General features: G+C 46.3%; 5 protein-coding genes, 1 long non-coding RNA gene and 1 pseudogene across 7 annotated transcripts; 4 read left to right on the forward strand and 3 right to left on the reverse strand.

The window, feature by feature from the left end:
- Positions 1–1421: 1421 nt before the first annotated feature.
- LOC123131701 (MDIS1-interacting receptor like kinase 1-like) lies at positions 1422–5917 on the forward strand. The gene has a single exon (XM_044551377.1). It carries the CDS (start codon positions 2665–2667, stop codon positions 5749–5751), a length of 3087 nt encoding a protein of 1028 aa, XP_044407312.1. The 5' UTR covers positions 1422–2664; the 3' UTR covers positions 5752–5917.
- Positions 5918–9154: 3237 nt separating this feature from the next.
- On the reverse strand, positions 9155–18317 carry LOC123129316 (receptor-like protein EIX1). The gene is made up of 6 exons (XM_044549531.1): positions 18210–18317; positions 17874–17901; positions 13466–13487; positions 11548–12026; positions 10107–11493; positions 9155–10019 (listed from the first exon to the last, which is right to left on the reverse strand). The coding sequence occupies exons 1-6, from the start codon at positions 18315–18317 to the stop codon at positions 9155–9157; spliced, it is 2889 nt and encodes a 962-aa protein (XP_044405466.1).
- A 582-nt stretch (positions 18318–18899) lies between these two features.
- LOC123130018 (epoxide hydrolase A) lies at positions 18900–21731 on the forward strand. Its single transcript, XM_044549972.1, has 4 exons — positions 18900–19237; positions 19328–19504; positions 20922–21160; positions 21235–21731. Exons 1-4 carry the CDS (start codon positions 18941–18943, stop codon positions 21503–21505), a joined length of 984 nt encoding a protein of 327 aa, XP_044405907.1. The 5' UTR covers positions 18900–18940; the 3' UTR covers positions 21506–21731.
- Positions 21732–22710: 979 nt separating this feature from the next.
- Positions 22711–27471, reverse strand: LOC123130019 (UPF0481 protein At3g47200). The gene is made up of 2 exons (XM_044549973.1): positions 26872–27471; positions 22711–23684 (listed from the first exon to the last, which is right to left on the reverse strand). Exons 1-2 carry the CDS (start codon positions 27469–27471, stop codon positions 22932–22934), a joined length of 1353 nt encoding a protein of 450 aa, XP_044405908.1. The 3' UTR covers positions 22711–22931.
- A 394-nt stretch (positions 27472–27865) lies between these two features.
- On the forward strand, positions 27866–29703 carry LOC123129317 (epoxide hydrolase A-like; annotated as a pseudogene).
- A 905-nt stretch (positions 29704–30608) lies between these two features.
- Positions 30609–34288, forward strand: LOC123131702 (uncharacterized). 2 transcript variants are annotated; one of them, XR_006464297.1, is made up of 6 exons: positions 30631–30978; positions 31682–31984; positions 32099–32182; positions 32781–32982; positions 33079–33128; positions 33855–34288. It is a non-coding gene; the product is annotated as an uncharacterized lncRNA (long non-coding RNA). The 2 variants fall into 2 exon arrangements; XR_006464296.1 differs by having other exon boundaries at positions 30609–30978; positions 31682–32982.
- A 19092-nt stretch (positions 34289–53380) lies between these two features.
- LOC123129318 (UPF0481 protein At3g47200) lies at positions 53381–57608 on the reverse strand. Its single transcript, XM_044549532.1, has 4 exons — positions 57009–57608; positions 56157–56863; positions 54154–54260; positions 53381–53712 (listed from the first exon to the last, which is right to left on the reverse strand). The coding sequence occupies exons 1-4, from the start codon at positions 57606–57608 to the stop codon at positions 53381–53383; spliced, it is 1746 nt and encodes a 581-aa protein (XP_044405467.1).
- Positions 57609–70753: the final 13145 nt, after the last annotated feature.

Consider the following 70753-nt stretch of genomic DNA (forward strand, 5'->3'; position numbering starts at 1 on the left):
TGCATTTGCATATCTGGAAGCCGAGAAAAGCTAGAGAATGTCACAGGCTAGCATATGTTAGCTTTGAGCTTGTTTAAAATTTCATTTCTTCTCCTACAACGAGCTCTGTCATGGCCGAATGATTAAGTTCGGTTGGTGCCAACAGTTGCTTAAGTAGCACCGCACGCCAACGTCTCTTTGAGTTCCTGCAAAGCTTCCAAATGCAGAGGTCCATTCATCACTTGGTTTCGACCGTATCGAGACGTGTTTGTTGTCCAATTTGGTGTATGTTGGCACATTCAGAGATTCCAAGTTCTGAATTTGTGCCAGATGCATCAAACTGAACCACAAGCATGCATACATCAGTCTGATTGAACATCATTTGATCGGTCCTGCGGTGCAACTTTCAGTTATATTCCATTTCTTTTCATTCTTCTCTGCATGAAAGGTGCAAAATCAGATGCTTGTTTGGGATCATCCATGGTGCAAACTGCAGAGTCAATACTTAAATTCACAACGTATGTGAAGGCAGGTAATGGAGAGTTCATTCCAATGCGATCGTGCAAGAACTACTATTTATCGTTGTGCTTGCACTTTGCATCAGCACAAGTGCACAAGTTGCAAGAACTTGTGTGTATCATTTGTTCGTTATTCTTTTACATTTGATAACCAGTTTTTAGTCCATATTTGGTTACATTTTGTAGGTTAATTCGTTGTGCTTATCAAGATAGTTGCTCCAACACTAACTAGTTGTCAATAGAAAAATTCAGCTCTAGTTGAACCGATTTCCTTAGGTTTATGCCTTCTAACTTCAGATTGGCTAATGGCGCAACAAAATTGTTCATAGATTTCGAAAACCACTGACCTAGGAAACAAAAATGTGCAAATTGACTTAGCAAAAAGAGTTTAAGCATTAGTCATTCACTTTCTTGTGGTCTCCCACTGTTCATTCTGAAAAAATGTTCATTTTCAGTATATGCCCCTGAAACTTAGTTTCAGTATGGTTTCTGCACCATTAGCTCATCGTATTTATCTTAGTTAACATAGAACCTAGATACTAATGCTACTGTTGCTGCTACCTGACCAGACAAGGAGGACCGCATATAGCAAAATCCTGCAGCCCAAATTTACTAATCAGTACGTACTAATCACCTGCAGTTCTTTTTCTCTGAATATTCCTGCAGCCTTATGACTGTATCAACCCAACAACCCTGCTTGCCAAATGCTAACCCCCATTTAATTACACAACCAGTACTAACAGCACCTCTGCTGCCCCTGATTAATCTAATGCAGCAGTGGTGAACATTCTACTGGGGGCATGTGGCAGGGATCCCCCTGCTGTGTCAGCACGCAGCAGTAACAGCAGCAGGAGGCACCACTGTACTTCCACTGTCAAAGGAATGATTAGCAGAGGTTCTATTCCAACAATGTCAACTTAGGCAGCCCAACACATGCACCTGCTGCTCTGCAGAGAGGTAACTAACTGCACTTTTTGTTTAATCCCTGTGCAGGACATGTGTAGGGTGCTTGCCTGCATCAGGACACCAGAAAAGAACATGCTCTCTCTTGTCTCTCCTTGGGAGAGATCAACTTAATTAATCCTCTTTCCCCTGCAAAGCAGGTGCCCTGTTTTACTCACTGTCAAAAAGTCATAGTATATGATTAGTAGTACAGGTACTGCTACTGGCACTACTTCTGCTCAGTGCTGGAGGCAGATCCTCTCAGGTAAGATCCTAATAATTAGCTTATGTAAGCACCTACACAGCATAAGGTTAGTAGTGCTGGTAATCCTTCTGCTCCTCCTACACATGTATAGACCAATCAGTTCAGTTCTAGTGCTGCTGGACTTGTGCACCTACACAGAAATGTACTACTAGTAGTTGTAAATCTTTACTGGAGAGAGATTCATAAGCAGAAGGTTCCAAAGAATAAACCAGTACTAGTACACTAGCACAGTAGTACTGCCACCTCCCAGTAAACAGCAGCAGGGTCTCTGATTAGCAATGTAGTTAATTAGTGAGGGCCTGAAAGCCAATCCACTGTCAGCTGCCTGCAAATGCCTGCACACACAGGCAGGGAATGTACTAGGATGAAAGATGTACTTTACCAACTAATCTAATGGTGCTGGCACAAAGTGATTTACAATAGTTAATCAAGCAGAGGTAGATCAGATTAGATGGCCAAAAGCAGGGCCTGGAGAGAAAGGCCATGGCTTTGAGGAGCAACACATTCCCTCCATGTTCCATGTTCTCATGTCCCACCCTCTTCCTCCTCCGGACACCTCACATCTGCTCACTGGGTGAGGTGTTCTGCAAATTGCCCATGTTGAAAAATGCCAAGGGGGTTTAGTTTAGTGGTGTGTTATATAGTATGATGTGATCCTCCTCCTGCTTAGAGCAACAATCCATGCAATATTCTCCTCACCTCGCCTTCGTATAAAGTTTCTGGTGATATCTTGGCTAGCCGCAGACTCTGCTCCTCCTCGTCGTCGCCTTCTTCTTCCTCCTCCTGCGGATGCAAGCAGGTGGAGTAAACTAAGAGGAGCAGAGCAGAGCAGGGGAGAGGAGACACTGCACTCACAATGGCAGAGCACTAGAAGCAGTAGAGAGCTGAGCTGAGCTGAGCTAGCAGGAGTGAATTATTTAAGGGGAAGTTGTTTTTCCTGTGGTAGATTCTGCAGTGGCAATGGCGGCGAGAGTGGCGGTTCTGGTGGTGGCCGCACTGGCTGTCGTCTTGTCCAGCGGCGGCAATGTCGGCGCGGCTGGCGGTGATGGCGAGCGGGGGGCGCTGCTGGCGCTCAAGGCGGGCTTCGTGGACCCATTGGGTGTGCTTGCTGACTGGAAGGCTGCCGGCTCGCCGCATTGCAAGTGGACCGGCGTCCGGTGCAACGCCGCCGGCCTCGTCGACGGGCTCGACCTCGCCGGGAGGAACCTGAGCGGCAAGGTCTCGGCCGACCTGCTCCGGCTGCCGGCGCTGGCGGTGCTCAACCTCTCCTCCAACGCCTTCGCCGCCGCGCTGCCTAGGTCGCTCGCGCCGCTGTCGAGCCTCCAGGTGTTCGACGTCAGCCAGAACTCCTTCGAGGGCGCCTTCCCCGCGGGCCTCGGCTCGTGCGCGGGCCTCGTCGCCGTCAACGGCTCCGGCAACAACTTCGTCGGCGCCCTCCCGGCGGACCTCGCCAACGCCACGGCGCTGGAGAGCATCGACATGCGCGGCGACTTCTTCAGCGGCGGCATCCCCGCGGCGTACCGGAGCCTCACCAAGCTCAGGTTCCTCGGCCTCTCCGGCAACAACATCGGCGGCAAGATCCCGCCGGAGCTCGGCGAGCTCGAGTCCCTCGAGAGCCTCATCATCGGGTACAATGAGCTGGAGGGGCCCATCCCGCCGGAGCTCGGCAACCTGGCAAACCTCCAGGACCTCGACCTCGCCATCGGCAACCTCGACGGCCCGATCCCGCCGGAGATCGGGAGGCTCCCGGCGCTCACCTCGCTTTTCCTTTACAAGAACAGTCTCGAGGGCAGGATACCGCCGGAGCTCGGCAACGCCTCGTCGCTCGTCTTCCTCGACCTCTCCGACAACCTGCTCACCGGCCCGATCCCCGCCGAGGTGGCGCGGCTGAGCAACCTACAGCTGCTTAACCTCATGTGCAACCACCTCGACAGCGCCGTGCCCGCGGCCATCGGCGACATGAAGAAGCTCGAGGTGCTCGAGCTGTGGAACAACTCCTTGACGGGCACCCTCCCGGCGTCGCTCGGCCGGAGCTCGCCGCTGCAGTGGGTGGACGTCTCGTCGAACGCCTTGACCGGTGAGATACCCGCCGGGATCTGCGACGGCAAGGCGCTGGCCAAGCTGATCATGTTCAGCAACGGCTTTTCCGGCGAGATCCCCGCCGGCCTCGCGTCGTGCGCGTCGCTGGTGCGCCTGCGCGCGCAGGGCAACCGTCTCAACGGAACGATTCCTGCCGGATTCGGGAAGCTGCCGCTGCTTCAGCGGCTGGAGCTCGCGGGCAACGAGCTCTCCGGCGAGATCCCCGGCGCCCTGGCGTCCTCGGCGTCGCTGTCGTTCATCGACGTGTCGCGCAACCGCCTCCAGGGATCGCTTCCGTCGAGCCTCTTCGCCATCCCGGGCTTGCAGAGCTTCATGGCGGCGGGCAACATGATCTCCGGCGAGCTCCCCGACCAGTTCCAGGACTGCCTCGCGCTGGGCGCCCTGGACTTGTCGGGAAACCGGCTCCTCGGCAAGATCCCATCGAGCCTCGCCTCCTGCGCAAGGCTTGTCAACCTGAACCTCCGGCACAACGGGCTCACCGGCGAGATACCGCCGGCGCTGGCCAAGATGCCGGCGCTCGCTATTCTTGACCTGTCGAGCAACTTCTTGACCGGCGGCATACCGGATAACTTCGGGGGCTCCCCGGCGCTCGAGACGCTCAACCTGGCGTACAACAACCTCACTGGTCCCGTGCCGGGGAACGGCGTCCTCCGCACGATCAACCCCGACGAGCTGGCTGGCAACGCCGGGCTGTGCGGTGGCGTGCTCCCGCCGTGCTCCGGGAGCCACGTCGCCGGTCTGTCCCGCGCGCGCGGGGGCAACGGCGCGCGCCTCAAGCACGTCGCGGTGGGATGGCTCGTGGGGATGGTCGTCGTGATCGCCGCGTTCACGGCCCTGTTCGGCGGCTGGCACGCGTACCGCCGGTGGTACGTCATTGGCGGCGCCGGGGAGTACGAGTCCGGGGCGTGGCCGTGGCGGCTGACGGCGTTCCAGCGGCTCGGGTTCACGTGCGCCGACGTGCTCGCGTGCGTCAAGGAGGCGAACGTGGTGGGCATGGGCGCCACCGGGGTCGTGTACAAGGCCGAGCTCCCGCGCGCCCGCACCGTGATCGCCGTCAAGAAGCTCTGGCGCCCAGCGGCGACGGACGGCGACGCGGTGCGCAACCTCACCGACGACGTGCTCAAGGAAGTGGGCCTCCTCGGCCGGCTCCGGCACCGGAACATCGTCCGGCTGCTCGGGTACATGCACAACGACGCGGACGCCATGATGCTGTACGAGTTCATGCCCAACGGCAGCCTGTGGGAGGCGCTGCACGGCGGGGCGCCGGAGTCGAGGACCATGCTGACGGACTGGGTGTCCCGGTACGACGTGGCCGCCGGCGTGGCGCAGGGGCTCGCGTACCTCCACCACGACTGCCACCCTCCCGTCCTCCACCGCGACATCAAGTCCAACAACATCCTGCTCGACGCCGACATGCAGGCCCGCGTCGCCGACTTCGGGCTCGCCCGCGCGCTCGGCCGCTCCGGCGAGTCCGTCTCCGTCGTCGCCGGCTCCTACGGCTACATCGCGCCCGAGTACGGGTACACGCTCAAGGTGGACCAGAAGAGCGACATCTACAGCTACGGGGTGGTGCTCATGGAGCTCATCACGGGGCGGAGGCCCGTCGAGACGGCGGCGTTCGGGGAGGGCCAGGACGTCGTCGGCTGGGTCAGGGAGAAGATCCGGAGCAACACCGTGGAGGAGCACCTCGACCCGCTCGTCGGCGGCGGCTGCGCGCACGTCCGGGAGGAGATGCTGCTCGTGCTCCGCATCGCCGTGCTCTGCACCGCCAAGCTGCCCAGGGACAGGCCGTCCATGCGCGACGTGCTCACCATGCTCGGGGAGGCCAAGCCGCGGCGCAAGAGCGGGAGCTCCGCTGCCGCCGGCAATGTCGCCGCCGTCGCCGTGGCCGCGCCCGTCGTTGACAAGGACAAGCCGGTTTTCAGCACCACGCCGGACTCCGTCTGATGGACTGATTATTTTTTTCCACCCTTTTGTATGTAGACCTTTTTCCCCTTGATTAATTAATTAATTTTGAGATTGTATAAGCAACAGTTTGATGTATCAGGATTACTAATTAGGCATATAGATAAAACACATGTAAATTATTTTTAATGTATAAGAAGGCCAATAAGCACTGCTATTCATGGAAGTAGTACTACTGTACTACATAAGGATAAAGATACACATATATGAATCAAGAATTCAAACAGTTTAGCTACACATCACTCAGCTGATTCTAATTCGGCGTCAATCGATTTTCTGAATGAAGGAAGTCTAGAGAACACCAATCATATATTTTTTCAGTGTGTTTTGGCCAAGTTGGTCTGGAGTTGTGTTATATCGTGGCTCCAGGTTCCTTGGGACCCCTCCTCCTTTTCAAAGCTCCGGGCCCTGCTAATCATCTGGTTGGAGTTACTAAAAGGGTTTTCTGGGTTGGATTTGGAGCGATTTGTTGGCCTTTGTGTATGATTAGGAATAAGTTTATCACCGAGCATGTTTTTCCTGCTAAGCCAGCTGACTGCTTATTTAAAACGTGTGTGTTCTTGCTGCAGCGGAGATCGTTGACTAAGACGGAGGACCGGGATGCTCTTGATCTCCTGATTTCTAAAGTTCGGGCCTCGACGTCTTCTCTATCCAGACAGGAGCATGTTGCTTAGATGTTGATGAACTTTTTAAATTTCGACAAAATTTTTGGGATTTGATTTTTTTCAAATTTGATGAAATGTTTTCAAATTTGATGATCTTTTTTCATGTAAATTTTCTTGAAATTGATGATTTCGTTTTTCAAAATCGATGAACTTTTTCAAATATGTGTTTTTTTGCAAAATCCATGAACTTCTTTCAAATCCATGCATTTTTACAAATTATTTATACTTTTCAGAATTTTCAGAATCGTTTTTAAAAGAAAAAGGCAAAACAAACGGTTGAGCTAACATTTGAGTATTGCGTCCCAAGCGACAGGATCGTGAGTGAATAGTGTCCTGAGCGACCAACCTTTGTTGGGCCAGGCCCAGGAAGCCTTCGCGTGAGCACCACGGAGGAGATTCGGCACCAAAGGTATGTACTAAAATTATGTACTAAAATAAGTGTCTCACCTTTAGTACAAAGTTATGTACTAAAATTAGTACAAAGCTGAGGCATTTATTTTGAAATGGAGGGAGTAGGACCTCCGCCATCCCAATTCCTATTTAGCGCCCGTTGCGCAAACAGACGCTCACCCCCCTCTCAATGATTTCAGAAAATGGCCTGGCCCATTTAGAAGCGCAGCAACCTAATTTCTTCTCCGATTTTGGGCAGCTTCCAGAACCTTCTAGGCTGGTTTTTGGAAGCTTCCTGACTTGTTTATTTCCTTTTTGTTTTTTGTATTTTTCCCATTGTTGAGGAAATCGTTAACTGATAGCTGCTCGGTCGGCTGGTGAGTAGGGGATTAATAGGCTAATCGACAAGTTAATCGGCCATTTAATTAATTAATCGGATGATTTATCGGGTAATCGGCTACTCGGGACCCTATGAGTAGGGATTAATTGGCAAGTTAACTGGTTAATCGGATGAATTCTTGAACAGGGATTTTTCCTGAACCGGGTTGGTTCTCTTCTAATTCTTTTTGTTTTTGTTTTTACTTTTTACATTTTTTCAAATGCATCAAAATTTTCAAAATCATGAACTTTTCTCAAATTTGTGAAATTTTATTTTGAATTTCTTGAACCTTTTCAATTTTTGCTCACTTTTGTGAACTTTTCCCAAGTTTCATGAATTTTTTTTCAATTTAGTGAACTTTTTCAAATTTTCATGAATTTTTTAAAAAATATATGCATGCTTTTTACTAAACTTTTTAAATTTTCTTGAACATTCCGAATTCATGATTTTTTTTCATTTTTGCTAACCATTTTAGTGAATTATTTCAAATTATTATATTTTTAAATATTCACGAACTTTTTCAAATATTTTTTTTAGAAAAATTCATGAACTGTTTTCAAATTCGTGTTTTTTTAGACTAACATTTTTTCAAAATGATGAAATTTTTCTTTGTGAACATTTTTCTGAAAATTCAACGGGCCTTCGTGAACGATCAGGAGTCCAAGAATGGACCAGTCGGCCGATGTTGACCGAGTGATCAAACGAACGATCGATTCGACTGAGCAAAGGAATAGCACTGCTGACATTATTGCGTCGGCCCACAGAAGGGTGCGCGTGAGCGCTGGGTTGTATAACTGGCCCAAAAGGCGCCCAGTAGAAGCTCCCTCGGGCCATATAATGATGGAGGCTCCTGTCCGTAAGAAATTTCCATGTAGATATTCAGTATCCCCATTCATGATCGATCTCATTTGCCTGTCGATGCTTTACATAACAAAGTCAGTGTGCTCTCCAAGTTTTGGTTGCTTGGCGGCGGTTGGTGGCGTGGTCGGAGTTCGTCTGGTGGTGGTGCGTTGGCGCTCTGCCGCCTATGTGCTCAGCCTTCGAGTCCTTCTTCCACGGTGCTTGGTCTTCAGCAGCCCTGCCGGACTCAGCGGAGCGGTGCTTCATCTCGCACATTGATGGCGGCGGATATCGGCGGCATGGCGCTGTGGAGACTCGGCGTCCGATGCACGGAGACGGACTCGCGCAAGAGGAGGTTGCTGTCTGGTGTCATGGTGACGTCGATGGCAGAGTGGCCAGACAAGGTAGAAGCCTCAATATGATCTGAAGACGGACCTATGGAAGATGGAGGCGACGACACACGAGTGCGTCTGACCGGATTGTGCCCCAGACCCGGTATGTGGCTCGGCTGGGGCTTCCGAATGAGTGTTTCGACTTCCGGCTTTTGATGTTAGGCTTAGGTGAGTGGTTTGGGTAGTGGCCCAGCTAGCACCCCTTCATCATTTTGGATAGGAGTAGTGGCATATGTTGCCAAGATGGTGGATTCAGGCACATTGTTGTAATACTTTGTAAGATCCTCGAGAATAATCAATAAAGTGGCCGTATGCATCTCCCAGATGTAGAGGTCGGGGGTCATCCTCCTTTTCTAAAAAAACTGACTTTTCGCGTCAAGTTGTGGCACAAGTGGTGTAATTGACTCAAACCAAAAGTATCACCATGCTTTATTAATGGTATAGATATAGATAAGATTGATGCGTTCGCTAGTGCAATAAGGTTACACACATAAATTACACAAACTAAGTGACATTCATATTGCTGTTCAAACAAACGATCAACACACATTACATTTAGCTAAGCAAGAGTGAAAACACGGCTAGTACAAACACATACACACGTATATATATTACATGAGCTGAGCCACATCTGTTATTTAAACTTATCACTTCAAAGCATAGCAAGACTAGCTGAAACTCGGAAAACAAGCATGCTTTACGTATCTCCATTTCTGGTTCTAGCGAAGCTTCCCAATGAGTTGCAGTGCCTTTTGTGCTAATCTTGCCCGGGCGACAACGACAAATACATATAGCTTGTCATATACCTTGTCGAAGAGCCGAAAAGATGCAATCCTCCATGTTTTCTTGAAGAGCATGGTACAAAACACCACCCAGAGGCCAACGACAAACCCTGACCCAAGCCCGAGGTAAAAGAACATTGAATCAGACACATGTGCACTTCTCTTGGAACCACCATGAACTAGCTTTGTTGCATTATTACTTCCTGGACAATTCCGTTGGAGGGGACGCCCACAGAGACCAACGTTGCCGCTGTACATGTATGGGTAGTAGTCGTAGAGAGTGTCAAGTTGCGATCCCGGTGGTATTCTTCCAGACAGATTGTTGTAGGACAAATCCAAAGATTCCAAATAGGTCAGATTCGATAGGCTCGTTGGAATTTCCCCACAAAGTTTGTTCCTTGATAGGTCCAGTGATTCCAGTGATTTCATGGACCCAATACTGCGTGGAATTTCTCCAGTCAAGTAGTTCCAAGAAATATTCAGATTCACCAATCCATTCACAGAAGTAATTTCTTCCGGAATTACTCCAGTTAAGTAATTCAAGGATAAGTCAATGCTTGAGAAGTTAGCAAATGTTTGTTTATAATGAAGCTCTTGCCGCTTTGTGAACACGGGCAAAATAAATTGAGGTTGCATCGAGTTCGAGTCTACGTTCAAGTATCGCACCTGACCTGCCATGCCCTTCAAATTTGAAAGATTGCGAGGTATAGAACCTGACAGTCTGTTGCCTGCTACATCAAAATTGTACATCCCTCCAAGATTGATGATGCTTGATGGAATACTCCCAGAGAACATATTATAGCTTAATCCTATATACTCTAGTGCCACCAAGTCTCCGATCCATTCAGGCAATCTTCCAGATAACTTATTTCTTGATAGATCTAAAAACTTTATTAATGTGCTTTGCAGAAAAGATGGGAACTTTCCCGAGAACTTATTGTTACTCAATATAAGACTCCGTATATATCCCATCTTGATACATTGAGGAAATTCTCCCTCCAACTGGTTGATGCTTAAATCCAAGCACTTCAACTTTTGGGTTTTGCAGATAGATCTTGTAATACGACCTGATAGAGAATTGTTAGATATGGAGAAACAAGTGAGGTTTTCTGGCAGTGGAGGTATTTCACCAGTTATTTGGTTTCTATCTAGATAGAGATAGTTCACTGACATGGATTCCATATTTTTTGGCAGGCTTCCACTGATCTGGTTGTGGGAGAAGTTCAAAAATATAGCCTGTGAAAGTGTTGCCGGGAACCAGTATGGGAGCTGACCGGTTATACCCGTGTTTGACATATCAATGTAATCAGCTCTAGGCAACAACCGAAGCCAAGAAGGAAAATGAGGACCTATTTGGCAAGATGCAAAATATGCTTCCTCTAGTTTCAGTGGGGGTAGCAGACGAGGATCTACTATAATCGTCAAAGGATTATTAGATAAATCTATATACTGTAAGCTTGTGAAACCATAGAAATGTTCTTCGGTGATGACACCTGTCAAATTGTTGTTTCTTAGGTCTAGGGAAATCAAACCGTTGATCCTACCAATCTCAGTGGGCACGGGTCCAGTCATATGGTTATCAGAGAGGATGAGAGTGGCCAAACTGGTGAATTGGGCAAGCCCAGCTGGTAGGGTCCCGGTTATATTGTTTCCATTCAAATACAGTTCTCTTAGTCGGCTGGACGAGCAATGTGGCAAGCTCTCATACAACTCTGCCATGTTCCCATACGAGAGGCCTTCTTCAAGGTATAGTACTTCCAAATTGCATAGGTTTCTCATCAACCCTGGCGCTATGATGCCGCCGGGGCCGCCGTCGAGATACTTGTTGTATGAAAAGTCAAAGACTTGAAGGGATGTCATTTGTCCTAGTGTCTTGGGAAAATGACCATACAAAAAGGTTTCTCGAAGGTTGAGGTACTTGAGACTTGTCAAATTCCAAAACCAACAGGACTCGGAGGGGTGATCAAAATGGTTGTAGCTGAGATCAAGCCTCTCAAGTTTTGCGAGGTCCGAGCGTGGGAGCTGTTGGTTGGCATTATGAAGCGAGCAACCAGCAAGATAGAGAACTTGCAAAGAAGGAATCATATTCACGATACTAGGCCAATCATGTACCATGGTGAGATTGAACCCACCAAGGTCAAGATGGTGTAGCAAAGGTAGATGTGTTAAGCTTAAAAAATCTGTTGGTTGCACTATGGTGTAGGTGGTGTAGGAAAGGTCGAGATACTGCAGCTTAGAGAGGTTACCAAGCTGACGAAGCAACGTGTTGTCACCGACTTGTACACCGGAGAGGTCGAGATACTGCAGCTTAGACAGGTTACCAAGCTGACGAAGCAACGTGTCGTCATGGACTGGTACATGGGAGAGGTTCAGGTATCTCAAGTTTTTTAGAGAGCCCCATAGTTTTGGAACATGACCGCAATTGCTACATATATATGGAAAATTGCAGGCGAGATCAAGGTGCTCCAAATGCTCCAGAGAAAATAGAGATGGACTTATCTGGCCATCCAAAGATGTTATCCGACCAGTATAAAATTCCTGATCAAAGTACGAGTAGCTATTTCCAAGTCGAAGCTGGAGGACATGGCCAGTCCGGTTGCTGCACCTTACGCCCCTCCACCGGCAGCAGTCGCTGCCTCGCCGCCACGAGGCGAGGCGGCCCGAGGGATCATATGGGACACCGTGTTTGAACGCCAGCAGGGCATCACGCTCCCGCGGCACGCAGACAGCCGTGCCGGTGCCGGTGCCATGGCCGAGAGCAAAGGTCGTTGCGGCGGCTGTTGCCACGAGGAGGAGCAGGAGGAACTTGGTGGTGGGAGGCATGGTAGTTTGGGAAGGCTGTGTGCACGAGTACTCAAGGGAGCACACACACGCCCATCATTTATACTCCGCGTACAGTCATTGCGTACAGAAGAATTAACTGGACGGTAACAAAGATATTTACTTGGATGGTCGGAGGCGGGCGTCAACGGTGGGTGGGTTCCAGTGGCCGCATGGGTAACGCCTTGAGTCAAGTCTATGTTTGTTTGCTCCCAGTGTCGTTCGCCCATGGCTTCCCCTACGCTTACGTCGCCGCGGGCTGTTAAATTCCACCGATCGAGGCACACGCTACGATCACTGGCCACACACCGGTAGGCTTTGGCATCGCACGCCCGATCGGTGGAGCTTGCCGTGCCAGACAGGGAACAGTGCAAACAAATCTAACATGAGTCCAAAACAAGAAGGTTTGGCCGCTATACCATCTTCTTTCAATACAAATTTGCATGTTCCGTATGATCAATCATCCAAATAGCCTTTAACTTGTATTCACCTACAAATGTTTTCAATATATATGGTCACTAACTCGACGGAATATCAAATACGTTTGCTACGCTAACACATGGGGAGAGTGTCTGTTTTACTATGGTCACTTTGGCTACATAAAAATGATTGTGTTCTGAATGGCAAAACCTCTTCTACTATGCATGTTATTTATCATATTGTACACACTGGCTTTGTACGTGGTCTACGCTACTGTGATCTTTACTAGTGGTTGGGACCCGCCATTGCGGGCCTCTTGAGAGGAAGTTGTGCGTGTATTTCCCCCGCTCAAAGAAAAAACCTCAACTTCATTTTAAAATTAAAAAGAAAACTTTCTCACAATACGTGAACATCACATCCATCTCAAAAAGCAAAAGGAAAAGTCTAACAAAATTCTTAAAATGAAAAAGAAAAAATTATCCGGCATCGCCTGCGGGCATGGAAAGAAAAAAGTAGCGGCTTTGCAAAGAGCAACGCTATTCAGTACATGTTCTACAAAATGCTTTACGTACCAGTTCATTGAAGCGATGGTTGCTAAAATCAGTAAAGGTATGGCACATGGCTGCGGAAAACAAACTAGTCCATGCATGCACGTGAGATTGAAGCGACGGTTGCTAAAATCGTGGGAGCGGTAACATCTTTATGTAAGAATAAGATTTTCCGTGTACATTTGTTCTGATGTACACGCACTTGGAACGTGCCAGCTAACAATGCAAACGGAGTCAGAACGCTGAAAGCCTGGATAACAATAATCCTGTATCTACGTAATGTTACATACACTTCCTAATCAAATCCTATCTCCCTCCTAATTTAACGGCGGGCCCCTTTCTCTTCCCATCTTCAATCCTGACATGCCACATTTATTGTTACATAGATAGGTGCATGCACGCGAACGCTGAAAAATCCAAGAGTTGGGCGATGCCATCTGATGCATGCAGTGGGATGCATGTGGTAGCACACGCAGGACTCGCTCTAGTCCATGCACGCGATTCCCCAATCGGATATAACACATGCCTGAAGGGAACCCGACGCACGCATGCGACGCAGCCGACGGACCGGCTGCTTGTGTGTCTGTCTCAGCCTAGGCTATGCCTTGTGCACGCAACGCGTGACCACCTGCAAGGCACGGACATGGGATGGTCCACTCTCACCTTCTTGACCTCGAATACAGTGTGCGGCAGTTTCCGTCAGCACGACGTCCACGGAGCCGCGTTGGGCCATCTCAGCCAGATTCTAGCGAAGAAGGATCATGACGAGAGTGTCGGCGAGAGGTGTAGCGAGGGGGCTGGCTACTTGCTATGCGGTGGCGCTGAGTGTTAGAGTCAGGGGAGGGCTATGGGGTGGGGCTGGGCGTTGGAGTGATGGTCTGACTATGAGGTGGAACCGTGGCAAGATGGAGTCTCTGCAACTCTGTTCTGCACGTTGTATAACAAAGATGCAGTCATCCTCAAAAAAGAAAACAAAAGTCTCCCGGTCTATCCTGGGTGATTTTTGCTAACTCATTGTTTGGCGCACCGAGATAACACGATCCCAACCAGGATCATGCTAGTCTCGCAAATTAAAAGGACCCATGTGTGGTAATCCTTTTCTTTTTCCGTGTCTCTCTCTGAAATGTGTGCAGCGTGAGGTCGCTGGTGGCCGTGACCTGCTGCATGGTGCAAGAGAACTCGTGGGCGTCCTCTTCCCATCCTCTGCCCGCGAGTTCTGAGCAGATGCGGGGCCGGGGCCGAGGGCGACGGGCCGATGGCGAACAGGGTCAGCGAGGCTGAGAAGGGACCGGTGCCGGGGACCTGGAGTTGACGGGGACAGGGACGAGGCCTCTCCCGGTACATCGAGGTGATGGGTGTGTCTTCGAGGAGGGGAGGGTGTGGTGACGAGGTGGATGTACATAGCAGATGGATCGGTTGGGGAAGATGAATATGAAATGTGGGCCCCTCTAGTCTGTGAGAGTAGTGTTTGATCCCGGTCGAGATCGTCCTTTTCTTGGTGCCACAAACAGTCGTTTAGCAAAATCAGCCGGGACACACCGGGAATATAGAGTATAGGGTGCTAGTTTCAGGGATTTAAAGGTCAAGGTTCAACTCAGACTATGAGTACTAATCTAAGGTTTATTTTAGACTTTTCTCAAAATAAAAACAAGGTAGAATTCATGCTGCTCGAAAGTCGATGTACAGTCCCAAGGGCCATGCAACTACTCTATGTGCCTCGATTTTTTTGTAGTGGAGGGATTCGCTCGCTCAGAGCATCTACAGCCGGACTTGACAAATTCGATCCTTCAAACGCCCGCGGACGCGACCGGACGCGTCCACGGACAATAACTGATCACACATTAAATATTTGATTCTACAACCGAACACCTCAAATTAGAAACCTCAAATCCATATTATTACATGCAACATAAACCAATCTTTAAGCGGAGCTTGTCTGGCTACGTTGTGCCCATGTCTGACGGCCGGCTACAAAACCCAGAGTATTGGTCCAGCTGCCGGCAAGGTAGAATAGGGCATGAGACACGAGCCGGTTTACAGGACTCAAGGCGCCACCGTCTCCCTGCCCTACTCTTCCTCGTTAGAGCCTGGAGCTCGAACGGTGCTAGTGAACGCCAGATCGATGATTGATCCATCCCAATTCCCCCGATTAAACTTAAACATTTTTCCTTGCGGTTTGCTTTTTGTGCAGGTTTTGCTGGGCCGGCCCATGTGGTCATATGCGCGGGCGCCAACTACCTGTTCGGGCGCTTAAGGCGGCGAATAGGAGCTCTCATTGGGCACGGCTGGGCGAGCGGCTCTTTGCCTCCTCCAATTTGCACGCCAACGCCCGCTCAAAAATAATAATTTGTAACCCCTCGGAAAAAATGATATGCCGTCGTACGCTCACATATATCGGCCGATCGAGCGACTGATTCTCTACGGTAGCGGCTGCCGGATACTAGGGCGTCCGCAAGGAATAGCAAAGGTAAATCTCTAACGAATTTCTCTTAGCCCTCAATCTTACACTTCGATAAATTTCTCTGGTTCTTGATTGATGTGCGACGGGGAGTTAGAAGATGTGTTCCACGAACTATTTATTTGCCCGGATGCAACGCTGCTATGGGACACTATGTGACAGGTTTGTCCGATCCCTCCTAGAGAGTCAATCATCAACTCCAGACCCGAATGGATTTTCATTCTACTGGTCGACAAGCCTGACAACGTGCGTGTGATGATCATTTTGCTCTGATGGTGGATTTGGAGCTTGCAGAAAGAGCTGATGCATGGAAAGGCAGTGGCACCTCCTAATGCGGCGAAAACTTTCCCGTGCAGCTACCTTTTCTCGATTCAACCGGCCGAGTTGCAAAGTGTGGAAGACATTATCAAGGGCAAGTCCCCGGTGGTTGACATCTCTCCCAAACCTATACCAGTACAGAAGCAATGCCTCCCCTGGCCTAGGCCGGCTCCTGGCTGGGCAGCATTGTTTGTTCGTGAAAGAAACTGGTGTAGCCGGTATGGGTATGATTCTAAGGGACAATAATGGTGTTGGTTTCTAAGCATATTGCTACTTATTCTACTGCGAAGATGCCCTTAAAGCGGAAATTAGTGCTATCCTAAAAGCCATGTCATTGAGCATGCAATGGGCGGAGCTGCCAATAATTATTAAATCTGATAGCTCGACTGCAATTGCTGCCTTGACCGGTCGGCATATGGTCATCTAATGCCGGAGATCAAGAAGCTTTTGGGCGACCTAGAGGTAGCATCGCTTGTTCATTGTGGCACGTTCCAGACAGTGCTTCAGAGTTTGTATTAGCAAAATGTAACACTATTTACAAGGAATAAAACCCATGACTTACCCTGCAAAAAAAAGCACAAACTAATGTCAGTGTAAGTGTATTGAAACTTCACATTCCTGGTTCAAACACAATTAAACAACTAGGACTATTTGTTTCCAACAACCTTCCTGCCCCCAACTGAAGCACTTCAGTTCCAACTCTCAAGCTCACGTACATACTCACGCCATCAACCTCAAGATGCTGTGAAGGATCCACTTCCACTCATGATGGGCCTGCCTGTGGTGTCTTGTTTTTTATGATCGTTTTACATCTGCTCTACACTAGCCATTAGTAACTGTGATTTTATTTGTCTGGGAGTTGTCCCATGCTTGGTTTGTGTTTCGCTGCTGATTGTTAGGATAGTCTCTATTTTTTATGGCGCATTTTTTTGGTCTACATGTTTCGATTGCAAGTGCATACATTGGATCTTTTGCCAGTATGTTGAACTTGCTCTCTCCCCTTTCTTGTTTCCCGTTTGCAAATTCTGTTTGTTATGAATTAATGGAAAGGGATGATTGCCCTGTTAAAAAAACCTGAAGCTCATGCATATTTCTAAACCTGTGCCAGTAGGCACAGGAACTCAACTAAATTTCACAACAAAATTTGCACAAATGTTTATATGACGCCCATCTCAAACACATAGTCCCACATAATGCATCAGAAACATGCAAATAATATAATTGGTCATCTAATGAAAAATCAATGTACAAACTCAGAGACTTAAAAATAAGTGTTTCCAACCCACATGAGAAACGAACACCCATATACATGCATATATATGGTCTTGTCGCAGGACAAATCATTGCTTTCCACATGGCATAGTGACCTTAATGTGAAAGTTTGCTAGGATGCATACTAGTTAGTTACAAAAAGATTTTGTAACGCGGTGGAGCTAAGTATGTCGCGGCGGAGGAGCTTGCATGATGCGGCGCAGCGAACAAAGGTGCGGATGTCGGACCGCGCGACGATCTCTAGCAGGAGATCCGCCGGGAGCGTCCACTCTATCGGCGCCATTGGAGCCGGAGCCTCCGGCGTGCATGAATTTTGTGGCCGGCGTTGATGCGGTGCGGTCGCCATCGTCTATATGAAGCGGACGAGCGAGGCTAATCTGATGCGGCAACTCAAATTTTGCAAGCTCTTGTAGCAGGCAGGGTGTGATGAGTTCGACTAGGAAGCCGTGTCCGCTACGACCGCCACTGGATCGGGTTCGATGACTATATATGTACGTGGCTCTCTTGATTTTTCTTCTTCTTTTAAATAGAGAAAGGGTTTTGATTCTTTCTCACGGAAAGAGCACGCACGTGGGTTAATTTCTGCTGCCTAATGGAGACTGACACAAATTAACCATGTACTAGTACGCTGACATGCTCGAGTCAAGAAAAGTTGTCTTTATAGCAACCCAATGCGCCGATCCAAACTGTCCGCGCGTATTCGTTTGAATCAAAACAAGACCCAACGTAACGACCCAAACCAACTTTTCAAAACTAAAAATGATACATGATAGCCTGTTTTTTTCCTGAGCCAGTAGGAGTGAATCAGAGGATTGTGGGCCGTGGCTCGTGCGCATTTTTGTGGAAAACTAACACTTAAAACACATAGGGACATTTCTATTTGCGACATATTGTTGACGTCTTACACAGAGCCAACAAGCGAGTGGCTGAACTAATTCATCCCGTTTTAGTTGTTTTTAGAAAGCATGATTGTATTCAAATCATGGAATAATACAATGTCTTTGACCTGTATAAGTAAGTACACCCTAAAACACGCACAAAGAACTAGAAAAAACAAAGAGCACCCTAACAACTAGTAAAACATAAAGATCTTTGGAGCTCTGTGTCATCTTCCCTGAACTTTGCGAGAAGACCCTGCCACACAAGAATCTGTAACCATACCCAAGCAGGCCATCATCTTCAACCACGACATAATCGCCAGCACGCTGCTCTCCCTTTTGTTCGTTCCGTTGCAGAAAAGACAAGGACAAGCATGTACATCCATCACGGCTACAAACATGTGCTAAATCATAAGTTTGATTCCCTAGGAGTTTTACATATTTTCGACATTTTTAAGTCGGCCACTACATAAAAGAAAAACACTATTCACCTTGGTGGGCCGGCCCAGTCGCTTTCGGCCGCAGCCAACGATCCCGGTTTGACCTGCTGCCCCGTCAAGAATCCCTTCGAGAACCTACTCAAGATTTAAAATAGACCAAGATTAGAGAGTTCGGTGTGCTGATTTCAAGTATTAAAAGTTTAGGGTTTGGCTTAGCAACCGTCTACAGATTCAAGGTTTGTTTTGGACTTTTTTTTTGTTTTCTTTAGCGGACTTTTCCTTGTTGTCAACCGGACCGAATTGTTTGCCTTTATCAAGTTGTGCGTTTTGGTCGTCGACTGGTCGCTCGTTTCTCGTTTTTGGTCCCATCTTTCTAAGCGAGAAAAGTATGAGGCGGTGCCCTGGTCAATCCGGAACATTTTTTTTTGTGTCCGTTCAACGCGGACGTATCCTCGTCAGCTTGCAAAACTTCAATACGTTCTCGGTTGGCCACTATCGCCACCTCTCCTGACCACAGAACCGCAGAGCACCAGCAGTGCGCGGCGAGCGAGTCAACTAAGCCATTATCCATGGACGAGAACGGCGGTGTGCGGCACTGGCACGCCGACGTGAACGGCGTGTCCCTGCACGTAGCCGAGCAGGGCCCCGCCGACGGCCCGGCGGTGCTCCTCCTGCACGGCTTCCCGGAGCTCTGGCTGTCATGGCGCCACCAGATGGCCGCGCTCGCCGCGCGCGGCTTCCGTGCCCTGGCTCCCGACCTCCGCGGCTTCGGCGACTCTAGCGCCCCGGCTGACCCTGCAGCCTACACCATCCTCCACGTCGTCGGCGATGTCGTCGCGCTCCTCGACCACCTCCGCCTCCCCAAGGTGCGCCCTTCCCTGCACCGCTCTAGCTTCGTTTTTGTTTTTCGTCGGCGGCCGCCGCGAGTGACGCGCTGACACCAGGCGCCGGCGCAGGTGGTGGTGGTGGGGCATGACTTGGGCGCGCAGGCGGCGTGGCATCTGTGCCTGTTCCGGCCGGACCGGGTGCGCGCCGTCGTCGCGCTGGGGGTGCCGTTCTTCCCACGCTCCCCTGGACCGGTGTCGGAGATGTTCGCGGCGCGCGGCGATGGCTTCTACATCACGCAGTACCAGGTGACGCTGTCCTATGTATATTTAGCATGCATCCATTCTTCTTATTGCCAACGCCATGCGCCGGGAAGCAGTGAATCGATTTCTGTGACATAGAAATTAATCACATACAAACTGAAGCAGATGAGCCAGGGCATGCTATAGGATAGTTTTATTCCATAGTAATAGGGTTGCATACTTACAATTTAGAGGCGAGCTATACATGGATCCTTGCCATGTAGTCACACAGTCGTGCTACATTCGAGCGACTATAACTGGCTAGTCAATCTGCAACCTTATTCTGATCTCTATGAATTTCTGAGAAATAAACTCTCTATCAACCATTAAAGACTTAATCTCGGGCACTAGCTGTCCATAAGCGAAACTATCCAAGCTAGTATTAGATTTTGTTAAGAAACTGAAAATTCATTTTTTTTCACTTTTTGTCAATTGATACATTCTATGTTTTAGATGATGATACCATTTGTTTTCTTAAGATTAGAACAATGCACCCTCGGGTAAAGTAATAGTCTTCCTCCAAAATTTAACAACAATATTTCACATAAGTAATGGTCTGGCAAGAGAGGTTCGATTATGATCTGGACAGATCCACTCAGTTGGCCTTCATTTGCTCCAAAATTACTGGCTCTTTTGCGGGTCCAAAATTACAGTTTCAGGCCTCAGGGTGGCACCAGTCATGCATAGAGCATAAGGGCATGTACAATGGTTATATCTTAGCCTTATCATTGCTGAGGTGGAGGAGAGAGAAATGAAAAAAGAGTTTTGTCTTATCTTAGTTAAGAGATGATCTCTTAGCATAGTTTGTCTCACCATAAATTTAGGAATAGAGATAAGACTAAGATATAACCCATTGTACGTCATGTTTTATTGTCATATCTTAGTTGCATGGTGGGTGTAAGATAAGACTGTCTTATCAACCATTGTACATGCCCTAACCTTCTGGTGGTAGACCAGTAGTCATGGTTTCGGAGGAGGACGCTTGGAACCTGGGTGTATGTTTTTTTAAACTTGGTAATTACAAACATGGTTGAAAAAACTTGATTTTTTTTTTTGGCAAGAAACATGATGAAGTGTTCTACTCATGTAAAAAATTTCGCTAAGAAATAACTTTAATCGTACAAAAAACAAAGTCAGCACTATATTGAGGTTATTATTCACACTTTTATGTTCTCACTTTTTTTCTCTTTTTTGCCTAAAGGTCGACTGGAGTTTTTCGTTGGCGATTTTTTTATACGAACAGAATATCAAGTTTGTTGTCAACTGTTTTCAAGATTTTTTTTTGACATTTTCAACTATTTCTTTATTTTTTGGGGCATATCAGGTTCATATGCATCCAGGTTCCATGTATTCTCCTCATCTGTATGTATTTAGCGCCATAGCTGTTGCAAAAGACCAACTTGTTTCAAAATCATGCATGTAGGAGCCTGGAAGAACTGAAAGAGCATTCAATCGGTACGCTGCTGCAACCGTCCTAAAGAAGTTGTACTCCATCAAATTAGATGACCTCACTGCTCCTCCTGGAGTCGAGATTATAGACTTTTTGGAATCATCATCATCCCCACTTCCTTGGATGGCCGAGGAAGAACTGGGTCAGTACGCCGAGAAGTTTCAAAAGTCTGGCTTCACGGGGCCGCTCAACTACTACCGCATGATGGACACGTAAGTTTCAGAGTTTCTCTCCATATGATTTCTATTCGACCTAGCTTTGTAGCACTAATTCATGGGAAACAAAGGAATTGGATGCTTACTGCGCCATGGCATGGTGCGAAGATCACGGTGCCTGCAAAGTTTATCGGGGGTGAGAAGGACACTGGTGTCCAGTCCTTTGGAATCAAACACTACATTGAGAGCGGAGCTTTCAAGTTCAGTGTTCCGAATCTTGAGGTTGCCATCATTGAAGGTCACCATTACCTCCAGCAAGAGCAGGCCGAGAGGGTGAACTCTGAGATATTGTCCTTCCTGGACAAGTTATCTGGTGAGGAGACGCCGAAATGCCCTTACTAAGAAATTAGGAAACATATGGTGTCTGAGCTGGTTTTGGATATGTGAATCACTTTTCATGGACTGAAAATTGGCAAAGCTCGTAGAACTATATACTCGAATAAATGTGAGAGTTGTAGCTATAACTATTTGTTGAGTTGATCAAATACAGGAGCTAGCATGTAAAATACCAAGTGTTTAAAGCGCGTGAGGTTTGAAGAAGATGTAGCATTGTTATCTTAGCAGAAGACAAAAGGTACCTTGAAAAGTGGACTTATCTAGTATAATACAAAAAAATAAGGTTATGTTCATGGGTCTTGCACTTGAACATGGGGACTTTATTTGTCACAGTATTGAAGAAAAATCTGTATACTATTATCAACCATAGAAACCATAAGTACAGCACTTACCTGATCCTAAATGCTGTAGATATTTTTAACGTGCAATCACGAAGCAGGAAAAGCAAGCTGCTCAGGTCTACCGCTTGGAAGATTTAATAATCAGAGCAAGGGTAAGTTGCTGATGCATGAATTAGGGTTTCCCAGCCGGCCTCTGCCACGAGAGAGACGGGAGGGGAAAGAAACGAATAGGAGGCCATCTTCTCTCTTCCAGCCTGCAAAGCGCACAACGCTCGCGATGGGAGCCGGCCCATCGATTGGTTTTGGTTTTTTATTTCCTGGTTACTTTGTCCGCGTTGTACCAACTTTCTGGAAGCTAGTTTTGAGTCGGTTTTTTTCTTTTGAGTAGGTGGGTGTTTTCATTTTGGCTGCGACCCTTTATTTTCTGAATTTTATAGAATTGGGTAGTTTATTTTTTATTTTTTTAAACATCAGTACAGACGCAAGCGCTCATACATACGCGCATGCACTCATCATATGAACGCACACACACGCACACCCTCCTATGAGCACCTCCAAGAGACTGAGGTCGTTTCAAAAAAAAAGAATACATGTATTGTAGCTTATGAGACTAACCATACTAATTAAGTAAGGTCCAAACGAAAAGGCCTCACCATACCAATGAACCTCACTCTTCTCTCCACCTCCGCCTACGGGGTGGTACCGGCGAGCTCTCGCTGGCGATGCCATGGCCCATGGCCCTGGCTTGAGCGCATTGCTGCGCTACTCACTTTTAAAACCTACCAATCAAAAAAACTATTTATTTTCGTTGTTGCCTAGTGAATAGCAAATATGAAAAATAAACTGAATCATAACAAAAGCAACACAAAGTCACAAACACAACACATATATCTTCGTTCTTGCAAAGTCCAGGTAACCCGGAGGCTTGACAATGTACCACAACAACAAAAACTCGAATCGCTCGCAAAAAACAAAACAACAACAAAAACTCGAATCGCTCGCAAAAAACAAAACAAGCAAAACGAATTCATGAAACAAGCAGATCGAGTAGCAGGTACTTAGTGATTACTAAGTTTTTGCGGCCGGCTGGCTCACATAGGAGAAGGTGCCGATGGTGGCAGGCCGTTGCTGTCGTTCCCGTAGAACTGCAGCACGGTGTAGACGGTCTGCATGACGGTCATGCCGAGGAGGAAGACGGCCGCGGCGAGGGAGAGGAACGCCCAGGGGCTCCTGAAATATGTGTGGATGAGGTTGGCGCGCCAAATGTTCCATGGCTGCCGGAAGTAGCCGTTCACCTGCCGCTGCACGGCGTCGAGAGCGCTGTTGGGCTCAAGCACCACGTCCCTGGAGATAGTGTTGAACAGCTTGGCCACGGCCTGGTCGCTGCCGATGGCGTTCTGGATGATCCCCTTGGAGCTCAGCAGCGCCACATCCTTGGCCGAGTCGATAATGTTGTCCATGAAGAAGACGTAGCCGGTCACGTCGTTACCGGCGCCGGCGTGCAGCCGCTCAAACGCCATCATGTTGAGGAACATGTACTCGGTGGAGTCGTCCACTGACACCGTCGGCATGCTCAGTGTGCCGCCCTGAAACCGGATGTCGTGCAGGCTCAACGTCTTGCTCGGCTTGAACTGGATTCCAGCTTCGTAGAGCTCCACTGCCGACCGGATGATGGCGTTGTCCTCCTCCGTTTCTTGAAGGTTCCGGATTTTATGACATTTAGTAGCGAGCATGCTCCGGCGAAAGACATCTAGTGGGTGGAGCCCTAGGCCGATGCCTGGTGGTAGCGGGCCGGAAGATTGGGCCAGAAATTTCAGCACCATCCGGTTGATGAAGTCGTCGTTCTGGCCATCCATGCAAGCATTAACACAGATTAGTTGAAGAGAAAGCGACACCATTATCACTTGAAAAAAGGGCCGTCTATTAACAAGTTGCCTAAAAAGATGACTTCGTTCGGTCGATTTCCCTGAGCCAATGGATAGTAACTAGACGGCTGGATGAATTTCGATACGTGTTAAACACATCTATATTTTTTGATTATTTTATGCTATTATATTATTATTTTTGAATAGTTTTATAGTATTTTTTTATTTTTCTAGACTAACCTATTAATGCAGTGTCTGGAGGTAGTATATGTTTTCTGCATGTTTTTTTTTTACTTTCTGAAAATCAACATTTACGGAGCTCAAAATAACTTAAGAGATTTATGAAGAATTTTTTCGGAGATAAAAAATCCAGAAGGCATCAGGGGCCACCGCAGGCCCCCTATGCGGCCAGGTAGAACGACCAAAGCCCCACCCGCGTAAAGGGGGCCTGTGGGGCCACTACCCACCGCCTTTCGACAATTTTTTGCCTATAAATCCCATATTTCCTGAAACCCATCATATCATTTTTTCGCTATTTTTTCCACTGCGCAAATTCCTCTTCCAGGGAGAGACAATCTGGAGGCATGTTCCGACACTCTGTCAAAGGGGAATCTGTCAACAGAGCCATCTTTATCAGCCTTGCTGTCACCATGACAATGTCTGAGTAGTTTTCTTAAGGACCTTACGATTCATAGCGGTAGCTAGATGGAGTACTCTCTCCCTTGTGATTCAATACAAAATTCCCGTTAGCTACCTCACATGACTGGGGTCCATATGATGTAATCGATGATTGTATTTGCTGGGATGATGAATTGTTCACATTATGATCAAATTGATCATTGAATTATATTGAATATTTTAAAATTTCTTTGCTAAATAACTAAATAGTCATGTATGCTCTCTGATCTATTTGTCTTCTTTGGCCAAGATGATAGAGAGTTCTTCAAGAGAGTTGTGTATAATAGTGGGTTCAATCTTGCATTGATTCATCCCAGTGACAGAATGGGCACGGACACGTATTGTATTGTTGCGATTAAAGAATAAAACGATGGTTTATTTATCACACCGATGATAGTTTTACTATGTATATTATGTCACTTTGTTTATGGCAGTACTCTGTTTGTTATAAACTTACTCCTCAAAATGCATTCTGCATATGGTCTTTAGGTATTGCTATTAGTTGTAGATGTTGTTGCAGACGGTCTACATATCACAGATGTAATTTGTATACAAGATTATTTCACGAATAATCACAGTCATAAATATAAATATTGCAATTTAATTACCATCCAACTGTAATTTGTTCACCACAACACATTTATCTTGGTTGGAGAGATGCCTCTAGTGAAACTATGACCCCTAGTCTATCTTCCTTAATTGCACATACCTTTACATTTTGTTTTCTTGATTTATAATTTTATTGTTTTGTTCTATATATCAATTCCTATCATACCGTACAAATTTATCCTTGTAACCAGCAGGACAAGAAGCTTGACAACCTTCTTGGAATGATTGGGGCAAGACTATTTTGTGTTCAATATGCAAGTACCGAGGACATTACTTGATGATGAAATTCCTACTAGTTCCATAAACCTTGGTTCTCAATAGAGTGAAATACTATCCATCGCGCGCGGGGGGGGGGGGGGGGGGGGGGGGGGGGGGGGGGGGGGGGGTTACCCAACATTTATGTCACTCTTACACTTGGGGGTTACCCAACCACTCTCACAAGAGCAAGCAACTTTCCTCTTCCTCCCACGTTCTACTATCCATCATCTTTCACCCATGAACCAAACACCCCCCATGACCACCATCCAGAACGGCTGCCCCACCCCTGCCCGGCGCTACTGTGCACGCCTCCTCCACCGTCCATCCCTCTACCCCATGATGTCCCTCTCCCGCCACGGATCCCCCACCATGCTCCGGAACAAGTCAAGCCTTTGACTCCATGCACCTGCGATACCACTATCGTGTCATCGCCGATTTTGACTCGCTCATGTCCGAGGCTTCGCTGGCTCTCGCCTCGGCATCGTCGTCATTAGCCTCGAGGTTGTGTGCCTCCTCTTTTGAATCGACTGGCCTATTTTTTTTAAAGGCAACTTACCAATAGCTATTGTGTACTATTTAGAAGAAAAAAAATCTAACGGGTCTGCTACCCAAGTGGGTCATGGGAGCCAATCAGCTAGTGCCAACACATGTTGTATTTTGATACCCTCATGCATATACGATTCATTTGTCTTCTTTAGACTAGCCATAGTGGGAGTAACTTAGCTAGTAACATAATGCACCTCAAGAAAAAATTATTTATGTGGCAAGTAATTAATTAAGAGAGAGATGCTTGTGGTAACACAGTATGTTACTGTAACATAACACACCCCAATGCAAAATGAGTCTACGTGAATGAAGGTTTGCATGATACTCATGTATGTTATTACCCACTATGAAGATAATAAAAGTAGTGTTATATGCATGACACTAGTCTAAATTACTCCCCTCTATGACTAGTCTTAGTCGTATTTGGTATTCTTCTCCATTGGCACCACTACCTACCATGCAGTATTTTCTGTCAGGAAAAGTAAAAGGATGTGCACAGAGAAGTACGTTGCATGCATCTTTCGGTCTCTCTCTCTCTCTCTCTCTCTCTCTCTCTATGCTAAAAAAAAATCTTTCAATGTAATAATTTAGATAATTGATATACTATGAACCAAAAGTTTGATTTGTGATTTTTTTTATATTCATGAAATTCTGGATACAAGACCTTCAGAACAAGATTAGACTAGTATTGCACTTTCAAAATAAGTGTCTCAACTTTATACTAATTTTAATACAAAATTAAACTAAAGTTGAGACTTACTTTGAGACGGAGGGAGTATATGTTAACTAGTGTGGATTTAGTTATTGCAAGTCATACTTCAAATTAATTTCAGGATTATTTTCATGCAGATACATTTCTTTTCATTTATTACTTCCTCCGATTAATATTAATTGTCTGTCACTTGGTACAACTTTGTACTGAAGTTGTATTAAGTGAGCGACAATGGATAGAAGGGAGTACAATTTTGCCCTAAATCAGAGACAATTAATATGCATCAAAGGGGTATTATTTCTGTGGGATTTTTATTGTTTCAGTCTTTCTACAGCAATATTAGAAGGCAGATTAGTTAATTACCGGAGGCTTTCCACTCTCAACCCCGACGAGCTTCTGGAGCAGGAGCAGAGGTAGCTGGTTCTCGAGCATGAGCACGTCTCGCCGGATGTAGGGCACCATGTAGAGTATCCCGTGGGGGCTGAAGATCGGGTCGTTGTGTGCGTAGTCGCCGACCTGCTTCCCGTCTGCGGCCGTGCACCTCATCACCTCCAGCAGGAAGCAGCCGTCGAAGATCATCATGGCCAGGAACCGCTCCCTGCCCCCGCTATCGGCGCGCCACTCGCTGTCGAGGTCCATGTACGCGCCCTCCAGCTGCTCCGCGACGTCCTCCACGCCGTCGACGAGCTCGTCGAAGGTCCGCTCCGCCCGCTGGAGCAGCTGCCGCAGCGCCCGGCACTTGTGCTCCTCCATGGGCCGCAGGTCGAGGTCGCCGTGGTGGAAGGGGCCCAGCGACACCACCTGCGGCTGGTACGCCTTGCTCTTGATGTTGGTCATGCAGGGCGGCACGCGGTAGATGCAGTGGCGCTCCCACCGCGACGCGGACGAATTGCCGGCTTCCTTGAGCTTCTTCTCCACGTCCACCACCCACGTCCTCTTGCTGCTGCCGCCGGCCGCCGCCATTCTGATTGATCTGTATATGATATGTGATTGCTATGGATAGGTTAGTAGATGTGTGCTCGTGCAGGGGAGGTTAGCAAGCTATATATACACAGATAAAGATGATGTTTGGCATATACGTTGCCTATGCAATAAAGGTTACTTGCATTGCATGCCACATAATATACTCCATATTACTATATCAGGAAGGGGTCATGAACTCATGATGGTGTATTGTGTATTGCATGTGGTCCATACAAGATGCTAGGGGGAGCATCTGGCCAGAGCCGTGAGGAAGCGAGGAATATGTACGTCAAAGTAGCTGCTGTCGGGAATGATAACATATGGTTTAGGGTGGAGTGGAGTAGGGAACGCATCGCATCCATTTGTTTTTCTATAGTTTCTGCAATGTGCCAGAATGGATGGAAGTGGTACAAATCACCGGAGACGTGCTTGCAGACAGGTGCGTTGCGCCGTTGTGCCCATTTCACATCGACCAAGACATGCGAACCAACCTGTGGTTGATGATTATGTAGACAATGGTATTCCCAGCCCACCAGCGAGTCAACTAAGTCAAGTAGGAGAACGGCGGTGTGCGGCACTGGAACGCTGACGTGTCCCTCCATGTGGTAAAGCAGGGCCCCGCCACCGGCCCCACGATGATCCTCCTGCATGGCTTCCGGGAGCTCTGGTTCTCGTGGTGCCACTAGATGGCCTGGCCCCCGACCTCCGTGGCTTCGATGACTCTGGCTCCCCGGCTGACCACACCGCCTACACCGTCCTCCACATCGGCGGCAACATCATAGCGCTCTTGGATCACCTTCGCATCCCCAAGGTGCGCCCTTCGCTGCACCGATGTAGCTTTTTTTTCCACGGCAGCTGTCGCGAGTGACGCGCTGATACCGGGCGTCGGTGCAGGTGGTGGTGGTGGGGCACGACTTGGGCGCGCAGGCGATGTGGCATATGTGCTTGTTCCGGCCGGACCGGGTGCGCGCCCTCGTTGCGCTAGGGGTGCCGTTCTTCCCACGCTCCCCTCGACCCGTGACGGAGATGTTCGCGGCACGCGGCGATGGCTTCTACATCACTCAGTACCATGTGACTCTGCCCTATATATTTTCACCATCCATTCTTCTTTATTGCCAACGCCATGTGCTTGGAAGCAGTGAATTGACTTGTGTGACATGGGAATTAATCACATACAACTGAATCAGCTGATGGTTTAGTGCTGAGAGAGAACAAGAAGAGGATGATTTAAGGGGGGTTGACGAATTTCTTAACTTCTGTGCTAACAAGAAATTTAAATTTGCTACTTTAATTGATACTCTATGTCTTAGATGATGATACCATTAGTTTTCTTAAAGCTGGAGGAACAATGCACCTTCTATTTGCATAAGTAATAGTTTTGCTCCAAAATTAGGAAAATAATATTTCCCAAAAGTATTAGTCATGCAAGAGAGATTCGATGATTTAACACATACACTAAGTTGGCCTTCATTTGCTCCAAATTACTTTGTGTGTGTGTGTGTGTGTGTGGGGGGGGGGGGGGGGGTCCCAATTTACATTTTCAGGCACAACATATCTCTTTACCTGGTGGTTGTGGAATTGTAGTCGCGAATGGTCTGTATGTATTGAGCACCATAGCTGTTGCAAAGGACCAACTTGTTTCAAAATCAACCATGTAGGAACCCGGAAGAGCGGAAAGGGCATTCGATCGGTACGATGCTGTGACCGTCCTAAAGAAGTTCTACTCCATCGAATTAGATGACCTCACTGCTCCTCATGGAGTGGAGATAATAGACTTTTTGGAGGCATCATCGTCCCCTCTTCCTTTGGATGGCCAAGGAAGAACTGGGTCGGTGCGCCGAGAAGTTTCCAAAGTATGGTTTCACCGTGTCACTCAACTACTACCGCATGATGGACACGTAAGTTTCACAGTTTCTCTACATGATTTCTGTTCAATCTTGCTTTCTAGCACTAATTTATGGGAAACATAGGAACTGGATGCTTGCCGCGCTATGGCAAGGCTCAATGATCACGGTGCCTGCAAAGTTTATCGGGGGTGATAAGGACACTGGTGTCAAGTCCTTTGGAATCAAACACTAAATCGAGAGCGGAGCTTTCAAGTTCAGTGTTCCAGACCTTGAGGTTGCCATCATTGAAGGTCACCACTACCTCCAGCAAGAGCAGGCTGAAAGGGTGAACCCTGAGATATTATCCTTCCTGGACAAGTTTTTTGGCGAGGAGATGCCAAAATAACCTTGGTAAATAAGAATTGAGTAAACATATGGTGTATGATCTGGTTTCGGATATATGAGTTACTTTTCATGAACTGAAAAATGACATAAGCTGACAGAACTATATACTCGAATAAATGTCAGAGTTGTAGCTATAACCATTTGTTGAGTTGATCACGAATACAAGAGCTAGCATGTAAAATACAAAGTGTTTAAAGCGAGGTTTGAAGAAGATGTACCATTGTTATCTTAGCAGAAGACAAAAGGTACCTTCAAAAGTGGACTTCTCCCTAGCTAGTATGATACAGTAAAATAAGTATGATACATGTGCGTTGCGACGTGGAAAACGCGAGGAATGCATGTGTCGTGTCAAGTGCTGGCTCGGTCGCACTGAGGCACGACATTGATGGGTGCGTCGACGTCGGCAGCGTGCACATCCCAATGAGAGGAATCAAATGATGTGGGCGCGACGTCGCCACAGGAACCTCTGAGCCGTGTGTCCTTTCCAATGAAACAAGTTGGTCCTTTGCAAACAGCTACTGTGCTACATACATACCATTGATGACTACAAGTCCACAACCACCAGGCAAAGAGATATGCTATGCCTGGTGCCACCCTGGGCCAGAAAATATAATCTGCTGAACTCTCATTTAGTAGCTCAGATGGTTACATTAAAAATTAAAAAAAAAATAGTTATGTCACTACAAGAAAATATACCATTTGCCACCAGATATTTTGTAACCAAGCGGTTTGGTGGCTGTAGATGTACTAATTGCAACCGGTTAATTAGTTCCTTGGTCACAATAGGCCTATGAGCTGTACACTCACGAGTTTGTATAGAGGGCAGAAATAGCAACCAAGGACTAATATGCAAAAAGACAAGTCACTCGTACGGTTCCTAGCGTATCCCCAAATCGAATCGCCCGTGGTGGCGGCGGCGGCGGCGACCGACGCATTCCTACGGTTTTTTTTCATCGGAGCGGGCGGCGGAAGGCGGAGGGCGCATCGGAGAGGGGCCACTTCCTCGCGGCGGCAGCGGCAACGGCGGGCTTGTTCCTCGCGGCGGCAGCGGCGGGCTTGTCCCTTGCGGCGGTGGTGGCGGCGCGGCTGCGTGGGGGAAGGGAAGCAGCTGCGGCAATGGCCGCGTGGGCGAAGAGAAGCGGCTTCGGTAGCAGAGGGGCGCAAGGTCTGCTGCCGCAACAGACGCCTAGGGTTCCACCTTCTCCAACCCTAACCAGCTCTGCCGCAGCCAACGAGATCTCGCTCTCACCATCAACACCAGCAAAGGCTTCAACCCGTAAGATTGATCTCCCCTCTGTCCTTACCTCCATCCACGTGTCCCTCCGTTAATTTGCTTGGAGTTCTTGATGACTAGATGTGCACTTCAAGTGTTTGTGGAAATGTGGAAGTAAAATATACATGTAGCATTCGATCTGTGATCTGAAAACTGGCTGGGCCTACGATGTAGCATTCGGTTTGTGATTTGAATATAATATGCATGTGGTAAAATATACAGTATAGTGTTACTGCATATTGATACTTACAGCAACAGGACTTGTATATTATATACTTACTGCATATTGAGGAGGAAGCTACCAATGTTTCCATAGATGAAACTTTTGAAGGCAATATCTCGTGTCGATATGATGTTGCACCAGAAATTCTTACTGATCCAAAAGGGGTTATATGTCCCCTGTTTCAGGTTATGCTAGACCACATGTGTCCTGTTTCAAGTTATATTAGAATAATGGTGTCTTGTATCAGGTTATAAGTGTCAGGTTTCGGGTTATATCAGACTATACCTATCCTGTTTGTGGTTATATCAGCCTATATGTCTCATGTTTTAGGTTATATTAGACTATATGTGTCCTGTTTTAGGTTATATCAGATTACTATTGACACTTATGATATTATTCTGTTGCCACAACATATCTAATTACTATGTAACTCGTGGTTTATTTCTATTGACATAGCAAATCTGAACTTGACCAAAATGGCAGGTCATCCACCGAAGAGAGAAAACCTATTGGAGAAAACAATGAACTACTTTCCAGAGAGATTGGACTTCTTACACGGTACCATGGCTCTGTGATCATTTTGAAATAGAAGAATTTAAGGTATAGTAGTCTTGGAGTGGGTTTCAGCAGTTCTGCATTTATCTTTATCACTCAACCCTGCCTTATTTGTTCACATAAAATTACCATATGCATAAACGGTCCACAATTGGAAAGGCTAACCGCTCAAACCTACCTTATGTTCACATGAAGGGAACAAAGTCATTTGTAGCTGTTCAACATGAATTAGTAAGTCACTATTACTTATCTTTATCTTGTGTCACAATTGTTGTGAAAGCAGAATATATAAACTTGTAGCTATCTTATATTCATGTCTTTTGCCTTCAAATCTTGTATTATCAGAATTGTGTCAATATCAGACTGTACAAGGAGTGTTACTCTAGTGATAAGAAGGGATGGGCATCAGAAGATGCCAGGAATAAGCATGTAAGTGCCATGTAACAAATTAATTTCTGTTGAGAAAGATTAAGCAATGAGAATACTAGACACAAATGAGAACTAGAGAGCAAGAAATGGGAGAAATGACCACTGAAACAGAGAAAAATAATAGCTAGAGCTTAGAGAGGAATGATCATGCTATTTGTGCCAACAATGGGTCGGTAATAAGAGAGAAAGAAGTTGGCAGCTATGCAGCAAAAGGCTTTAACCGTGCTTGAATCTGTTTCACCATGTGCATGACATAGGTACAAACTTTGAAGTGCCCTATTTTCTCATGACTTGTAGTAGATGGTGCACTATTATTAGGACTGTAGTAATTTAAGACTGAGAAAGTCAATTTCTGTAAGATCCTCATCAAGCATTGTCATCATTGGGAATCAAATAATTTTTGCTTGACTATATGGTTCTTGTACTTTTAAGTAGTAGGGATGGCAGAACTGGACTTTAATGGCTGCGGTTGTTCAAATAATTCAAAGTTGTTAGTGTTGCATTATACTAACAATAAATTTGGGTACTTTTAAATACATTATTATGTTGCTGCATTTAAGAATGTAAATGCCTTTCATTTCTTGTATTATTAATGCAGGAAGAAATGTTGCAGAAGCGAAATGAACATATAAAGGAGGGCGAAGTACCTTTAACCGAGCAACAGATTTGCGAGCAGGTGCTTGGTAAGGCATATGGTTACATCAGAGGTCGGGGTCATGGACGGCACTAGTGCGAGACGGCTCGGTTTCCCAACTGATAGATCTGTTTTCAGGTCAGGCTACAGATCTATTCTTCTGATGGTATGATCAGTATAACTCTCAAAAAGTCAGTTTGCCTCTCATCGTGTGATTTGGCATATTTATTCAAGAGGTTGAACTTGAATTTAAAAATTACAGGTTCTCTGGTCTCAGATGGAGGGTCGAGGGGGTGAAGCAATTTTGGAGAGGTATACTGTTTGCATTGCTATTATGTAGTTTTGAAGTAAAGTTTATGAGCATCTTCTAAATTGTGCTTGGTTCTATCTATGTTTGCCAATGAAATTACCAAAAAAGTGGGTTTACTGACTCTGGAGAAGACCGCGACTACCAATGAATTAAGAAAAGAATTACATGCTTTGCAATTTCAGTTTAGTCTTAGTTTTATTAATTGGATATGGATCTGGTGTGCGGTTCCTATTTCGAGCAACTTAATTGTTCTAGTGTGTCAACTTGCATAGTACCTTTCGAATATCTGAATACCTGCATTACTGGCTTCAGTTAACGATTCACACACACACACACACACACACACACACACACAGTTTTGCTGTGAGATATATAACCATATTGATGATGCATGCATTTTTAGAAGCACAATGCAAATAGTAGTACCTTTTGCCAATCAATAGGTTGCTGCTATCACTCACCCTACTACAGAAATCCTAGTACTTATCCTTGTACGCACAAGAGCAACAACACTAGATTTTCATTGAAGGAAATACATGTTTCTGGGTGAACAGATTTAAAGTTAGTAACATGTTCCTGGGTCAATTGGTTTATTCGCAACCTAGAGTATATGTGATGAATATACCTAGCAACCCTTTTGACCAAAGTCAGTAACTATGCACATTTTTTTGAATTCATCAATAAATGAACATCATCGACGTCATTTTAACTTATTTCGAATTTTCCAGGTGTAGAGGACATGTGGGGAGTGATCGGAGCAGTGCTAAACTTGATTCTTTGCAGATGCCAAAAGTTCAGTTTACCCAAATGCCAAAAGAGTAGTTCCTGCTTTGTAAATTCGGCTTGCGAATACTAGATGCAAAATACTACTCCCTCTGTCCCATATTTTAAGAACGTTTTTTATACTAGTGTAGTGTCAAAAACGTTCTTATATTATGGGACGGAGGGAGTAGAATACTTCCTAGTTGGTGATTGGATTATATGTTTGGAGAAGTACTAAAGTGGTACTTTACAAATACTAGAATAGTCTTTCCTAGTTGTGAAACAAAATTTGGCTTGCAAATGATCCAAATGTAATGTTTGGATCATAAGTTTACAAATGCTGATTCTGATCTTCTTCCTGTAGAATGTCTCAAATTCTAAGATTTCTAGCAACTATAAATGTCAGCGTGTGGTAATATATTGTAGCTATGATATAGTTGCTTTCTCATGCCTTTAGTTACCAAGGTTTACAATTTTAAGGGTTACAAAAGATGTCTAGTCACCAACATGTAGCTGGTCTCTAAATTCTTTTAGTCACCAAGCCTTGGCTGGTCACTTGATATCTCTAGCCACTAACCATGTACATGGTGGCTGTAAATTTTTAGCAACCAAGTCGTACTTGGTCTCTATATGTCATTAGTCACCAAGTCTCCCTTAGTCGCTTGATGCCATTAGTCACCAGATTTGGTTGGTAGCTATTGATATGACATGTAGCGACCAGGGTTTGCAATGTTGGTCGCTCAATATCTATAGCGACTAGACTATAGCCACCACGAAGCGACCAAGTGGTGTTGGTAGCAGTAGACTAGTAGCGACCAATTTTGAACTTTTAGCAACCGGTCACCTTGGTGGCTAAAACTCATATCTCTAGTAGTGTGTAGTGTTTGACGAGCGGCTGTTCTCAGCAAAGACCTGACAGAACCAGCGGCTGTGAAGTCACTTTATTTTACAGAGAGGCGCTGTTTGGTTCTCGGCAAAGTATTTACCGAATGCCCGAGGTTTGGCTCTCAGCAAAGTTCTGTTTGCCTGAGAGGTGAGAGGTGTATGTCAGGTATTCTTTCTGAGAAGAATTCTCATTGAAGACGTTGCCGAGTGTTTCTGGCACTCGGCGTAGGGTTAAATTCCAATAGTGCAAGCACATACATTGTTTATTTTTTTGCTAGTATGTTGAAGCTCTCCCCCCTTTCTTGTTTCCAGTTTGCGAATTCTGGTCATTACGTATTAATGAAAAAGGGTGATTGCACTGTTCAAATAAAAAAACACTCAAAACCAGGCATATTTGTAAACCCGTGCTAGTAGGCACAGGAACTCAAGTAAATTGCACAATAAAATTTGTACAAATGTATATATGTCACCCATCACAAACACATAGTCCCACATGATGCATCAGAAACATGCAATAGGATGATTGACCATCTAATGAAAAAATCAATGTACAGACTCACAGATTCAAGAATTAGTGTTTCCAACCCACAAGAGAAATTGACACCCTTATACATGCATATATATATATATATATATATATATATATATATATATATATATATATATATATATATATATATATATATATATATATATATATATATATATATATATATATAGTTTGGTCGCAGTACAAATAATTGCATTCCACACGACATAGTGACCTCAATTTGCAGTTTGCTAGGATGCATACTAGCTAGTTACAAAAAGATTTGCACTCCGCCTCCTCCACCGCCTCCTCCTCCGGCGAGTGACGATCAGAGCCCTCGGCCGGCTCCTTCTCCGGCGCGTGGCGGCACTCCGCCTCCTTCTCCGCCTGCGCCGACGCGCCCGAGCAGCCAGCCTCCTCCTTCTCCGCCTCGTCAGCAAGGGCGGAAGAGACCTGCCGCCGCTCCAGTTGCTCCGGCGCGTCATAGTCCTTCTCCTCCGCCTCGTAAGCAAGTAAAGAAGACAACCGCTCCGTCTGCTCGGTCGGCGTCTTGCAGTACAACCAGAGGCCGGAGGACATACAGATTCGGTCCTTCTCTGAAGACTCCAGAGAAGTTACCATATGAGAGGACCCCGAAGGAGAACGCCGAGATCGCGCGAACCGAAGTGGATGATTGGTTTCAAGGGTTGAGAGCAAAGAGACATCCACCTCCGGAGGAGAAGGTAGATCCGGTGAAAGTGAAGCGCACTCTGGCTGCCCTGACAAAACCACCGAAGTCTCCGCCGAAAGGAAACTATGAGCGCATTATTGGAAAGGAATTTGCCGAAGCGGAGCGGTCGGGAAGTACTGTCAGTGATCAAAGGCTGAAAGAACGACGAGCTGGGAAACAAATTGCCCAGCTCGGCGAACAAGCGAAGCAATCGTGCCCCCCGCTCAAGGTGCCTAGCCACAACGTCGCTAATGATCCGAGGATGGTGCCCGGTTATAGCAATCTTGTAGATTACCTGCCCGACAATTATTGTTTTTTAAAACAATAGTTTCAAACTCAAACAGTGAAATGTGTCACTTCATGCTCAAGCAAAATTCCTGAAGGTTAATAGGATTGACATCTTACTATTGTCAGGAAAACAACAAGTGCAGACTTGGAGCGAGGGAGAATAGAACCCGGAAGTTAAGCGTGCTTGGGCTGGAGTAGTGAGAGGGATGGGTGACCGGTCGGGAAGTTAGATGATTTGGAATGAGTGATCCACACTTGAGCAGTTAAGAGAGGTGATTAGAGACTAAATCTTCAAATAATTCAGAAAAATTAAAAATAAAAAAACAAATTTTTTTTCCAAAATTTTCAAAAAAAATTTCAAAAAAGAAACCTTTAGTACCGGTTGTCCCTCGTACCAGGGCGCGAGCTCACGCCACGTGGTGGCACTTTAGTGCCGGTTCGTGCTGAACCGGTACTAAAGGGGGGGGGGGGGGGCTTTAGTGCCGAAATAATAGTGCCGGTTCCATAACCGGCACTAAAGACCCTTACGAATCGATGCTATTGCCCGGTTTTCTACTAGTACCAGGCCATTTTTGCAGGAAGAAGCCTTCATGGGTCATGACGGGTCCCCAGGTGCTGGGGGATGATGTGAATGTCTGGATTTTGATGGCACATCCATTACTGCTGAGTGTGCCGATGAATATCAAGAAGTTGCAGTCAATGTCATCCGCAGTGGTGAGCAAGACACACCTGCCGATGCATCCATGAGAATCGGGGGTGATATGAGGCGTGGGTAGGAAGGTGCGTTGTCCAGTGATGGGGTCATACACACACATGTCGGATCGTCTCCTAGAAGGGTGGCAGTGGCATAGGAGAACGAGACCACCGCGAGACGTCACCGGATAGTACTCTTTAAAGAAGTCATTAGCATTGCGCGACACAAAAGGTCCCAGAGCGTAGTAGATAAACGACATGGCGGTGGGCATGTCCGGGTGGACCAAAGAGAGGGGTGGCATGCCATTGTTAACATTGAGATCGGCGAGGATGCAGGAAGGCAGAATACCACCTTGTTGTGTGACACGGCAGATGAAGGATGGGTTGAGTATGTCGCGGCGGAGGAGCTTGCATGTTGCAGCGCAGCAAACGAAGGTGGGGATGTCGGAGCGCGCGACGATCTCGAGCAGAAGATATGCTGGGAGCGTCCACTCTATCGGCACCGTCGAGGCTGCAGCCTCCGGCGTGCATGGATTTGGTCGTCGGGGTTTCTGCGCCGCGGTCGCCATCGGCGTATGAAGCGGACGACGCTGATCTGATGCGACAACTCAACGTTTGCTAGCTCTTATACGGTTGTACCACGCTGTGACGTACCGGACTCGATTACTGCAAGGTATGTCATGGACGTGGTCGTGGCCTCGTGGGTTTCTGATTTTAAACACGGAAAGGTTCTGATTCTTTCTCACGGAAAGAGCACGTAACGTATGTGGGTTGATCTGTCTTGCGTAATGGAGACGGACATAAATTAACCATGTACTTTTTTTTAACATCAGTCCACACACACAAGCGCTCATATACACGCACATACATTTATCCCTATGAACGCACATATGCACACCCTATCCCTATTAGAACGTCTCCTCCTACTGAATGCGCATCGCCGGAAATCCTAAAATAAAATACAAAAATAAACGCGGGCATCAAGATTTGAACCCTGGTGGGCTGAGGATACCACAACCCCTCTAACCAATCAACCACAAGTTGGTTCGCACAAATTAACCATGTACATTGACCCATAGGAGTGGAGGAAAGAAAAATCTTTGATAACTACTCCTATATTAGTTTTCTTCGGAAGGGGCCAAAACTATACGCCAATCAAAAAGCAGTATTTTATCAGTTATTATAAAAAAATAACCCAATAGCTTAGGCTGGTCATAGTGAGGAGTAACTTATACTAGTGTCATGCATATGACACTAGTCTAAGTTACTACCTTCATAGTGCAAAGTAACTAAGTAATAGTGTCATAGATGGTTTCATTTATTAGCTCATAGACTCATTTTGCCTCGGGAAGCGCTATGTTACAGTAACATATTATGTTACCACAAGCACATCTTTCCTCATTAAATACTTACCACATAAGCAAAATTGTCTTGGGATGTGTTAAGTTACTACCTAAATTACCCCCACTATGGCTAGCCTTAGGAACGTCAGCTGGGGAGGGAGCATGAATCAAGCGAACGATCCTATGTTTTTTCCTCATTCGCACATCCTGTGATCCAGCGAATCATGAAGCACGTTTGGAAAACAGGGTAGCCACAATTTTTTTTAACCATGCACTAATTTGTAAAACAAACGGAATTGGTCCGGTGGCAATTTCAAATAGGAAAAAATGTTTTATCTAGATATAAGTTCAATAAATTTGCCATGCTCCAAAACTGTCATGTACAAAAAGTAAATTGACTTGTGAACATTATAGAAAAACGTCGTCCTCTTAATAATAAAAATGACACCCTTTAATAATAAAAATGCAATATTATTAATAACATCTCTCCTGTTAGAAATCTGTTTAAAATGCAATTTTATATTGGCAGCGGACGAGTTAAAAATGTGACATGTCTCCTGTCCTTGCGCCAAGACCCGTTTAACAAATCTGAGGAAGATAGCGCGTTCAGTGGGAGGGACTTAAAATCTGACGTTGGCCAGACAACATTTTTCATATTTTTTTTGGAACATCAACATTACAAAAAAGCAAAAAAAAGAAGAAGTTATAATCCAGTTCTCCATCACGTACAAGCCAATGTTGCTGCCGATTGAGTTTGACAATTGCCGAAATAAAAACTGGTATCTACAAAGTCAACCAGTACGTCACCGATTTCTGTTGAAATGAAATGCCGGAGACATCCTCATATATGAGTTGAGGGAATAAACAGATTGTCACCAATGGCGCCAAAGTAGTAGTGAGACAACATAGACACATCCAGCCACCCCTCTTTTCACATAGATAAAACAAACAAGTTCAGCTGACCTTCGCGCTAGATCCGGTGGTGCACGCGCCACCAAAACCAGAGGAAACCTATTCAACACTGTCAGGGATTTCACTTTTACAATAACGTATTGTTATTTTTAGTCCGCTTGTAATATGATTGCCATCTTAGGCAACCTCTTGAACACAACACCTCAGAAATTGAGTAGGCGCAAAAAGTCCAACAAAAACCAGTTACTACAGTTGTAAACTAGTGCATACGACAATTGTAGATCGGTGTATAAGTAAAGACCTACACCCAACCCACCCCATTTTGCCCCAACCTAAACTTAAATTAGTCAATTCAATTCAGCATTGTGCATTTATCAAGAATTTCTGCCTTTTCGTTGGTCAAGCAAGAATCATTTTTTGTTCAAAGAAAAGCGCTTAGTTTAGCCATTTGCCCCCCCCCCCCCCCCCCGATACCATCACCCCATTACCTATTAAATATATTGCGCGTCTTAGTTGGAAGTTGATTCACATACATGGAGCTCATGTTAAATAGTGGATAAAAGAAGGAAAATAAATAATGAAGTTTTCTAAGAAAGAATGTGTTAGTGGCATTACTATTTCCCTTTAATAATAAAGAAAAGAAAGTAGATAATAACAAGATTTTGTACACAATTTACTCAAAAACTGCATTTCAATAATATACAAGAACAAACAAGTAATATTGATTTTTTTGGTAAAATTAATTTTTCCCTGAAGGGATGAGTTACTGACATTAGTATTACTGTTATAGAAGAAAAAAATGAAGTAAAAAACTAAAACAAAATTTAAATAATGAAGTTGTCTAAGAAATAATGGACTAGTAGCATTGTTATTACCCTTTAAAAACAAAGAAAATGAACAAATAAAAGAAATGAAAACATTTTCGCACAATTTACACATAAATTCCGCTTTTTATTATATGCAACAATGATCATATAATAGTTGATTTTTCTAAAAAAAGGTTCTTAAGAATGAATAAATTAGTGATACTGGTATTATCCTTAAAGAAGAAGAAATGAAATAAAAACTAAGAAAACATCATAATGATGAAGTTTTAATAAAAAAAGAATGAACTAGTGATATTGATATTACCATTTAATAAGAAAATACAAAAACCAAAATAAAGAACGGCAACTTGAACACAATTCACAAAATAAATTCTGATTTTTTATAATATGCGAGAATAAGCATATAATAATGGATTTTTTGCACAAATAAATTCCTAAGAAGAATGAATTAGTGGCTTAAATATTACACTTAAATAAGAAACAAAATTGAAATACAAATAATATTAAAATAATGAAGTTCTCTAATAAGTAATGAATTAGTGGAATTTGTATTACCCTTGAAGCTGAAAGAAAAATAGAGAGAATAAAAGAAATTACGCTTTTTTCATAATATGTAAGAATAATTATATAATTGTGGATTTTTTGTCAAAAAAAGATACGGTGTCATTCCCCGCATATCTTTTCATAAACACACTCACACCATGCACACAACGGAGGTACTAATTCTTTTATTGCACACAACGGACCTTGAACAAAGAAATAAAATCGACAAAAAAAAAACACTCATAGGCATCGCATGCACAAAACACACGCGCACACACGTTATGCATCTGCTAATTCAGCTGATCAAGCTTTTTTTCTCAAATATGTACGAGTGTGCATATCATATATTAAAGAAGGAAAGGCATAGAAAGCCTCAACCAGTCATTTACAAAGGTGAGAACGTTACACCATGCACAACTCCACCTCACGCACGATCGCGCACGCTAACTCGACTACTACTCCCCACTCGTCCACCTAGCTAAGCCTGCAAACACAGCCTCTACATTACCTCTGAAGAGCCCTGCCATCGACCAGCTCCTACCCTCGTTCACAATTCTCTTGATAAGTTGGTTAGCTGATGGCGAAGCGCCATCGAAGACAATTACGTTTCTGTGCTTCCACAACTCCCACAACGTGAGAAGCAGTATAGCGTGCAGATCCTTCCTTGCCACATTGGCAGCCGGTTGCCTGTCACAAACCCACGGCTTAAGAGCATCCTGCGTAGATGGTGCCCACTCTGGCTTTCCCAGAGCCGTACAAATCGCCACCCAAATCTCTCGAGCGAAGACGCATGTTAGCAACACATGATCAATGGTTTCCTCCTCTTGGTCACACAAAGGGCATTTGTCCTGATGCGGCAGCCCCCTCCTAGCTAGCCGGTCCGACGTCCAACATCTGTTCCGCAGGGCCAGCCACGTGAAGAATTTGCATTGAGACGGGGCTCGCGATTTCCACGTTAACTCCGCGGAGGGAATGACCTCCCTTCCCCAGAACTTCGCTGCGTACGCAGATCTGACAGAGAATTGTCCCGTCGGCTCCCAAGACCAAACTATCCTGTCCGGGACACTCTCCACCGGTTCCCACGCCTGAACCCGCTGCCATAGCTGTAGGAACTGTTGCAATGCCACCATAGTTATGTTGGGACCAAGGCAAGCTGCCCAGGACCCGTCCATCCCCACCTGGCCAAGCATACACGTCTGCCTGATCCGGCGCGGCACCAAGTCATATACCGCTGGCGCAAGCTCCTGGATCCTCATTCCGTCAAGCCATCGATCTTCCCAAAATAAGGTATTCAGCCCGTTGCTTGCCCTGCACCTAGTAGCCGCTTGAAAGATTTGCATCGCCTCAGATGGAACTTTGATTTTGAATTCACTCCAAGGTCTACTCCTATCCGACCTCTGCAACCATGGCCATTTGGCCTGCATGGCCATGTTCATCCACCTCAAGTTAGGCACACCTAGCCCTCCTGCCCATTTTGGGGTACAAACGGTCTCCCAAGCGACCGCACAGTTTCCTCCATTAGCTTCCGCTCTCCGGCTGTTGGAAATATGCTCTAGAGGCAATAACAAATTAGTTATTATTATATTTCCTTGTTCATGATAATCGTTTATTATCCATGCTATAATTGTATTGATAGGAAACTCAGATACATGTGTGGATACATAGACAACACCATGTCCCTAGTAAGCCTCTAGTTGACTAGCTCGTTGATCAATAGATGGTTACGGTTTCCTGACCATGGACATTTGATGTCGTTGATAACGGGATCACATCATTAGGAGAATGATGTGATGGACAAGACCCAATCCTAAGCATAGCACAAGATCGTGTAGTTCGTATGCTAAAGCTTTTCTAATGTCAAGTATCATTTCCTTAGACCATGAGATTGTGCAACTCCCGGATACCGTAGGAGTGCTTTGGGTGTGCCAAACGTCACAACGTAACTGGGTGGCTATAAAGGTACATTACAGGTATCTCAGAAAGTGTCTGTTGGGTTGGCACGAATCGAGACTGGGATTTGTCACTCCGTGTGACGGAGAGGTATCTCTGGGCCCACTCGGTAGGACATCATCATAATGTGCACAATGTGACCAAGGAGTTGATCACGGGATGATGTGTTACGTAACGAGTAAAGAGACTTGCCGGTAACGAGATTGAACAAGGTATCGGATACCGACGATCGAATCTCGGGCAAGTACAATACCGCTGGACAAAGGGAATTGAATCGGGATTGATTGAATCCTCGACATCGTGGTTCATCGGATGAGATCAACGTGGAACATGTGGGAGCCATCATGGGTATCCAGATCCCGCTGTTGGTTATTGGCCGGAGAGTTGTCTCGGTCATGTCTGCATGGTTCCCGAACCCGTAGGGTCTACACACTTAAGGATCGGTGACGCTAGAGTTGTTATGAGAAATAGTATGTGGTTACCGAAGGTAGTTCGGAGTCCCGGATGAGATCCCGGACGTCACGAGGAGTTCCGGAATGGTCCGGCGGTGAAGATCGATATATTGGACGAATGGTATTGGAGTCCGGAAGTGTTCCGAAGGTACCAGGCTATGGCCAGCATAATCGAAAGGTGTTTCGGGAGCCCCGGCAAGTGTTGGAGGGCCTCATGGGCCAAAGGGGAAGGGGCAAACCAGCCCACTAAGGGTTGGTGCGCCCCCACACCCTTTCCTACGTTACATGGGAAGGTGGGGCGCCTCCACCTGGCTTGGGAGGCAAGCCTCCACCTGCTTGGCTTGGGGGGCAAGTTTCCCTAGGATTTTCCCTAGGAAGATCCAATCTGCCTAGCCGCCGCCCCCTAGGGGAAACCCTAGGGCGCCTCCCCCTCTCCCCTTGCCCCTATATATAGTGGAGGGGTGGGAGGGCAGCGGTGACCTCTTCCCTGGCGCAGCCCTCCCTCCTCCTACCTTCTCCTCCTCCTCCATGGTGCTTGGCGAAGCCCTGCCGGAGAACCACGAGCTCCACCACCACCACGCCGTCGTGCTGACGGAGCTCTCCCTCAACTTCTCCTCTCCCCTTGCTGGATCAAGAAGGAGGAGACGTCCCCGGGCTGTACGTGTGTTGAACGCGGAGGTGCCGTCCGTTCGGCACTAGGATCATCGGTGATTTGGATCACGACGAGTACGACTCCATCAACCCCGTTCTCTTGAACGCTTCCGCTTAGCGATCTACAAGGGTATGTAGATCCACTCCTCCCTCGTTGCTAGATGACTCCATAGATAGATCTTGGTGACACGTAGGAAAATTTTGAATTTCTGCTACGTTCCCCAACAGTGGCATCATGAGCTAGGTCTATGCGTAGTTACTATGCACGAGTAGAACACAAAGTAGTTGTGGGCGTTGATTTTGTCCAATATGCTTACCGTTACTAGTCCAATCTTGATTCGGCGACATTGTGGGATGAAGCGGCCCGGACCAACCTTACACGTACGCTTACGTGAGACCGGTTCCACCGACTAACATGCACTAGTTGCATAAGGTGGCTGGCGGGTGTCTGTCTCTCCCACTTTAGTCGAATTGGATTTGATGAAAAGGGTCCTTATGAAGGATAAATAGCAATTGGCATATCACGTTGTGGTTTTGCGTAGGTAAGAAACGTTCTTGCTAGAAACCCATAGCAGCCACGTAAAACATGCAAACAACAATTAGAGGACGTCTAACTTGTTTTTGCAGGGTATGCTATGTGATGTGATATGGCCAAAGGATGTGATGAATGATATATGTGATGTATGAGATGATCATGTTCTTGTAATAGGAATCACGACTTGCATGTCGATGAGTATGACAACCGGCAGGAGCCATAGGAGTTGTCTTAATTTATTTATGACCTGTGTGTCAACATAAACGTCATGTAATTACTTTACTTTATTGCTAATCGTTAGCTGTAGTAGTAGAAGTAATAGTTGGCGAGACAACTTCATGAAGACACGATGATGGAGATCATGATGATGGAGATCATGGTGTCATGCCGGTAACGATGATCATGGAGCCCCGAAGATGGAGATCAAAAGGAGCACTATGATATTGGCCATATCATGTCACTATTTGATTGCATGTGATGTTTATCATGTTTATACATCTTATTTGCTTAGTACGACGGTAGTAAATAAGATGATCCCTAATTAAAATTTCAAGAAAGTGTTCCCCCTAACTGTGCACCGTTGCGACAATTCGTTGTTTCGAAGCACCACGTGATGATCGGGTGTGATAGATTCTAACGTTCACATACAACGGGTGTAAGCCAGATTTACACACGCGAAACACTTAGGTTGACTTGACGAGCCTAGCATGTGTACAGACATGGCCTCGGAACACAGAAGACCGAAAGGTCGAGCATGAGTCGTATAGAAGATACGATCAACATGAAGATGTTCACCGACGTTGACTGGTCCGTCTCACGTGATGATCGGACACGGCCTAGTTGACTCGGATCATGTAATCACTTAGATGACTGGAGGGATGTCTATCTGAGTGGGAGTTCGTAAGATGAACTTAATTATCCTGAACATAGTCAAAAGGTCTTCGCAAATTATGTCGTAGCTTACGCTTTAGTTCTACTAAGATATGTTCCTAGAGAAAATTTAGTTGAAAGTTGATAGTAGCAATTACGCGGACTGGGTCCGTAAACTGAGGATTGTCCTCATTGCTTCATAGAAGGCTTATGTCCTTAATGCACGGCTCAGTGTGCTGAACCTCGAACGTTGTCTGTGAATGTTGCGAACATCTGACATACACATTTTTGATAACTACGTGATAGTTCAGTTAAACGGTTTAGAGTTGAGGCACCGAAGACGTTTTGAAACATCGCGAAACATATGAGATGTTTTGAGGGCTGAAATTGGGATTTCAGGCTTGTGCCCACGTCAAGAGGTATAAGACCTCCGACGTTTTTTTCTTAACCTGCAAACTAAGGGAGAAAAGCTCAATTGTTGAGCTTGTGCTCAAATTGTCTGAATACAACAATCATTTGAATCAAGTGGGAGTTGATCTTCCAGATGAGATAGTGATGTTTCTCCGAAGTAATTACCACCAAGCTGCTAGAGCTTCGTGATGAACTATAATATATCAGGGACATATATGATGATCCTTGAGATATTCGCGATGTTTGACACCACAAAAGTAGAAATCAAGAAGGAGCATCAATTGTTGATGGTTGGTGAAACCACTAGTTTCAAGAAGGGCAAGGGCAAGAAGGGATACTTCGTGAAATGGCAAATCAGCTGCTGCTCTAGTGAAGAAACCCAAAGTTGAACCCAAACCCGAGACTAAGTGCTTCTATAATAAGGGGAACAGCCACTGGAGCAGAATTACCCTAGATATTTGGTAGATTAGAAGGATGGCAAGGTCGATAGAAGTATATTGGATATACATTGTGTTGATGTGTACTTTACTAGTACTCCTAGTAGCACCAGGGTATTAGATACCGGTTCGGTTGCTAAGTGTTAGTAACTCGAAATAAAAGCTACGGAATAAACGGAGACTAGCTAAAGGTGAGCTGACGATATGTGTTGGAAGTGTTTCCAATGTTGATATGATCAAGCATCGCACGCTCCCTCTACCATCGAGATTGGTGTTAAACCTAAATAATTGTTATTTGGTGTTTGCGTTGAGCATAGACATGATTGGATTATGACTATCGCAATACGGTTATTCATTTAAGGAGAATAATGGTTACTCTGTTTATTTGAATAATACCTTCAATGGTCTTGCACCTAAAATGAATGGTTTATTGAATCTCGATCGTAGTGATACACATGTTCATGCCAAAAGATATAAGATAGTAATGATAGTACCACCTACTTGTGGCACTGCCACTTAAGTCATATCGGTATAAAACGCATGAAGAAGCTCCATGTTGATGGATCTTTGGCTCACTCGTTTTTGAAAAGTTTGAGACATGCGAACCATGTCCATTGGTGTATATGCATGAAGAAACTCCATGCAAATGGACCGTTTGGACTCACTTGATTTTTGAATCACTTGAGACATGCAAAATATACCACATGGGCAAGATGACTGAAAGCCTCGGTTTCAGTAAAATGGAACTAGAAAGCAACTTGTTGGAAGTAATACATTTTGATGTGTGCAGTCCAATGAGTGCTGAGGCGTGTAGTGGATATCGTTATATTCTTACTTCACAGATGATTTGAGTAGATGTTGAGTATATTTACTTGATGAATCACGAGTCTGAATTATTGGAAGGTTCAAGTAATTTCAGGGTGAAGTTGAAAGATCGTCGTGACAAGAGGATAAAATATCTATGATATGATCATAGAGATGAATATCTGAATTATGAGTTTGGCACAGAATTAAGACATTGTGGAAATTGTTTCACAACTAATACAGCCTGGAACACCATAGTGTGATGGTGTGTCCGAACATCATAACTGCACCCTATTGGATATGATGCATACCATGATGTCTCTTATCGAATTACCACAATAGTTTATGGGTTAGGCATTAGAGACAACCACATTCACTTTAAATAGGGCACCACGTAATTCCGATGAGATGACACCGTATGAACTATGGTTTAGAGAAACCTAAGCTGTCATTTCTTAAAAGTTTGAGGCTGCGACGCTTATGTGAAAAGTTTCAGGCCGATAAGCTCGAACCCAAAGCGGATAAATGCATCTTCATAGGACACCCAAAATAGTTGGTATACCTCCTGTCTCAGATCCGAAAGCAATAAGGGATTGTTTCTAGAATCGGGTCCTTTCTCGAGGAAAAGTTTCTCTCGAAAGAATTGAGTGGGAGGATGGTGGAGACTTGATGAGGTTATTGAACCATCTCTTCAACTAGTGTGTGGCAAGGCACAGGAAGTTGTTCCTGTGGCACCTACACCAATTGAAGTGGAAGCTTATGATAGTGATCATGAGACTTCGGATCAAGTCACTCCCAAACCTCGTAGGATGACAAGGATGCGTACTACTTCTGAGTGGTACGTAATCCTGTCTTGGAAGTCATGTTGCTAGACAACAATGAGCCTACAAGCTATGGAGAAGCGATGGTGGGCCCGGATTCCGATAAATGGCTCGTGCCATATAATCCGAGAGAGGATCCATGTATGAAAACAAAGTGTAGACTTTGGCAGAACGGCTCGATGGTCGCGGGGCTGTTGAGTACAGATGGATTTTAAAAGGAAGACGGACAATGATGGTAAATGTCACCATTAAGAAAGCTCGACTTGTCGTTAAGATGTTTCCCGACAAGTCCAAGGAGTTGACTACGATGAGACTTTCTCACCCGTAGCGATGCTAAGAGTCTGTTGGAATTATATTAGCAGTCACTGCATTATTTATGAAATCTTGCAGATAGGATGTCAAAACATTGTTTCCTCGACGATATTCTTGAGGAAAGGTTGTATGTGATACAAACCGGAAGGTTTTGTCAATCCTGAAAGATGCTAATAAGTATGCAAAGCTCTAGCAATCCTTCTGAGGACTGGAGTAAGCATCTCGGAGTTGGAATGTATGCTTTGATGAGATGATCAAAGATTTTGGGTGTATACAAAGTTTATGAGAAACTTGTATTTCCAAAGAAGTGAGTGGGAGCACTATAGAATTTCTGATGAATATATGTTGTTGACATATTGTTGATCAGAAATGACGTAGAATTTCTGGAAAGCATATAGGGTTATTTGGAAAGTGTTTTTCAATGGAAAGCCTGGATTAAGCTACTTGAACATTGAGCATCAAGATCTATAAGGATAGATCAAAACGCTTAATGGTACTTTCAAATGAGCACATACCTTGACATGATCTTGAAGGTGTTCAAGATGGATCAGTCAAAGAAGGAGTTCTTGCCTGAGTTGTAAGGTATGAAGTTAAGACTTAAAGCTCGACCACGGCAGAAGAGAGAGAAAGGACGAAGGTCGTCCCCTATGCTTAAGACATAGGCCCTACAGTATGCTATGCTGTGTACCGCGCCTGAAATGTGCCTTGCCATGAGTCAGCCAAGGGGTACAAGAGTGATCCAAGAATGGATCACAAGACAGCGGTCAAATTTATCCTTAGTAACTAGTGGACTAAGGAATTTTCTTGATTATGGAGGTGGTAAAAGAGTTCGTCATAAAGGGTTACGCCGATGCAAGCTTAACACCTATCCGGATAGCTCTGAGTAGAGATACCGGATACGTATAATGGAGCAACAATTTAGAATAAGCTCCAAGTAGAACGGTTATTTGAAATGGCTCCAAATGTAGCGTAGTAGTTGCATCTACAAGATGACATAGAAATTTGCGAAGTACATACGGATCTGAATGTTGCAGACCCGTTGACTAAAACCTCTCTCACAAGCAACATGATCAAACCCAGAACACATCGAGTGTTAATCACATAGTGATGTGAACTAGATTATCGACTCTAGTAAACTCTTTGGATGTTGGTCACATGGCGATGTGACCTATGAGTGTTAATCACATGGCGATGTGAACTAGATTATTGACTCTAGTGCAAGTGGAAGACTGTTGGAAATATGCTCTAGAGGCAATAACAAATTAGTTATTATTATATTTCCTTGTTCATGATAATCGTTTATTATCCATGCTATAATTGTATTGATAGGAAACTCAGATACATGTGTGGATACATAGACAACACCATGTCCCTAGTAAGCCTCTAGTTGACTAGCTCGTTGATCAATAGATGGTTACGGTTTCCTGACCATGGACATTTGATGTCGTTGATAACGGGATCACATCATTAGGAGAATGATGTGATGGACAAGACCCAATCCTAAGCATAGCACAAGATCGTGTAGTTCGTATGCTAAAGCTTTTCTAATGTCAAGTATCATTTCCTTAGACTATGAGATTGTGCAACTCCCGGATACCGTAGGAGTGCTTTGGGTGTGCCAAACGTCACAACGTAACTGGGTGGCTATAAAGGTACACTACAGGTATCTCCGAAAGTGTCTGTTGGGTTGGCACGAATCGAGACTGGGATTTGTCACTCCGTGTGACGGAGAGGTATCTCTGGGCCCACTCGGTAGGACATCATCATAATGTGCACAATGTGACCAAGGAGTTGATCACGGGATGATGTGTTACGGAACAAGTAAAGAGACTTGCCGGTAACGAGATTGAACAAGGTATCGGATACCGACGATCGAATCTCGGGCAAGTACAATACCGCTGGAGAAAGGGAATTGAATACAGGATTGATTGAATCCTCGACATCGTGGTTCATCCGATGAGATCAACGTGGAACATGTGGGAGCCATCATGGGTATCCAGATCCCGCTGTTGGTTATTGGCCGGAGAGTTGTCTCGGTCATGTCTACATGGTTCCCGAACCCGTAGGGTCTACACACTTAAGGTTCGGTGACGCTAAAGTTGTTATGGGAAATAGTATGTGGTTACTGAAGGTAGTTCGGAGTCCCGGATGAGATCCCGGACGTCGCGAGGAGTTCCGGAATGGTCCGGCGGTGAAGATCGATATATTGGACGAAGGGTATTGGAGTCCGGAAGTGTTCCAGAGGTACCAGGCTATGGCCAGCATGACCGAAAGGTGTTTCGGGAGCCCCGGCAAGTGTTGGAGGGCCTCATGGGCCAAAGGGGAAGGGGCAAACCAGCCCACTAAGGGTTGGTGCGCCCCCACACCCTTTCCTACGTTACATGGGGAGGTGGGGCGCCTCCACCTGGCTTGGGAGGCAAGCCTCCACCTGCTTGGCTTGGGGGGCAAGTCTCCCTAGGATTTTCCCTAGGGAGATCCAATCTGCCTAGCCGCCGCCCCCTAGGGGAAACCCTAGGGCGCCTCCCCCTCTCCCCTTGCCCCTATATATAGTGGAGGGGTGGGAGGGCAGCGGTGACCTCTTCCCTGGCGCAGCCCTCCCTCCTCCTACCTCCTCCTCCTCCATGGTGCTTGGCGAAGCCCTGCCGGAGAACCACGAGCTCCACCACCACCACCACGCCGTCGTGCTGACGGAGCTCTCCCTCAACTTCTCCTCCCCCCTTGCTGGATCAAGAAGGAGGAGACGTCCCCGGGCTGTACGTGTGTTGAACGCGGAGGTGCCGTCCGTTCGGCACTAGGATTATCGGTGATTTGGATCACGACGAGTACGACTCCATCAACCCCGTTCTCTTGAACGCTTCCGCTTAGCGATCTACAAGGGTATGTAGATCCACTCCTCCCTCGTTGCTAGATGACTCCATAGATAGATCTTGGTGACACATAGGAAAATTTTGAATTTCTGCTACGTTCCCCAACACTGGCAACAAAGAAAACCTCGACAAATCTTGTTCATGGCCGTCAGGGTTTTGGCAGGAAGGTCCAAAGCCATCATCGCATGGATGGGCATTGCACACAGTACCGAAAGCACCAAAGTAAGCCTACCGCTCTTCGGCATGAGGGCCGCCTTCCACCTTGGCAAGCAGTTTGCCATTTGATCTACCAGGTACTGAAGCTGAGCCGCAGATTGTTTCCTTAGAGACAGGGGCAACCCAAGATACTTCACAGGGAAAGATCCAACTGGACACCCCAGCTGCTGACTCGCAAAAGCAATGCTCTGCTCCGAACATCGTATCGGCAGCGCAGCCGATTTGCTCATGTTAATGTGCAGACCCGAAGCCTCTCCAAATAGGTCAAAAATGCACTTGCAGATAGCAAGTTCCATAGGCTCCGGCTTGGTAAACAGGACGACATCATCCACAAAAATTGAGATCCTCTTCTTCAACCCTGATGCCGCCAACGGCTGTAAGAACCCACGCTGGGTAGTCCACTCAAAGAGTCGGTGCAGTGGCTCCATAATGAGGATGAAAAGCATTGGTGAGACGGGATCGCCCTGCCGCAAGCCCTTGCAGTTGTATATAGTTGCACCCGCGTCACCATTCACCATGATGCGTGTAGTGGACTTAGCTAGGATTCCACACACCCATGATCTCCACTTGGTGCCAAAACCTAGCTGCTCCATGACCTCCAGCAGAAAGGGCCATTGTACCGAGTCGAAAGCTTTGGAGATATCGAGCTTCAAGAGAACAGTAGGGTTCCTCAACGCATGCAAGCGCCTGGCCATGCTCTGAACTAGCATGAAATTGTCATGCAGTGATCTACCTCTGACAAAAGCGCTTTGATGATTTCCAACCAAGTTTGGCAGCTCCAGCCGAGCCTGGAGGCAAGCAGCTTCTCGAAGATCTTGACTGCCCCATGGACTAAGCTAATGGGCCGAAAATCCCCCACATCTAAAGCACCCTCCTTCTTCGGTAACAGGGACACAAGGGATTTATTGATTGTTGCCAACCCTCTCACATCACCATTGTATAGGCATGTCATTGCTGCCATGAAGTCCTCCCTTATGATATGCCAACAAGTGGCATAAAAACGGCTCGTGAATCCTTCCGGCCCTGGTGCTTTATCCGGAGGCATTGACTTAATCACCTTCTCTACTTCCTCCATTGAAAAGGGCTCCTCTAGGTGCGCAAGGTCCAGCCGTGGCAAACCTAGGGCCTCCAAGTTAAGCGCGTGCCTCCTCGTTTCACAGGAGCCAAAGATCTCACTATAGTAATCATCCACCGCAGCCGCCACACTGTCCCGTCCTGAGAAGATGTTCCCATTGTGCCGTACCATCCTGATGGTGTTCTTTCTCTGCCGATGACTTGCTTGCCGGTGGAACAACCTGGTATTGCCATCCCACTCTCGTAGCTGAAGCAACCTCGACCTCTGCCGAGCAATAGAACGTTCAAGAGAGCACAAGCCCAGCAGCTTCCTTTTCAGGCACTTACGGAGCCCCAGCTCGGCCTCAGAAAGTTGACGATCATCCATGGCGATATCCAGGCGATTAATCACCTCCAATGCAATGCGTATTTGCAGGTTCACATTGCCAATCCATTTGTCACTCCACCTCTGGAGAGCCCGGGCCGTGGCTTTCAACTTATCATGCAACGTGAGGTAAGCATTAGACGCCACCGGGACCGAGTTCCACGCTGCATGCACAGTATCCATGACACCTTCCGCCTTCACCCAAAATGATTCGAATTTGAATCTCCTGCGCATGTGCACCTCCATATTCATGTCCAGGACCAACGGGCAGTGGTCCAAGACGGCGGTACCCAACGCCGAGAGGAAACATGTGGGAAATGCTTCATCCCATTCGTTGGACATGAAAACATGGTCGATCTTCTCAAGCGTTGCATGCTGTCGCTCATTCGACCACGTGTAGCGCCTACCATTAAGGTACAACTCCTTCAACTCAAGCATATTTAGCTTAGCCCGAAATCTACCCATCATTCTGCGGTTAATCGACGAGTTGCTTTCATCCTCCTGGTTGACCAGCAAGTTAAAGTCGCCGGCCACGAGCCACGGACTAGCATGCAGGTCTCTAATATCCACCAATTCCTGAAGGAAATCCACCTTCTCCCTCTCATCATTAGGGCCATACACACATGTGAGCCACCATTCTTGATCGTCACCTGTCTTGACTAACGCCGTTAGTGTGTTATCTGTATAGTGCGGGTTTGAAAGTTGGGTAATTGAATCATCCCAAGCCACCAAAATTCCACCACGAGTCCCAGCCGCCGGCAGGTAGAAGAATTGCCCAAATTTATTGCCAAGGCACTGTTGTACAACTGACAGGGAAACTTCTTGCAACTTCGTTTCTTGCAAGCACACAATGGCCGGATTTACCGATGCAACTACTTGAAACACTGCATTCCGACGGGCCAGAGCATTAAGGCCCCGGACATTCCACACAATCACATTGAGAGGCTGTGCATTCATTGATCACACACTACCAAGCCACCCAACCCACACGTGGGCGATCTACACTGCAGCCTCCGCTGCCTCCTCCATAAGCGGCGATGCCGGCGACTCCCAACCAAACAACACCAACACAGCGGCAATGTGAGCATCCGAGAGAGGGCGGGAGAACAAGTCGACGTACATCCTAAGGGCTTCCTCAGAGATCACCTCCCCCTCATGCGCAAGACACAACTTGCGTATGAGGACTTGCTGCTGCCGGTGGTCGCATGCTTCGCAATCCTCGCGCTTCTCCGCGCCGGTGCCACGTCCAGTTTCCTCTTCTTTGCAGGTTTGGCACCCTTGGTGGCTGGAGCTCGACTCTCCGGCCTTGGCAGAATGGGCGAAAGCGATCGCTGCGTCTCCATGCAGAGCACATCCACATTAGCCTGCACCGGGCACACAAACGCCTGCGACATCGGTGTGCATGGAATCGCAGCCAACGTCCCGACCGGCTCTAACACGTCCACATCCTCACGTGCTGGCGTGCATGGGCACGTCTCATCCCCATGCAAAGCCCCATCCTCCGATAGGCTCACCATAAAGAAATCCCAAGGCCGGGAAGGCCCACCGTCCTGATTGGACAACACCTCGCCCGACAGTTCAAGCAGCATTGACCCCACCTGGATCGAACCGACACGATCCTTATCGCTTCCTGGCGACCAATCCACAAGGTTCTCCTCTCCTGTAGAGATCCGTCCCGAACCCTGGCGCCCATCACGCGACCTCCACTGGAAAGCTGCACCGAGGCGGGGGAAGCAGCGGGCCCAGCTAGCCCAGCCGTCTGTGGCACCCACCTGAGGCGGCCGTTTGAACGACGCGCCTGACCGCCGAAGACCCGACCATGGAGGCCGCATAACCACCTGAACCTCCCGAGCCACCATTGCTGCCAGCCCCGCCACCCGAATGCCTGTCGACGCCATGGCGCGCTTGCCAGTCGTCATTCCCCGACGGCGACGAAGGCGGTGGCGGCGGCGGCGGCGGATGCGGGTCATCCACCTCCTGATCATCCACCTGTTCTGGCTCCCCCAGAATAGCGATGTCAACAGGGTACCAGAGTGCGGAAGCACACCGGGCAGCCGGCCAGCGACGACGACGACTGCCCTCCTCCACGGCCCAGAGCGAGCGTCTCGGCTCGTCGATGTAGAGCAGACGGCGCCGTGGGATCCTCTCCGGGCGGTCCGTACGCAACCAAACTCTGAAGTCTGCCATGTCGTGCCTTCTCGCTGTACTGTCATCCACCGCCACCACGAAACCCAGGCCACGCAAGATCACTGCCGCCGTCCTCTGGCACCATGCATGCGCCGGGATGCCCCGAAGCGAGACAGGGACTAGGAAAGGCAGGTTAACTGCCGTGGCCTGAGCTTGACGAATCCACGGGCGAAGCTTGAGCTCGAACCAGGATGCCGACGCCCTCCCAGCGCGCACCATACGCTCCCGGAGTGCCCCATCACCACAGAGCACGAGGAAATCCTCCGGGTAGTACGGGCGGATGGACATGTCTGCCGGGCCAATGGCGAATTCCCGATGAAGCGCCTCGGCAGCAGACGCCAAATCCACCGACGGGCGGGTGCCGGTGACCGTGACGAGCACCGCACGCGCAAGCTCCGCCTCCATACTCCAGATATCCTCCGAAGCCTCCAAGAAACAAACTTCCACCAAGTCCACAGGGTCACGCACCCCAGGCACCACATCAGCCCCGCCGGCAGCGATGAACGGGACGGAGAAGTCCGGACCGGAGCCGCGAGCAGAGACAGCCTGCCCCGTGCGCGCCCCCGGAGAGGGCTGCGCCCGCACCACATCAGCCCACATCCTGACGGCACCCGGCGGAGGAGGGCCCGGGGGAGGCGGCGGCAGAACGGGAGAAGATCCCCTCGGCGAAGCAGGGGGGGACGCGGCCGGACCTGCAGCGGACGGGGCCCTGGGACGAAGGGCCGGCGGCGGGCGCGGGGGCTGCTCCACCGGAGATGGACTGCGAGGACGAGTGCAGCCCCGAGAGATGTGCCCCACTCCGCGGCACCGCACGCAAAAGCTGGGATTCCGGCACTCCGCCGAGATATGCCCATCATCTTGGCCACAGTTGTAGCAGCAACCGAAAAGCTCCGCTGGCACACGGTACGCATGGGGGGGATGGGGCGCGGCAAGCGCACGCTGGAGATGACGGCGTCACGACTGGAAGGCAGGGCGAGCAGGCGGCGCGCGTGGACGGCGGCGCCTCTGGACCTGCCAGCCCCCCGCCGCCCGAGGTGAGGAGAGCCCTGACGAGGACGACCCCGACAGCGAGACCCGCGAGGCCATGGCCGAGCAGGCGGGGTCGGTCGCGGTGGTGGTGGTGGCGGTGGCCGCCGGAGCCGGAGTGGCTACCGGCGCAGAGCGCAGCGAAGAGGAGAGAGCGCCTTGATCGCTGATCAAGCCTCGTATGTGGATGCACCAGCCCAAAAGTATCAGCCGATGCTTTGACCAGGTAATAAACGGTTAGTGGAAAAATATCGACTGATCCTAACTTTATTCCTAGGACATTGTCCAATAGCTAATTTGGAAAAATAAATTGAGTCATAACGAACACAACACAAAGTCACAAATACGACACATTCGATCTTCTATATTGTACAGTGCAGATAATTCAAAAGGCTTGAGTGCTTGACAATGTACGATAACAACAAAAACTCGAACGTAAAGCAAACGAATTCATGCAGCAAGATAGAGTAGCAGGTACTTAGTTATTAATACAGTAAGTTTTTGCGGTCGGTTAGATCAGATGGGAGATGGTGCCGATGGCGGCGGGCTGCTGTTGTCGTCCCTGTAGAACTGCAGCACTGTGTAGATGGTCTGCATGACGGTCATGCCGAGGAGTAAGATGGCGGCGGCGAGGGAGAGAAACGCCCATGGGCTCCTGAAGTATGTGTGGATGAGGCTAGCGCGCCTAATGTTCCACGGCTTCCGCAAGTAGCCGTTCACCTGCCGCTGCACTGCGTCGAGCTCGCTGTTGGGATCGAGCATCACATCCCTGGAAATGGTGTTGAACAGCTTGGCCACAGCCTGGTCGCTGCCGATGGCGTTGTGGATGATACCCTTGGATCTCAGCAGCTCCACGTCCTTGGCGGAGTCGATGATGCTGTTCATGAAGAATACGTAGTCGGTCACGTCGTTGCCTGCGCCGACGTGCAGCCGCTCGAACGCCATCACGTTGAGGAACATGTACTCGGTGGAGTCGTCCACCGACACTGTCGGCATGCTCAGCATGCCGCTCCGAAACTGGATGTCGTGCAGGCTCAACGTCTTGCTCGGCTTGAACTGAATCCCGGCTTGGTAGAGCTTCAGTGCTGACCGGATGATGGCGTTGTCCTCCTCAATGTCCTGGGGGCTCCAGATTTGATGGCACTTACCAGTGAGCATGCTCCGGCGAAAGACATCCAGTGGGTGGAGCCCTAGGCCGATGCCTGGTGGAAATGGGCTAGATGATTGGGCTAGAAATTTCAGCACCATTCGGTTGATGAAGTCGTTCTTCTGGTCATCATCCATGCATGTAATCATCAGCATCCATTAGTTCAAGAGAAAGAGACACCATATATTACTCTCAAAATAGTGCAAATTTCATTTTTTTTCTAACTTTTGACAACAGTATTTGGAAGGCAGAGTAGTTAATAATTACCGGAGGCTTTCCACTCTCAACCTCAACGAGCTTCTGGAGCAGGAGTAGAGGTAGCTGGTTCTCGAGCATGAGCATGTCTCGCCGAATGTAGGGCACCATGTTGAGTATCCCGTGGGGGCTGAAGATGGGGTCGTTGTTTGCGTACTCGCCGACCAGCTTCCCGTCGGCGGCCGTGCACCTCATCAGCTCCAGCAGGAAGCAGCCGTCGAAGATCATCATGGCCAGGAACTGCTCCCTGCCAAGGCTGCGCCCCTCGCTGTGAAGGTCCATGTACGCGCCCTCCAGCTCCTCCGTGACCTCATCCACGACAGCCACGAAGTCGTCGAGCGGCCGGTCCGCGCGCCGTAGCAGCTGCCGCAATGCCCGGTGCTTGTGCTCCTCCATGTGGCGCAGGTCGCGGTGGCCGTGGTGGAAGGGGCCCAGCGACACCACCTGCGGCTGGTACGCCTTGCTCTTGATGTTGGTCATGCAGGGCGGCACGCGGTAGATGCAGTGAGGCTCCCACCGCGACACCTCCGCCGTCTTGTCGGCTTCCTTGAGCTTCTTCTCCACGTCCACCACCCACGTCCTCTTGCTTCTGTCGCCGCCGGCTGCCTCCATTGCGATTGATCTCTCCAAGATACAATGTGATTGCTATAGCTAGGATAGTAGATGTATGTGCGTGCAGGGGAGGTTAGCAGCTAGCTATATATAGACGTATAAAGATCATGCTCGCCATATACGTTGCCTATGCATAATGCAACAACGGTTACTTGCATTACATGCCACATTATAGTATGTTTATGTTATACTACCTTCATCCTGGTTTATTGGTTCCCTTCGTATTTTGTGTCAAATTTTAACTAAAGATTTAACTAACAAAATGTTAATGCATATTACCAAAAATTATGTCGTTGTTTTCTTATTTGAATATACTTTCTCATGGTATAATTTTTTATGACATGCATTAATATTTTGTTAGTTATATCTATTATTAAACTTAAACATTATGAAAAGGACCAATAAACCAGGACGGATGTAGTACTATTCTAGTACTCCCTCTGTTTTTATTTACTCCACATATTAGAGTTGACTAAAGTCAAACTTTGTAAAGTTTGACCAAATTTATAGAAAAGAATATAAATATTTACCATAATAAATCTATATGATATGGATGTACATTCAACAATGAATCTAATGGTATTGATTTGTTATTGTATATGTTAATATTTTTGTCTATAAACTTTGTCAAAGTTTACAAAGCTTGACTTTGACCAAAGCTAATATGCGAAGTAAATAAAAATGAAGGGAGTATATCAGAAAGGGGGCATGGTCAATTGTTCATTCCATGTGGCCCATACAAGATGCTAGGAAGCATCTGGCCGGAGCCCTGAGGAAGCGAGGAATATGTGCTTACGTCAAAGTAGCTGTTGTCGGGAATGATAACATATGGTACAGGATGGAGTGTGGAGTAGGGGAGCCATCGCATGCATTTGTTTTTCTATAGTTTGTGCTATTTATGAGTGGTACAAATCACTGCAGACAGGTGGACGCGTCGCGCCGTTGCGCCCAGATCGACCAAGACACGAACATGAGCAGAGGCGGTTTTCCGGTGATTTGTAGCACCGTGGTTGAGTAAATAGCATAAAATACCAAATTTAGAGTTAGGGTTACAGAAAACTACCATTTTCTTTCTAAATTCTCAAACATCTGTCACTATTTTGACTTGCTGTTCAAAAAAAACCAATGACCATGTGATATAAAATTGATCTGGTTTATGTCAGGTTGGGTCTACTCATAAACAAACCGTTTGTTGACTGTTTATTTCACCGATACTTAGAGCATCTCCAGCCGCGTCCATAGAAAGGACTCCCCTGGAGATTTTTTCGCGCCGGCGCCGAAAAAACGGCCCAGTCGCGCCCACAGGAGCCCGATTTTCGCCGACCTGGGCAGAAATCAGCGCCGGCGGACCCAGGCCGAACCGGGCGCGCTGGGGGGCGCCCGGGGGCGCCGGGGCGACTTGTTTTGGCATGAAACAGCCGCGGGCCCGCCGAATCAGCGAGACGGGCGCTTCGTCGCCCTCATCGCCTCGGTTCCCGTGGGAATCAATGCCAAGGCTGCCGCGCTGCCGCCGCCGGTCAGCCTTGCCATTGATTCCTCACAGGCGACGCGTCACGGGGCGGCGCGCCGACGCCTCCCCTCCCGCGCACGCGTACACACGGGCGCGACTATATAAGCCGGTGGCCTCCCTCGTCTCTGGCCACACCAGCCCTAGCCGCCGAGCTCTACCTCTCCCGTGCGCCGCCGCCGAGCCCTCCCTCTCCCTCTCCCGATGGCCGAACGTTTCCCCGGCGACGAGGCGGCGGCCAACGGCTTAGGCCGCCGCTCTCTCCGCGAACAGGAGTCGTGGCTCCTGTTCGAGGCCAACATCCCGGCGCCGTCGGACATGCACGCCGGCCGACGGGGTGGAGGCTCAGCAACGGGGGAGTGCACATTCCCCCGTTGCCCGACGCCGTGGCGCGCCCCTCCTACTTCACTGCCGAGGTAGAGACGTGCGCTCCTCCCTCACCGACGAGCAGCTTGCCCTGCCCCAGTACGCTGCCGGCAACAACGCCGCGTGGACGGCGTACTTGGAGCAACGTCAGCAGCAGAGGCTGGCGTCGACCAACGGGGCGCCGGTGGTGGGCGGCACGAAGAACAGCGAGGGGCGCCACCTGTGGTGGGGCGTCCCCGGCCGCACGCTCAAGGGCGTGCTGACGCACCTTGAGGGCGGCAACAACCCGCCGATGGCGTACCCTCCCCCGGCGAGGGCGGCCGCCCCGACCCACCGCCGACGCGCCGGGCAATGGATGCCCAGGAGGTTCGGCTCCTCCTCGTCTTCCTACTCGCACTCTTCTTCCCACTCCTCCGGCTCTCCGGCGCTGCTCGGCGTCAAGGCCGAGCCCGCGGTGGAGACGCCGCTCGGCCGGCGCACTCGCAGCGCCGGCATCGTCATCAATGAGGGCGGCCGGCGCGCCTCCTCGTCGGCTCCTCCGCGCTTCGTCAAGCCAAAGACGGAGCCGGGGCTCGCGCCGGTGAAAACGGAGCCGGGTCTCCCTGCCGTGAAGACGGAGCACGGCGACGTGGAGCTCGACGACGACGCGGTCCTGGAATGGGCGCGCAAGGACTCCGTGAAGATGGCGAGGGAGCGCCAGTGCGCCGCCCTGCGGCGGTTCGAGCAGTGCCACCGGGGCCACGACGAAGGAGGAGTCGTCGTCATCGAAGACAGCGACGACGACGACGCGCCGCCGCCACCAGTCCGTGTTGGCGACGCCGGTCAGGGGTCCACCAGGGACGGCCGCGTCAAGGAGGAGAAGGCCGACGATGACGACGGCGTTGAAGATGGCGGCGACGACGGCGACTACTCCGCGTTCAGCCAGTTCCTTTTTTAAATATATTTGCTATATAAAAAGCCACGAAAATGTCTAATATATGCCAAAATTTGCCGAAATTTAGACGTGTTTAGCCGAACTTCGCCGAACGTTTTCTTTTTTGAAAAACTTTAGACGTGTCTGGGGGCGGCCCTGGGGCCGGCGGTTGGGGACCAACTCGCCCCAGGTTGCACCGGCTCACCCCTAGGCGGCAGTTTTAGGCGCCCCTTGGTGGGCCAACGACTGGAGATGCTCTTATATGTGAGGCTCACATGAAAGCTCCCTCTTCTCTTTCTTCTCTCAACCCCCTAAATTATCTCTCTCCCCAACCACACAAAAGGGCACACCATGGCCGGAGCCACAGCCAGCGCGCCATGGACGGCCAGCACCAAGGCCGACAGCAGCCAGGCCGAGGTCGGCGCGGCTCGCCCACGGTTGGCGTGCCCAGCACCACGACCTGCAAAGCCAAGGACACGGCCGGCCGCCGCGTGCACCCACAAGGCAAGCTGCAGTTGGCGACATGCAGTAGCGGCGGCGGCAAGTAGCAGCGGCAGCGAGCGGCGACATGCTGTGACGACGGCTTAGCTCCGGCTGGACGCGGTACGCACAGGTGCTAGCTACCTCCGGTTGCGTCCGTCCGTGAGTTAGCTAGCTTCGGCTGGCCAGGGTCGTGGACCCGATGGCTTTCATTAAAAAAAATCACATGGACCTGATTGCATATTTACAATAGCTAATAGGATCTGATTGCTTGTTTCCGAATGTTACAGGGAATCAAATTCTTTTTTAAAGTTATAGGAATCTGATTGCTTTTTCTAAAAAGTTATAGGGACTCGATTGCAGGAAACATGAATCAAACTCAAGACCACACTAACCAACTAGGACATCCTAATGCTTGTGCGTACTTACTTTTTTTTTCTTCTACTTTAGTTCGCGGCCGGGTCGGCTCATTGTTGAATCGGTCCTTTTCTCACTATTTTTTTTGCTTTTTCTGTTTATGAAAAAATGGTCACGCTTATAACATTTTGTTCATAAAGTACAAATATTCGGAATTTATAAAAATTGTACCGATATGTGAACAAATTGTTCGTGTCCTTCAAAATTGCTCAGAATGTCATAACAAAAAACATATTTTAAAAAGAGCGAACAAAATTTTGTACGCGAACTTTTCTGAAAAGACGTATGAAATTTGAAATTTATAGAAAAATAAAGAAATTATGAACATTAAATTGAAACTAATTTATTTTGAATTTCCATGAACATTTTTTGTATTTGTGTAGAAAAAATTGAATACACGATTACTTTCCAAATTCCAAATAAATTTGGAAAGCATGAACATTATTTGAAAATCCAGAATTGTCGAAATCGCATATACATGGCATGGTGACACAATGCCCTAGAAAAAAATTGGTCCATGATGGCAAAAAAAAGTACTGTGAGACGGATTTCCGCCCAACCCGAACGCCATACCCAATTTTTTTTCATTTAAATTTGTGAATATTTTCTGAAATTCTTAAATTGTTTTCAAATTGTTTAACTTTTTCCATATCCAGGAACACTTTTCAGCTCTTACACATATTTTATTAAATCTCGTAAAAATTTTAAACTCATAAACATTCTTTTTCAAAATTGATGAGCTTTTTTCAAAATGGTGAATACTTGGGCCAGGCAAACAGGCACCCGAGGAGGCGATGCCGTCGCCCTGTTGGGCAAGGCTATAGCGTATTTTTGTCCATTATATTTTTTTCATTATTTGTTTTTTTCCTTTTTGAAATTTATTATTCATTTTAAAACTTGTTTTAAATTTTTTAATATTATTGGAATACCAAAAATTATTATTGTTTTTGAATATTTTTTACAAATTAATTTTTTTTCTAGAACTTCATAAATTTAATAAATATTTATTTTTTGAAATTGATAAATTTAAAAAAGTATATGTTTTGCAATTTGTGTACAACATCAATATTTGGGAATTTATTAAAAAAATGGAAAAAGTGTTCATGTTTAGAAACTTTCATACACAATTGAAAATTCCTAAATTGTAGACAAATTTCAAGAAATAATTCGGATGTAAGAAACTATGCAAGTTCGTTGATAATGACAGAAATTCAAAATAACAAAGGCCTTGCCCTACAGGCCTATCCGAACCACCGCCTTTGAACATGACGTGTTTCCTGACATGCATGAAGACAGTAAATTTTGCCAGTGGGCATGCTCATTGGGGGTGTCCATTCATCGCGTCGCATGCATTTGCTTATTTTTTTTTTCAAAAAATGGTCATGCTTACAAAATTTTGTTCACCAAGTACAAATATTTGTAATTTATAAAATTTTTACAAATATGTGAAAAAAAATTCATGTCTTGCAAAATTGCTCAGAATGTCATAACACAAACATATTTTAAAAAGAGCGAACAAAACTTTGTATACAAACTTTTTTGAAAACCAGTTTGAATTTTAAAGCAAAAATAGGAAAATATGAAAAATAAATTGAAACAAGTTTATTTTGAATTTCCATGAACATTTTTTGTATTTGTGTAAAAAAATGAATACATGATTACTTTCCAAATTCCAAATAAATTATGAAAGCATGAACTTTATTAAAAATCCAGAAGTGTCGAAATCGCAAAAACTTGGCATGGTGACACAAGGCCCTAGAAAAGAATTGGTCCACTTGAACGATGTCGAAAAAAGTACTCTGAGGTGGATTTCTTCCCAACCCAAACGCCCTACCCAAAATTTTTTCCATTTAAATTCGTGGATATTTTCTGAAATTCTTAAACATTGTTTTCAAATTGCTTAACTTTTTCCACATCCAGAAACTCTTTTCAGCTCTTAGACACGTTGTATCAAATCCCGTAATTTTCTTAAACTCATAAACATTCTTTTTCAAAAATTGATGAGCTTTTTTCAAAATTGTGAATGCTTGGGCCAGGCAAACAGGCACCTGCTGGAAGCGATACCGTAGCCCTGTTGGGCAAGGTTATAGCGTATATTTGTCCATTATTTTTTTCATTATTTATTATTTATTTTTGAACTTTATTATTTATTTTATTTTATTTTAAATTTTTAATAATATTTAAATACCAAAAATTATTATTATTTCCAAATAAGTTTTACAAATTAAAAAAATATCCCGGAATTCCTAAAAAATTAGCATTTTTTATTTTTTGTTCATAAATTTAATAAATGTTTGTCTTTTGAAAATGTTGATAATTTTTTTTAAAATAATATGTTTGCCAATTTGTGTACAACATCAATATTTGGGAATTTATTTAAAAATTGGAAAAAGTGTTGATGATAGAAAATTTTCATACACAATTTAAAATTCCAAAATTGTTGACAAATTTCAAGAAATAATTCGGATGTAACAAAATGTGCAAGTTCATTGATAATGACAGAAATTGAAAATAACAAAGGCCTTGCCCTACGGGCCTACCCGAACCACCGCCTTTGAACATGATGTGCTTCTTGACATGCATGAAATGACACTAAATTTTGCCAGTGGGCATGCTCATTGCCGGCGTCCATGCAGAATTTGAAGGAGCTCGGACACCGAACGCACATTACATCACATTCGGCTAGTGTTTTTTTTGTTTTTTCACCAGTAAAACCCTAGAAATGCATAAAATGTTAGAACTCAATGAAATTTATCATGGATGCTTGGCATTGTGATGCTAGTGTGTGGGTAAATTTTGGGTCCATTTGATTGATGAGATAAAAAAAAGTGGATCCAGAATTGCCCTACCGGCCAAGCAGAACCACTACCTTTGAACATGGTGTGCTTCTTGCCATGCATGAAATGACGCCAAATTTTTCTAGCATGTAGGTATGTTCATGGTTGGCCTCCATGCAAATTTTGAAATAATTCAGACACTGAATGCACGTTGTGTCTCGTTCGGCTAGTGTTTTAGGGTTTTTTCACTAAAAAACCCCTAGAAAATGCATAAAATGACAAAAAATCAATGAATTTATCATGGATGCTTGGCATGGTGATGCTAGTGTGTGGAATAGATTTGGGGTCCATTTTATTGTTGTGGGAAAAAGGTGCATCCAAACTTACCCTACCGGCCTACCTGAACCACCAACTTTGAACATGGTGTGCTTCGTGCCATGTATGAAATAACACCAAATTTTGCCAGCATGTGGGCATACTCATGGCAGACCTCCATCAAAAATTTGAAGGAATTCAGACATGGAACGTACGTTACGTCACGTTCGGCTAGTGTTTTAGGGTTTTTCACCGGGAAAACCCTAGAAAATGCATAAAATGTCAGAACTCAATGAATTTGATCACAGATGCTTGGCATAGTGATGCTAGTGTGTCAAAAGTTTGTGGTCCTTATATTGATGTGAGCATTTTTTGAAAAAGAAAAAGAACAAAAAATGAAAAACCAAAACCAACAAGAATGAAAAAGACAAAAAAAGAACAATGAACCGGCCTTTGATTGATATATTTTCATTTTTACTTTTCTATTTAATACATGTTCAGAAATTTCAAAAGTGTTTGATTTTTTATGTGAGCATGTTTCTTTTTAAACGAACAATAAACAAACAAATTTTCTATTTAATAGATGTTCAGAAATTTTGTACCAAAGCAGGCCTCTTTTGCTATTTACTCCACCATGGATGGAAGCAACCCACCAATCATTTAGCTTGGAGTCGGTGCATGGATTTGATTTTCAGTGGAATGTTTTAATCTGGCGTTGATAAACATTCAGACGGTTGAAAAAGACATAGCCGACTCTAAAAGTCCGCCGTGGTGGGTTCAAATAAAAAACTGCCTGCCTAACAGGCAGGTCATATTACAAAAAATATTCGAATAGAAACATTAAATGTTTATCCCAAAAAAAGAAACATTAAATATTCTAAGGTATAACTTCTGTGACATATAATTCGTGTTACATATTAATAAAATTAGTGACCTAGAGATACACACATGAGGGAGGATAAAGCAAATGCATGCGATGCCTCCGTCCTAGAGCTGATCAGATGTTCGCTTGCATGGACCATTCCCAATAACTGTACAACATCTACTTTCACGTGCGAATTAATTCCTCGCTTCCTCGTGCCTCCGGCCAGCGGCTCCTGTAGCATCTTGATCTCCCCTTTGCCTAAAGCCTGCAACTTCCGATCATCTCGCAGCTGTAAAGACTACATGCAATGACACAAATTGACCATGACCCCTTCCTCACAGTAATAGGGAAAATTCATCTTACCACCCAGTGATAGTTACCCCACATATCTTATATACTATCATATTGTATTATATATACTACTTTATCATTATAAATACTAGATCACTGATGGCGCGCGTTGCCGCGCCCGTCCATTTTGATAATAAAATTATTATTATAGTAACAACATCTAGTTAAGAAAGCTCATGTAGTTGTGGAATTCATTTGTCCACATTTACTGACAGAATTCATTTATATGCATTACCGATATACAAATCATAATCCATTGTATAATTGAAGACACAATTCAGCAATCGATGACATTTTAACTGAAGAAATCAGAAGAGATGCAACATGGTCAAGGTAACTAATAGCTCTTGATTGAGAAACACCCTTGATCCTTCAGCATCACTTTACTCAAGAGCAACAAGCAGTTCAGGAGTTACCTGAACAATGGTTATGGTTACTTGTCAGGAAGCCTTGAACCCTGCAATATAGCAGAAGAGGAAGGAAATGTGATTTAATACACATCACAAGACAAAATATTCTACATGCCAATGTACTAACAGTATAACACCAATGCAAAACTTACTCTGAGCAACCATTGTAGCCTTTCCAAACTTACTGAAATTTGAAAATCATGTTCATAAACGTAGATGATGATTACACTTGAGTAAGCCTACACATAAAACAACCTTGGACTTGAATACTTAAGGTATTCAAATCATAACATTGCTTACCTAAACAAACAAGATCTACTATATTTCCATTTTCCATATCTACATTTTATTATTTGGGATAAACCTCCCATTGACTATTAAGGCTAACCTTGAAGCTAACATAGAGATCACTTAGAGCCTGTTCGGACTCCCTCCGTCTCCGCAACTCTGTTCCGGAGCAGAGCGGCATCCAGTTGTAATTTATGGAGCAGCTAAGACGATGCTCCGCCCGCTCCGCTCCGTGACAGAGGAGTGGAGGGTTGCCGAACACAGCCTTAGATGACAATAATCTGAATTTCCTTGGCCAGAACTAAGACAACAATGTTTAGACATTTGAGTCACACAGAATAGAAGCACACGGGTAGAGAAAATAAAGATGTGTAGAAATATTAGGGGCAAAGTGACACGGCTGCATCTCAATAGTATCATCCAAAAAATTATAGAACCAGGCAACAAATCCTGAAATTAAGAACCACGAAAGCAAGTACTCAACATGGCATGCAACTAACTTAGATATAACACACTGCATGTTTAGCAGTACTCACTAATTCTTAGTACACTAGCTTTGGTAGGAGAGTATCAACATGTGTAGAGCTGCCGAAAAGAAGCTGCAGCTTAGTTGCATTTTGGTTAAAAAAATGATTTCAATTGGGCTTTAGATTCTTGTAGCACTTTTTGATTACATGAACAACCTCCTGTGTGATGCTAGCATCAGTGTAAAGAAATCTGTAAGATGAGTTGGGTAAAGAAATCACAGGAAGTCTGTACGACTTACACAATTCTCATTTGGACAAACGAAATTCAGTTACTCAAGTTTGAAAACTTAATGTTTAGATTTCTTGAGATATGGAAAACTGATGGGTCCAGATGAAAGGACCTGGCCAGCAGCATTGATGTTATTACATAGAAGTGCACTACTAAGGTAAGTTGTTAGTGTGGACAGCTAACATATTGACAACCAATGCATGTTTGCAGAGCGTAATCAGAGAATTACGTATAAAAACCTTCATCGTAAAATATGAGAAATTCAAAATGAACATAAAGAGTCGAACATATACCTTGATATAATCCTCGAAATTTTCCATTGGGGTTTCAATTAGCTGTGCAAGTAATCAAAAAGGAAAATGCCCATCAGACATAGAATCAAATATACTATAAGAATAAAAAATAATAAGTTAAGTTTAGATGCGTAAGTTAAATTACATGGTCATAGGAAGCACATAAGTAATCACATTTGGTGGTACTTGCCCATTAGGCCACAAGAGCTTCCATGGGATGAAAACAATATCAAGCAATTGCATATCCAAGCCATGTGAGTCTGGTTTACATACAAGAAAAGAAATGCATTGGAAAACTCTGCTTACATCGAGAGGGAGAGAATAAATCATAAATCTGCAGATTGATTTGATGTTTGTTTGGCGAATTGGATTAGGGAGATGCCAGACATTGTGGCACAGATTATGTGTGCCCTCACCTTTGGCAAGCTGCTCAGGCTCGTTGCTCACCTGTTTTGCATGTGCCTCAATGCCTACACATCAAACACGCACAAATAGATCAGGGAATATCATGCATGCTTGTGTGCTAGCTACTAGTTGACCACCGAGTCACTTCCTCCATCCTCTACAGGTTTGTGTATCTCTCCGCATTCTGCAAAGAGAAGATCGCGATATTACAAATGTCCTCAGTTGCTAGTAATATAGAAGCATCATTAAGAAACATAATCATTTGCCTGGTGTGCTGGCATGAGGTTCATCAATATCCAACTCTAGAACGAATAAACTCACAATACAAAGAGATATATCAAAAATTTAACAAAGCTTATTTGTGATTAGAAGGATTGGGCATTACATTCAAGATTGTGACCACAACATCCCTTTTGTTCTATAGCAGATGGCGTGGATCAGTCACACATGAACATCCCTTTTGTTCTATAGCAAATAGGAAAGGGAAGAAGGGCTAGGACGGGAGGAAGGGGGGCACGGTGGAGGGGGTTGGGCTATGGTGGCCGCGCCTACATGAATCCCGCTGGGCGCCACCATGGATCCCGCAGTAGTGGAGGTGCGTGGGACGCGGCGGACGAGGGTCGTACGCGGAGGAGAAAGGATAGGAGAAGGAGGACGGGGAGGATACCTGTGCCGCCGTGGATACTGCTGGGCACGGCCGCCATAGGTATACCTGCTGCCGACCTCCATCTAGGGCACCGCCGGGGATGGGGATGAGGACCGGCGATGGGATGCAGTATGGGGAGGAGCGTTACGGAAACGGCAGCGGAGCGACCTGGAGCGGCCGCGGTGGCGTGGAGAAAGGGAAGCAACCTAGAGGCGGGGATGGCAGTGTGGACTTGATCAACATCCGTGAAGAACACCGGTGGCGGAGACAGGGATCTGCAATAACCGGGAAGAGAACCAAGCAGAGAGAGGGAAAGGGGAAGGCGTACGTTGATACTGCAGTCTCAAATCCAGTAAGACGATGGACCAGATTAGTATTCGTAGGAGGCGAACGGAAGGAAGATGTCTATGGGTGAATCCTCGGGCACGGGGATACCATCACGGCGGCGAGCGGACGCCGTCGCAGAGATCCTGAGAGAAGGGAGAAGTGGGGGCTGAAGCGGCGCCGCTTGCTTCACTCAGACACCCGGCAAAGCGTTCAAAGACTCATGTTGGTCAAATTCACCAGAGAAGCCCAATTTTGTTACGGGAGCAGCAGCCCATGCCTCGCAAAAACTTTAGCGACGATCGCAAATCTAGATCCAACGGCAGAAATCATTGTTGGCATGAGAGGGTTGAAAGAGTGCTCGGTTATAATATATCTAAATGTTCATATATTATATATAACATATTCCAAACTGAGTTACATGAAAAAAATGCAAGTTGACCCATTGTTTTTATTATATTTGGGAAATACGTATATATTTCTACGTAAAAAAGAGCATACTCAAAATACGATACATACTATATAAAAAGTAGTATATATACTACCTAAACATTCTTATATACTACGTACTACGTGTAAGTACTCTCCGATTTGATAGATACTGCATACAATATACAAAACTGAAGTGGTGGTAACTACCACCGGTGGTAGATAATATATATATATTATATCATTTGAGGAGTGCTACGCGTGGGCCGGCGGATCTTTCGCGAGGCGTCAGATCTGGCACAAATCTAATGCTGAGCGTCGTTCTTCACTTTTGCAACATACATTGTGTTACAGATTTTTTTTGCAAATGTTACAGTAGATATTTGTTACAAAAGTTGTGCTGTATATATATTTTTGCAACAATGATTATGTTGTAGAATTTTATTTGCAACAGAAGTTATGTTCCAAAAAAAAAATTCCCTGCATTGTCGAGCTGCCAGTGCAACATTACCCATCTTTCAGAAACATGGATGATGATGCAAAATCCTTGAGACTTACAGTGGGTGCGGAGCATAGAATCGTCCTGATGATTCTAATCATTTCTCATGTCATATAACCAAATTTTTAAGGAAAACTTTTGATCTATTCATCATCTGTCAAGGCAGTAAAAAGAACACTATAAGTAAATATTACATATAGGTCCGTAGACCACCTAGCCACGACTACAAGCACTGAAGTAAGCCGAAGGCGCGCCGCTTTCGTCGCCCCTCCCTCACCTGAACCGGACAAACATTGTTGTGATAGACATTCGGGAAGTCGTGGCACTAAGCCTCAATAGGACCAGCTCATCAGAACAACAACCGCCGCCGATGCAGAGAAGTGTAGAGCGCAAGGATCTAATCTGAAGACACATGAACACTGACAAACATTATTGGAGACAGATCGGCGGCAACGCCGGTGGTAGGTGGGGAAACCCTAGTCGCCGCGTGGGGGAGGAGCTGAAAGAACATTTCCGCGTGAACCTTCCAACCCATATATCATATAGCCTAATAAAATAAATATATGACCAAGCACTAAACTGCATGCGTGTTACCATGGAATGAAACAACGGGACCAGCACTAGACAATGGAATAGGACCAGCATGCGTGCAAGCACATGACATGAGCCTCTTTTTGTACATACACACCTGTCTAGCACGCGGAATGTGGCATGCAATGCAACTTTTGCAAGTAACGCATCTCTCTACCTCTACGTAGATATAGCTAGCCCTGCCCTCCATCGCCATCCACAATTCCATATGCAAGCACAGATCAGTACTACCTGACTACTATTCTAGCTATAGCAACCCCAACCATATATCTTGCATAAATCAATCAATCAATCGCGATGGCGGTGGCGGGCGGTGGCAGCAGCAGCAAGAGGACGTGGGTGGTGGACGTGGAGAAGAAGCTCAAGGAAGCCGACAAGTCGGCGGAGGTGTCGCGGTGGGAGCTCTTGCTGTGAAGATGGTTCAAACTGATAGACACATGGTCTTTCCTTTGGTATATCGTTTTATTGAGTTGGCATGAGTGGAAAGAGCTTTCTCAGCTATAAGTATTATCA

Source organism: Triticum aestivum, chromosome 6A, assembly GCF_018294505.1.
Source record: "Triticum aestivum cultivar Chinese Spring chromosome 6A, IWGSC CS RefSeq v2.1, whole genome shotgun sequence".
Lineage (NCBI taxonomy): Eukaryota > Viridiplantae > Streptophyta > Magnoliopsida > Poales > Poaceae > Triticum > Triticum aestivum.

What these genes read in the sequence shown, in the direction of transcription:
- LOC123131701 (XM_044551377.1), top strand. Translation starts at nt 2,665, where the DNA reads ATGGCGGCGAGAGTGGCGGTTCTGGTGGTGGCCGCACTGGCTGTCGTC.
- LOC123129316 (XM_044549531.1), bottom strand. Translation starts at nt 18,317, where the DNA reads ATGGATGTACATGCTTGTCCTTGTCTTTTCTGCAACGGAACGAACAAA. An exon ending in TGATGGCCTGCTTGGGTATG is followed by an intron (nt 17,902 to 18,209) that starts GTTACAGATTCT and finishes TTTAAGTGTTAG; the next exon opens with TTTTCCACAAAAATGCGCAC. An exon ending in AGTCCTGCGTGTGCTACCAC is followed by an intron (nt 12,027 to 13,465) that starts ATGCATCCCACT and finishes GCCTCCCACCAC; the next exon opens with CAAGTTCCTCCTGCTCCTCC.
- LOC123130018 (XM_044549972.1), top strand. Translation starts at nt 18,941, where the DNA reads ATGGACGAGAACGGCGGTGTGCGGCACTGGCACGCCGACGTGAACGGC. An exon ending in ACCACCTCCGCCTCCCCAAG is followed by an intron (nt 19,238 to 19,327) that starts GTGCGCCCTTCC and finishes GCGCCGGCGCAG; the next exon opens with GTGGTGGTGGTGGGGCATGA. An exon ending in TACTACCGCATGATGGACAC is followed by an intron (nt 21,161 to 21,234) that starts GTAAGTTTCAGA and finishes TGGGAAACAAAG; the next exon opens with GAATTGGATGCTTACTGCGC.
- LOC123130019 (XM_044549973.1), bottom strand. Translation starts at nt 27,471, where the DNA reads ATGGCGGCGGCCGGCGGCAGCAGCAAGAGGACGTGGGTGGTGGACGTG. An exon ending in TTGAGAGTGGAAAGCCTCCG is followed by an intron (nt 23,685 to 26,871) that starts GTAATTAACTAA and finishes ATGGATGGCCAG; the next exon opens with AACGACGACTTCATCAACCG.
- LOC123129318 (XM_044549532.1), bottom strand. Translation starts at nt 57,608, where the DNA reads ATGGAGGCAGCCGGCGGCGACAGAAGCAAGAGGACGTGGGTGGTGGAC. An exon ending in TTGAGAGTGGAAAGCCTCCG is followed by an intron (nt 56,864 to 57,008) that starts GTAATTATTAAC and finishes GATGATGACCAG; the next exon opens with AAGAACGACTTCATCAACCG. An exon ending in CGTTCAAACGGCCGCCTCAG is followed by an intron (nt 53,713 to 54,153) that starts GTGGGTGCCACA and finishes ATGGAGACGCAG; the next exon opens with CGATCGCTTTCGCCCATTCT.